A 72089-nucleotide genomic window follows, 5' to 3' on the forward strand; every position below is an offset into this window, starting at 1 on the left:
TCCACCTCTGGAGTGGGCAAAACAGTCACTTCTCATGCTCTCGTCCACTACCCTAAGCGTCCCCTCTGCACACTCCCTCTCACATCCACTGCTCTTGCAAATAACGCCCCCTACGGATGCAGGTCCAGAAGAATCGCCTCCCTTCGTTGTTTCTCAGGTACTCCACCCTTTTTCTTTCTTTTCTCAGCTATTTTAAGATTAGGGTCTCTGGGAATTCATAGCTGAATGAGAGATTTAGACGATAATAGAAGACTTTGATTTCTGCCTCCTAAAATTTTAAGCGCGAGACATCAAATAAAAAAAAAAAAAGCCACTGAGAGTCTAATCGGTGCGCGCATGTGATTGTGTCATGGGCCGCTTCTGTAAATGTTTTTGGTAGCTTTTCATTAAGTACTATCCCTATTTCTGTACTGGAAATTGACAGGGGGTAATACCGCCTTCCCGCAACCTAAGATGTATTTAAAGCTTTATGATTGCATATCTGTCTAATTTCTCTTCATGGTTGTCTTTGAATTCGGATTGCAGTATATGTTGACTTATTACTTTGAGGGTGTGAAAAGAGCCTAGTGGTGTTACTCAAGCTATCATGCGCCTACATTAGGATTCGCTTCACTGGAAAAAAAAAAAAGCCTTTTTCGTCCCTTCATCTTTGTGAGGCTATGCTTTAGTTTGGTGTTATTTTTTAAAACGTGTATTCCACCTTGTAATTTTGATTTGAACACGCAGACGCGCATTAGTGATTTCTTTTATGTTTCAAATGGAGAGTCTTACCTTGTTCCAATGATTTAAAATCTAATTCATGCCTCTTTTTGTACATCCAGTATACTTGGGTGGTGCCATCTCTCTTTTTCTTCATAAATCTTTGTTATTTATGAATTACAAGATAAATATATAAATAAATAAAAACCCTGGAATCTAGTGTCAGTGTGCATGGAATGACAATGATCTCTGTAAACATTTACTAATTTAGGTGTTCTTCTTATATACTTCATGTGTTCTTGCGCTATGTGCCTTTTTAGTAATATATCCAATTACTTTTTAATCCATTCTGTTTTACCTATCAAAAAATAAAATATCCGATTACATATAAAAAAGATATTTACTAATGAGGTAACAAGACTTCATAAAATGGAGTGGAGAGTGCGATCTTGCAGCTCACCAATCAAAAGAAAGAAAAAGAAAAAGAGTGGAAGAAAGGACAATACACATGACAACTTATACAGTTGTTCCATTGGTTACCATGAAGAGCAATATTGGTCTTCCAAGTGGGCATCATCTTTGAAAGTAATCCTTCCCCTTTGGGTTCACTGGCATCCCCACTGTGTACAAACTCTGGATTGATTTTTTTTTTTTATAAGTAAATGATTTTATTGATGATAATAGGCATAGCCCAAGTACACAAGATGGTACTTGAAGAGACACATCTTGACTTCAATAAAACAATATCGGCATATTCTTTGTTACTTGAAGAGAAAAATCTTGACATGTTCCCTTTATTGCATTCCTAAAACTTGTATTATGATACGAAAGATCCTGAAAATATGTTACTCGTTTTAAAATCCTTCCTCTTTATTTTCAAGGAAAATTTGTATATGTGAAATTTATTCTCTATTGCAGCCCTTTTAACATTTTTCTTTGGAAATACTTTGCTGATAAGCCCCACCTCTCAATTTTTGTATGCGTTTGCAGCGTTAACTCCTGAGCTGAAGACGACATTGGATAAAGTTGTTACTTCGCACAAAGTGGTTCTCTTTATGAAGGGAACAAAGGAGTTTCCACAGTGTGGATTTTCAAACACCGTGGTGCAAATATTGAACTCTCTCAATGTACCTTTTGAAACATTCAATATTCTAGAAAATGAATTGCTACGTCAAGGATTGAAGGAGTATTCCAGCTGGCCTACCTTTCCTCAACTTTACATTGAAGGAGAGTTTTTTGGTGGCTGTGACATCACTGTTGGTTAGTTTTATCTAGCTGTTCAAGTACTTAATATGTTTGAGATTTGTTACAATAAATTTTCTTTAGCCTTGCAAGCATAATTTGCTATAATACTGGAGGCATTAGAACACAATTGTTGAAGATTACACGAAAAGAAAAAAGTTATTCATTGACTTTTTAGCATTCCTTGACATGGCATAAATGATTGACAGATAAGTGGAAATAACACATAGTCTTCCAATCATTTGATGTCACCACCGATTACTATAAAAACCACCAAACCAAACCAAACATAAATCAATTATCCACAACAGACATCATAGACAACCCCAACACCTCCACAAATTAGTGTATATCACTGATGCCAACCATCACACTCCCCAACCCCTAAATCAGTTATTTAGGAAGGTAAAAACTCAGGAGAAGGTAGGAACCTAACCCTAAAAAATATTGTTTTAATACCATGTTAATTATGGTTTGCTCATAAAGAGAGGCGAGTTATATATTCTACCTCCCACGGTTCAATTATAGTATAGAAAAAACTTACAAGCTTGACTACCATACCCCTTATGGTGTACTTTATTCAGGAAAGCCCTTTCACCCGGGCATTTTCAGGATGCCCCTAATAACCAACGAATGGCAAGTGCTTTTCCTTGTGCGGGTCCTATTTCAATGGGAATTTGATGAGTCAATCCGCCTACACATCTTGCTTTTACTGCTATGTCAGGAGTTACTCCACGTATTGCTTGACATAAAACAGATAGTGGATTCATTTCTGTCTTTTGTTGAATCTTTTTCATAGCTCAATAGATAATTTGATAAGCCAATGATTTTTTCCCGTGTTTCAGAAGTTTACTATAATAATATTGTCAATAACATTAGATTTGTTTAGCTAACCTAGATAATCCATAGTCTTGTGACGAAACACACAAAACAGTCAAGATTTTAAAACATGTTGCTTGTCTAGAGGTAGGGAACATGGAAATGATTAAAAGTCATTGATGAAAGCTGGAGGAGGCTTGGAAGCTTCCACATGTGCATGGTGTAGGTCTTGTGTTGGGGCCAAAGAGCCATCTTTTCCATCACCTTGCTGCTATGGCGTCAATATCCACCTTCCTAATACTGGATGTTCTCAATCATCTTGTAAAAAGCAAGAATTTACTTAGAGAGTGGAAGGCGGATATTGATTGTTTACAAGAGATGATGTTGACGAATGAGTCTCAGGCTGTTGTTAGAAGTTTGTGGAGTTGTCAACACCTGGATTTGTGTTCAGTCGGTTCAAATGTGGCTTCAGATGGGATTTTTCTTATGTGTGATAGGAGGGTGGTGGAAAATGTTGACGCATGTGGGGAGAATTCTCTGTTGCCTGCACTTTCAAGAATGTCGATGACAGTTTTAAGTGGGCTGTTTTGGGGGTTTATGGCTCTAATGATGATGCTACTAGAATATTCTTTTTGGGTGAATTGGCGGGCGTAGAGTTGGTGCAACCTCCCAGGCTGTATGGGGTGTATTTTAATACTACTACTAGTGAGAGATCTACAAAGACACTCTATTCTTGTGCTATGTTTGAATTCTCTAAGTTCATTTTTGAACAAGGCCTTCGGTATTCCTCTTGTAGGGGGAAAGTTTATATGGTCTAATAATCGTCTTCTCTGACCTGGTTTAGAATAAATAGATTTCTCATGTCTCCTGATGGAGGAAGCCCAATTCCCAGAATTGTCCTAGTTGCAGCTTCCTTGACTTCTCTCCAATCGCTTTCCATTGATGCATGTTTGTGGTAATGCGGTGCGTAGTATACAATCCTTTGCGTTTAAGAATACGTGGTTGAAGACGGGGTTTTGTGGATAGAGTGAAAACTGAAACAGTGGTGGGCTTCCTATAATTTCAAGGTTCTCTTAATTATCTTGGGTGGCAAATTGAAAGCCTTGAAGCTCAATTTGAAGAAATGGAATGTGGTGGTGGTTGGCCATGCTGGGGAGGGAAGCAACAATTTTTTAAGAAACTCAATATGCTGGATAATCTTGTAAAGGAATGCACTTCATATGAGCCTGAGTTAATAATGGTGGACATTTCCAGTGAGCTGGAAAGGCTAATTCTCATGGAGAAAACACGAAGGTGATGGAAATTGTGAACCCTTTGGCTCAAGTACGGCGATAAGAATACAAAATTCTTTCATCGGATGGCCCATTCAAAGCACAGGCACAGCATGATCAACTGTCTAGTGTTTGGTGGAGCAGTTTCTTTAGACAACCACCGAAATTAGGCAGTATTTAGCACTTGACCCAATGATTTTCTTGAAGGCCCAAGTTGTACAGTCTTAGCTTTGATTCTATTGATAGAGAGGATGTGGTGTGGTTGGAAAGAGATTTTGAGAAGAGTGAGGTTTTCAAGGTGGTGAAGGTGCTTAATGGTGTGATATGGCCTCGAGCCCGGATGGATTGTCATCAGCCTTTTTTCAGACTTATTAGGAGATTCTCAAATTGGAATTGATGAATGTGTTATATGAGTTCTATGCTCATGGCAAGTTCAAAAAGAGTCTTAACGCTACCTTTATCGCCCTGATCCCAAGATAGCAAGGGTGATGTAGATTAAGGACTTACATCCTGTTAGCTTGGTAGGTAGTGTTTATAAAATCATCTCTAAAAGTTCTTGTGAATCGGATGAAGCTAGTGGTGCGAAGATTATTTCTAACTTTCTCAATGCATCAAGGGGGACCAAAATTTAGACTAAGTGCTTATCCCCAACGAGTGCCTCAATTGCAAGATTAAATTAGTGATTATGGGTGTTTGTCTACAATTTGGACTCGTATTTACTCGGGAGATGCAGCTTCGGGGAGAGATTGAGTGCATGGATTGTAAACTTTATTTTTGCAGTGCAGTTTTCAATTTTGATAAACAGTAACCCACTGGTTTCCTTGACAGCTCTCGGGAATTGCAGTTGGGAGATCCTTTATCCCCTTCAATCTTTGAAGTGGTAATAGCACAATGTTGTTAACTGCTATGAAAAAGGGGCTTTTATCATGTTTCTCAATGGGGACCTGAATATTGAATAACTTATCTTGTCTCATCTCTTGTTTGCCGATGATACTTTGATATTTTTTTAATGCTGTCCAGCAACATATCCATCATTTGCATAGTTTATTCCTTTGATTTGAATCTATTTATGGTCTAAAAATCAATTTGGGCAAGTATGAATTAGTACTGGTTGGTGCAACAGACGACATAGTGGTTTATCTCTCATTTAAGGCAAAATTGATTTTGGATGGAGTTTTAACGAGGTGGAAGCGACTATACTTATCTAAAGGTGGGAGGCTTACTTTGAACATAAGTACACTCTAATCTTGCAACTAGGCTCTTATCTCTTTTTCCCCTCCCTGTTAGTGTAGCTCAGCATCTTGAAAAGCTTCAAAGAGAGTACTTCTGTGGGAAATAATTGGCGAGGAGATCAAGTTCCACCTAGTCAAGTGGTCAAATGTCTGCACCCCGATTCTTTCAAGCAGTTTGGAGATTAAAGATTTTCTTTTATCCAATAAAGCTTTGCTGGGGAAATGGTTATGGCATTGTTGTACAGAAAGGGAGGTTCTGTGGTGCTTGTTTCCTCATATATGAGGACGTGATGGGTCTAAAATCAGTTTTTTTTTTTTTTTTTCCTTTTATGAGTAGCATTCATTATCGATGCCGGCACCGCAAAGGTCTGAAATCAGATTTTTGCATGTTGTGTGGCGTGTGGACCATCCTTGGAAGACTATGTTCCTGAAACTGTTCCATCTATCCCAATGCTAGGAGGCTTAAGTTGCAGAACACAATCAAATTTCCAATAATATGCTCCACAGGAATGTTAACTACATAGATCAGCCCATGATGGGTAGATAGAGTTGATAAATTTGTTTCTAGCAAGTTTTACTCCTTTAGGCGGCAGAGGTGGTGTTGAGGATCAAACATGTTGGATCTGATCCAAAAGGCAGATCGTTGAGGTTAAATCTTTCTTCCATGAGCTCATTCCTTTAGTTGGCTCTCCATTTCCGTGGAAATGTATTTGGATGGTTTTTTTTTTTTTTTTTTTTGTGGTGGCTGCCTTCGGAAGATTCTCACAATGGACAATTTCAGAAAGCACATTTTAATAACAGATTGATGCTCTATATGCAAGCAGAAAGGGGAAAGCATGATGAGCTTTGTTACATTGTGAGCTGGCTATTGAATTATGGGGCACCAATGTTCAGCACCTTCGAGATTGAGTGGGTCATGCCTCAGTGAGAGCTGAAGTTGTTGGTATGCTAGTGAAGTCCTTATTGAGATTTAGGAAGCTGTTGCACATTAGTGCTTTAGTGCTTTAGTTTTCTTGCTCGAAGTCATAGAAATTTAGAAGTTTTGAACATGGTCCCCTTGTGCTTAACGTGGAGCATTTGGTGAGAATGCCAAATCTGAACTTTTGAAAACCTTGAGAGGACAACGACAGAACTAAAAGCCATTGTTCAGCATTGTCTATGTTCTAGATGTCAGAGTTTTTCTCTTTCTCTTCTTCATGATAGTTGGGTGTATCCATTGGTATACTTCTTGTGTACTAGGGTTGGGCCCCTCATTGCATTCAATAAAATTTTATTATTTATAAAGAAATTAAAAAAAATCAGCAAATGCTACATGAGAAAGAGAGGTTGGGGGTGGGGAGTAACTAGCCATTCAAGAATGCATGCAGGTAATGCAAATACCGAGAATTTATGGCAGTTCCTTCCTATAGTCTTTGCGATTTAACATAATTCAGTATGGGATAAGTCTTATTGGGGGTAGAATAAGTGTGACGCCCCCAACCTCCACTTGGGATGGAACGGAGACTTGGAGTGTTGGAACATGCAACACAACGTTACATACCCTTCGTTCATGACAGTTAATATGCAATGCATCCTAGTATGCAACTAGTAGTATGCAATAATCGCAACGAAAATAAAGGTGATAAAAATAATTGATGTCAGAATGAACTAAACATCCCAATCATTTATAAATCATAAATAGGTACTTCCTCACTTAAGAGGTGCAGTTGAGTTCAACATAACTTGGGAGATGGAATCTCCATAAAATAGAATCTACATAATCATACTAACTCTCGCATCCGCTCTATAGTATATAGAGCCATTGCTACAAAAGTTAAAATCAAGTCCAACCTCCTCTCCAGATCAGGCACTTCCTCAACCATCTGAAGCCAACAGTTCATCTTGTTCGTCGAATTTTGGTCTTGACACAACTTCTACCATTCCTGGGGAATGGTAGTGGGTCCACATGGGTGAGTTATTGACTCATTTTAGTTTTTTTATGTTTTAAACCATCTTAGGTCAGAATATTTATGAAGGTAGAGTTGCAGGACGAGACTTAGTCTTGGGAGGCGTGACAGTGGCCTAGATCATGTGCATAGATTTTAAGTTATGATTTTTATGGCATAGATTTTGAGAAATTTTAATAAATGCTTCTGCGCACTCATTTATGATTTCAGTATTTTAATACAAAACGACTGTAGTAAATATAAGGAATCTTTGTACTTGGCGCTTCCTTTAGAATAAAAAAAACAAATATATTTTTAAGTCAGGTTCAGTAGTAGCAAAAGTGGAGGGAGGGACAGATTGAAAGGGAGGGGTTCTAATCTTTTCTCATGAAGCCTAAGATTCTATTCTCGCTTGGAATGTTAGGGGGCTCAACGATTTAAACAAGCGTCTTCACATCAAATCCTTGTTACGAAGTTGGAAGGTTGATATTGTTTGTCTTCAAGAAACGATGTTACGCTTTGTTGATAGATGTTTGATTCGTAGTCTATGGTGGTGTTCTTTTGTGGGTTGGACTTATTTGGCATCTATGGGAGCCTCTGGAGGTGTTCTTCTGATGTGGGACACAAGGTTGGTGGCGTCGATGGAGGACTGTATTGGGAACTTTTCTATAGCTTGTTCTTTTAAAAATGTGGAGGATGGGTGGGAGTGGGCCTTTGCGGGTGTCTATGGTTCAAATTCAGATAGGGAAATGACTTTTTTGTGGGAGGAATTAGCGAACTTGTATTCTCTTTGGGATGTGCCGTGGTGTATGAGCAAAGACTTCAATATTACTCGGTTTCCAAGAACGTTCTGGTGAACCTAGTTTTTCCTCGCAATGGAGGAGTTTTCTGAATTTATTTTTGATTTGGATCTCTTGGGCCTTCCACTTGTGGGGGGTGTATCCACTTGGTCTAACCGTCGAGGTTGGTTGAGATTAGATCGCTTTCTTGTTTCTCCTTCTTGGGAAGTACATTATTCTGAGTTGTGTCAAAATAGATTGCCTCATGTGTGCTCGGATCATTTCCCTATTTTGCTAGACAGTGGTGGTATTCATGGGGAGATTGACGAAGTTTCAGCCTTTTACAATTTTTTATACTCTTTGAGGCTTGGTGGTAATGATGAGGACAGGATGTTGTGGAAGTCTAAGGTGGGTAAAACGTTCTCTATTCATTCGTACTGTGAGCACTCTCATTGGATTAGCTAAAAGCTAAATCCATTGAAGATTTAGCTATTAATCTATAAAATGTGATCACATTGGAATAGCTAAATTGCAAATAATTAGAATTTAGCTACAGTCACTTCTAAAATTATTTCCAAATTTGAAAGGAACTATTCATTCATCAAATACATTTTATATTAATTATTTCTCTCTCCCTTTTATATCAATTATTTCTCTCTTCCTTTTAAATGACAATTGAAAAAATATAATTAGAATATGATTACTAATTAATATATAATATTATGAATGGTAAAATATGATAAAATAAAATAAATTCATAATTAAAAAATTTAAAATATTTTTGAAATTATTAATTACTCATTACTATATAATGAATAAATGGATAATTCAATGTGGAGATTTGATGTGAATAGCCAAAATTAAATTCATCTTATATTATTTTATTGTCATATAAAGAAAAAATGGCTATTCTAATGTAGAAACTTATGTAAATGGAATAGATAAAAGTTAAATTCATCTTACATTTATAAAAAATGTACTTTAATTTTAACTAATCCAATGAGAGTGTTCTAAGCTATTGACTTCTTAGAATAGTCCTCATTTTCCTTGGAAGTGTATTTGGAGGTCTCACGTGCCTTGCAAAGTTGTTTTCTTCACTTGGACTGCCTCTATTGGGACAATCTTGATATTAGATAATGTCAAGATTGGTGCTACATATATAAAAATAATGGGGAAATCATGGATCATCTACTCTTGCATTGTGAGATGGCAAGGGCTTTATGGGATGTGATGTCATTTTTTGTAGAACCAACTTAGCTTGGGTAATGCCTTTGAGAGTGGTAGATCTTCTAGCATGATGGAAAGGGTTTCATCACCTCATGAGTGCAAACAATCATTTGGAGTTACACCCGTTGGTGAAAAGCCAGTGATTTAACCAGTTCCATGTAGGGAAACTTCCGAGGGTGTGGTGCACGGGACCGGAAAAAATGTTTCATGGTTGCACTCAAGTGGATGTGGCTTGGAAGATGGTCCCTTTGTGTCTCATGTGGTGCATTTGGATGGAAAGGAATGAGCAGTGTTTTAACGACAAGGAGTGTACTTTGGAGCAACTTTGGAATTTCTTTGTGCACTCTTTGCTATTTTGGTTTTCTGCTTTAGTGACTAATGGATCTTCCGTTCATGATTTTTTAATGTCACTTTTCGTTTCCTAGAATTTACTTCGATGTTTTCTTTTGTATATTTCCTGTGTAGATGGACTTCTCCTATACATTTGTTTCTAATAAAACTTTTTCCTTAGCATCCATAAAAGGGCCTAGACTTTATCCATAAGGTTATATAGGGGTGCTACCAGCACCATACGGTGTGGGGTAGCCCCCCTCCCCAACCCCCGGCCCATGTATAGTGCGGGGTAGCCCCCCTCGCTGCCTCCTGCTCCCGCATCCCAGGGGCAGGGTACCCAGCTCCGATGCCAGGAGGCGGACTCTCAATCCGCCTCGCCCCCAGCCCACTTCAATAATGGATTACAGTCCACTAGGCTCAAAAATTATTTTTGGGTCCAAAATTGATCAAAAACATATTTTTTTTTACCTAAATTGTAAATTTAAATTTGTAAATATAACTATAATTTAAAAATTATGTAGTTTTTAAATTTGCTAGTGCATACTTTGTGTAAGTTGAAGTGTAGTAATTCTACCAAGGCAATACAAGAGTCTCATATTGATTAAGTGTGAAACTTGTATTGTGAAGACAATCTATAAAAAGGCAATACAAGAGTCCCACCCCTAAGGTTATATCTATAGGTAGCTGCGGTTTGTACAAACCTCGGGGTACCTAGCCTTGTCATCACTAGCTGTCACCTTCATAAGTAATTTGTTTGGTCCCAGCACTGTGCAATGTGTAATTCATTATTTTACTCATTATTATACTTGGACAACATTTTGTATTCGCACACTCAATTTATTAATATGTGCACGTGTATGTAGTATACGTGTATGTAGTATACATACGATAGTATTAAGAATGAGATTAAAACTGCCGATACAACCACATGCTATGCATCATACCTTGTGTGCGTGTGGAATTGACTATGATTGTGTGCTCCCTCCCTCTTTAGTTTTATTGGTTTACTTCTATAGTAATCTTGGACATTTGATGGGTTAAGGAATCTCATTCTAAGGATAACGAGGTGAAAGCAGCGTACGAGTTAAAAGCTATTTTTTAAGAGAAATGCCGCCTTCATCATATGTTTTATTGTCTCAAGTCACACTCGCTATGTGGTCTATTTTAAATGGTTGACACATATAACCACTTAAAATGTGCCACATCAACAAGCGATAAAGGATAACAAGACTTAGGATGAAGAGTACTGTTAAATATTGCCCAATAAATTAAATGCAAAATTTAGAAGCTAGCTATGATCTAGTCAGATGATATATCTTATAATAACAAGGAAGTATGCATGTTTGCTGCTTTCTTCGCATCTGTGAATTTCTTTTAAAAATACATCTTTTGGCTGCAGACGCATACAAGAACGGGGAATTGCAGGAAGTACTCGAGAAGGCGATGTGTTCTTGAATCGTTTTCAGTTCAGGACTCTTCAGCAGCACCCTTTACTTGCGTGATCTGATTTAGAAAACTATCATAATTCATAACTTATCATTCTCTGATACGGAAAAAAAAAAAAAAATGTACATTGTACCATTTTAAATACACAGTAGTAGTGTACTGCTGAATTTGTGAAATGATTGAGACTGATGTCACCTTTTATTACTTGCATTGTTTTAATACCCTGTAAGCCAATGTAAGTCCATAGAACTCCACGACTTCAGGTTATGAAATGTCTATTGATTTTCAAAAAATAAAAGGAGGCACAGAGAGAGAATGTTTTGTTGGAAAATCGTATGGAAAGTCCAGATTGAGAAGGGAAATTCAGGTCAAGGATCTCAAAATTACAATGATCAAGACGTTAATGAAAAGAGGGATGAAGCAAAAACACTCATTAGGTCACTTCATATGTCATATAAAATATGCCTACGTCCACGCCTATCTAACAAGAGTAATGCTACATACAGTCGTGGAATGCGCAAACGCCGTGCAGTCGCTTTGAAAAAGAGTGGGGTCCACTATTAAAAAATTAATTTCTTTTCAGGTGGGTCCCTTATTTATTCACTTTTTTCAAAGCGACTGCACGGCGACTGCACGCTCACGACTGCAAGTATCATTTCTCATCTAACAATGCCTGATCTTAGTATCTAACAATCAAATGAGCATAAATTTCCTGAATTTTGGCATCCGCAATTTGCTTTAAATCCTTTACTGCAATTTGCTGAATCGAGTCAAAGATCCTATGATATGAACCCGTGGGAATGAATTCCTTTGAACCCACAATCAATTTGAAAACTCCCCAAGAAAGCCAAAAATCAAGTCAATGATGGAGAATCTAGACCCGATGAGAACCCGTTTCAAGAACCTAGATTATATTAAAATCTAGACCCGTTGAAGAACCCGTCTCAAGAACCCAGATTACAAGGGAGGAACGCCACAAAGGTTGTGATTTACTTTTGATAAGTTCAAGAGTTCAATCAAGAACAAGAGGAGAAAACTCAACTCACAAATAAAATTCAATATTGTCTAACTCTCAAATGAGGCTACAAAGAGTTTTTAAAGCCAAACCTAATCAAAACCCTAGCCAAAATAATGCCCATTTTACCCAAAATTACCCTTGATGAACAGTACCGGCTACAGTACGCGCGGCTACAGTAACCCCAACAGTAAATTGATGAAACCCTAGTTCCTAAAATGTAATTTTCCAAATAAGCCCTTGGCCAAAATACAAGGCCTTCCCAAAAACATAGTTCAAAAGATATAAGACATGTGAGCCAAGCATCTTCAAGCCCACTTATTCTAAACTAATAAAATAAATCATTTAACCAAATTGGAAGCCTCCAATAACAATAGGCCGTATCTTTAAGTCATGTCTTCCACAGCTTGAATAAAGTGGATCAAAACTGGTTCTTCTTCTTTCAGACCCATCTTCAGTGTTGGGCTCTTGCTGGCTTCATCCCAGGTGGATTGCACCAATCCTTGCATTGCTTCCTTGATCTTCTTGGCCCTTGATCTTGTAATTGGCCCATCTGGAACTTGCAAAGGATCTTTAAGAGTAGGCCCACCTTGGTTCCTATCATTCCCCCTCTCCTCAAAAGGATTCGACCTCGAATCTTCACCTACATCAAAAGGAGAAAGATCAGAAACATTGAAAGTTGCAGAAACTTTATACTCACCTGGAAGATCTACTTTATATGCATTGTCATTAATTTTCTCAAGAATTTGGTAAGGTCCATCTCCTCGAGGATGCAACTTAGTCCTTCTATGGGCTGGGAATCTTTCTTTGCGCATGTGAACCCAAACCCAATCTCCTGGTTCAAAGATGACACGCCTTCGTCCTTTATTGGCTTGGGAAGCAACCCTTTCATTCTTTTGGGCAATTTGAAGCCGTACCCTCTGATGAAGTGACTTCACCAACTCCGCCTTCTTTTGTCCATCCAAACTACTCCTGTCATCAACAGGTAAAGGCATCAAATCCAAAGGAGTAAGTGGATTAAATCTATAAACAATTTCAAAATGAGAGTATGAAGTAGTAGTATGCATTGTCCTATTATATGCAAACTCTATAAATGGCAAACAATCCTCTCAAGTTTTTAAATTCTTATGAACAACAGTGCGTAAAAGCTGAGTTAAAGTCCTATTAACTGCTTCAGTCTGACCATCAGTCTGTGGATGACAAGTAGTGGAAAATAAGAGCTTAGTACCCAATTTCCCCCACAACACCTTCCAAAAGTAGCTAAGGAATTTAACATCCCTATCAGAAACAATACTCCTAGGTACACCATGGAGTCGCACTATCTCCTTGAAAAACAAGTCAGCTATATTTGTTGCATCATCTGTTTTATGGCATGGAATGAAATGTGCCATCTTACTGAATCTATCCACAACAACAAAAATAGAATCTCTACCCCTTTTGGTCCTAGGCAGCCCCAAAACAAAGTCCATAGATATGTCTACCCATGGCTCACTAGGAACGGGTAAGGGTGTATACAACCCATGTGGCAAAACCTTAGATTTGGCCTTTCTACATGTAATGCACATTCCACAAATACGGTTAACATCTCTCTTCATCTTAGGCCAAAAGAAATGTTCATGCAAAATGTCTAAAGTTTTCTTGACACCAAAGTGTCCCATTAATCCCCCACCATGTGCCTCACGCACCAATAACTCACGCATAGAACAATTTGGCAGACAAAGTTTGCTTTGTTTAAACAAATAACCATCATGCTTGTAAAACTTACCAAATGCCGCCTTATCACATGCCACATATACATTTGAAAAATCAGCATCATCGGCATACATGTCTTTCACGTATTCAAACCCAAGCATTTTGGCACTCATAGAAGTAAGAAGTACATACCTCCGGGATAGAGCATCAGCAACAATGTTCTCCTTACCTTGCTTGTAACGGATGACATAGGGAAAGGTCTCAATGTATTCCATCCATCTAGCATGCCTTTTATTCAACTTACCTTGACCCTTGAGATGCTTCAATGATTCATGATCGGTATGGATCACAAATTCTCTTGGCCATAGGTAGTGCTGCCAAGTCTCTAATGCACGAACAAGAGCATAAAACTCTTTATCATAAGTAGGGTACTTCAGGGATGCCCCACTTAACTTTTCACTGAAGAAGGCTATGGGCCGCCTATCCTGCATCAAAACGGCTCCAATCCCTATTCCTGAGGCATCACATTCAATCTCAAAAGTTTTGTTAAAATCAGGTAATGCTAACACAGGTGCAGAGCACAACCTTTCTTTAATAGTGGCAAAAGCATTCTCTTGATTAACCCCCCAATGAAACCCAACATTCTTTTTAATTACCTCAGTGAGTGGTGCAGCAATGGTGCTGAAGTCTTTAACAAAACGCCGATAAAAGCTAGCTAACCCATGAAAGCTTCTTACCTCAGTGATGCTTTTTGGCGTTGGCCACTCCTTGATGGCCTTGACTTTCTCTTCATCCACCTCAATACCCTTTGTACTAACAACGTAACCAAGAAAAACAACTTTTTCCATGCAAAAGGCACATTTCTTGAAATTAGCATACAACTTTTCACATCTCAACACATCAAACACATATCTCAAATGCTCAATATGTTCATTTAAGTTCTTGCTGTACACTAAGATATCATCAAAGTACACAACCACAAACTTGCCTATGAATGCACGTAGGACATGGTTCATTAATCTCATGAAAGTACTGGGCGCATTTGTAAGTCCAAATGGCATAACCAACCATTCATAAAGCCCATACTTAGTCTTAAAAGCAGTTTTCCATTCATCACCCTCTTTCATTCTAATTTGATGGTACCCACTTTTAAGATCAATTTTACTGAAAATACATGAGCTATGCAATTCATCAAGCATATCATCCAATCTAGGAATGGGATGGCGATACTTTACCGTGATATTGTTGACCGCCCTGCAATCAATGCACATCCTCCACGTCCCATCCTTCTTTGGCACTAGTAGCACTGGTACTGCACAAGGGCTCATGCTCTCCCTCACGTACCCCTTGCTCATCAAATCCTCAACTTGCCTCTGAAGCTCCTTTGTCTCCTCTGGATTACTCCTATAGGCTGGTCGGTTTGGAATAGCAGCCCCGGGCACAAAATCAATCTGGTGCTCAATGCCTCTAATGGGTGGCAACTCATTTGGCATCTCCTCCGGGAATACATCCTCAAACTCCTGCAACAAAGAAACAGCCAAACTAGGAAGAGACTGATTAGTTTCATCAAGAGTAAGATAAGACTCTTTATAGACAAGAAAAATCATAGGGCGATCTGCGAAGAAAGCCCTCTTAACCTCACTCTCTCTTGCATAGAAACTCACTTTTGCCTTTCCTTTTCTCTCAGAAGACTCTCTTTCTTTTTTCTCTCGTGGCTCCACTCTTTTTTCTTTACTCTCAGCCACCTCTCTACTTTCTTTTTCACTCTTTCTTTTATGCTCATATTCACTCTCACTCTTTCTTTTTTGCTCAATCTCTTTTTCACTCTTCCTTTTTTGATCACTCTCATTTTCACTCTTTCTCTTCTGATCACTCTCATTTTCACTCTTTCTTTTTTGAGCAACCTCACTTTTCAATTTCAGTTGGTCCTCATAGACCTGGCTTGGAGTTAAAGGAGCAAGTTTAATTGTTTTGCCCTCCTTTTCAAAGCTGTACATGTTCTTGAACCCATCATGTGTCACTCTCCTATCATACTGCCACGGCCTCCCCAACAAAATATGGCCCGCATGCATAGGCACAACATCACAAAGCACCTCATCTTGATACTTCCCAATAGAAAAAGTAACCAACACTTGTTTATCCACCCTAACCTCTCCACAATCATTCAACCACTGCAATTTGTATGGTCTAGAGTGTTTTAAGGTTGGTAAATTCAATTTCTCAACCAAAGTAGTGCTAGCCACATTAGTACAACTCCCTCCATCAATGATCATACTACATACCTTATTGTTGACATGGCATCTAGTATGGAAAATGTTCTCTCGCTGTTGCTCTGCATCATCCACCTTAATGTGTGCATTAAGAGCACGCCTGGCAACAAGAGACTCACCTGTCACAGGGTATACCACTCCATCATCATCACTAGCATCATCCAACTCAGGCACCTCATCACTATCATCCTCACTCTCAGTCATCACCTCCCCATTGTCACGCATAATCATCACCCTCCTATTTGGACATTGAGAAGCAATGTGCCCTGAACCCAAACACTTAAAACATTTGATATCTCTATTCCGTGAAGGTTGGGATTCTACCTTGGGTTTGTTGCTAGTTCCCTCATCTTTTCCCTTAGGTGGTTCGGTCTTTCTCTTTGCTTCAGCTGGATCATTCCTATCCCATTTTGATTTCCAAGTAGTGCTAGAAACCGTAGTGTACCTTGCTGTCCCTTTTCTCTTTAATTGCCTCTCCACCTTCATAGCCATGTGCACCATGTCCTCTATCTCCACATAATGCTGCAATTCAATTACATTGGCTATGTCCCTATTCAACCCACTCAAAAATCTAGCCATGGTGGCCTCTCGGTCCTCCTCTACATTAGCCCGAATCATCGCCACCTTCATCTCCTTATGGTAATCCTCCACACTCCTAGACCCCTGTGTAAGATTTTGTAATTTCTGAAAAAGGTCTCTATAGTAATGGCTAGGAACAAATCTCCGCCTCATGAGAGCTTTCAACTCTCCCCATGTCTCTATAGGCCTCTCATAATTCCTTCTCCTATTGGTCACTAATTGATCCCACCAAATAATAGCATAATCAGTGAACTCAATTACCGCCAACTTCACTTTCTTCTCCTCAGAGTAATTATGGCAATCAAACACCAACTCTATTTTTTTCTCCCACTCTAGATAAACCTCAGGGTCAGTTCTACCTTGGAAAGATGGTATTTTCATTTTGATGCTACCAAGGTCTCTATCTACACCATCCCGACCCCTTAGATTCCCCTCAAGTCCTCTTTCATGCCTAACTCCTCTATTTCTACCCAACCCAACGTCAGATGCTAAATCTTCCTCTTCCTCACCATCTCCTTCATTCTCATACTGATTTTCAACTCTATGCTCACGTCTTCTCCTATCCCTCCTACCTTGTAGATTTCTAATCGCTGCTTCTTGATGATCCATCCTATCCCTCACTTCACCCAACACCAAGTTCAACCGCTCAAACTGTTGTTGCATGGCTTGCAGCACAAAGGATGAGTTATCTGCTCTCCCCCTTGGTGATGCGCTACTCCGATGAGACATTATCAGGCGCTGCACAAGAGAATGTTAGTGGCAAAAAAAAAAAATAAACCTCACACACTCCCTCACGTGTTTACACTCGAATAACGACACTCCACTCGTGTTTCACTCCTAATTGGCTTTTTCCGATAATAGTCTCACACTCTCTTTGCCTTTTACCTCAAGAGTTTTCCCACTCAAGTTCTTTAAGAACTAATTGACTCAATCAAGACAAAGCAACCTTGTTTTATCCCAACTAGTAATTAGATCCAAGAAACAAGAACAAGAGAAACACGGAAGGAATGGAAAAAAAAAATGGCACGTGAATCAAGGAAATTATACGAATGAAACAGTAATAATAAGACAAGATACCAACTAGAATCACCCCCTTTGATGATAAGGCTCAAGAAAAAAAATCTCGAATTTTTTTTTTTTTTCACGATTTTTTTTTTTTCCTTTTCCTTTCTTTTCTTTTCTTTTCTTTTCTTTTCCTTTCACCAACTGATTTGATCACAATCAAGAATAAGCAGTTGAGAAAAACCCTAACAATAACTCAAAAACCCTTGGGCAAGTGATATACGGCAGCCCCTAGAACAAGAGATTTCAGCCAACACAAACCCTAGAACAATGAATTTCAGCAACCCTAACAATAGTGAAGAAATCTGCTAACCACCACTATTTTTTTTTTTTTGTAATCAATCCTAGAAGAATGACGCCCTAGAATTAAATATGCAAGAAATAAAAGATAGAATAAGACCTGATTGGAAACCTTGCTCTGAATACCAAATGATATGAACCCGTGGGAATGAATTCCCTTGAACCCACAATCAATTTGAAAACTCCCCAAGAAAGCCAAAAATCAAGTCAAGGATGGAGAATCTAGACCCGATGAGAACTCGTTTCAAGAACCTAGATTATATTAAAATCTAGACCCGTTGAAGAACCCGTCTCAAGAACCCAGATTACAAAGGAGGAACGCCACAAAGGTTGTGATTTACCTTTGATAAGTTCAAGAGTTCAATCAAGAACAAGAGGAGAAAACTCAACTCACAAATAAAATTCAATATTGTCTAACTCTCAAATGAGGCTACAAAGAGTTTTTAAAGCCAAACCTAATCAAAACCCTAGCCAAAATAATGCCCATTTTACCCAAAATTACCCTTGATGAACAGTACCGGCTACAGTACGCGCGGCTACAGTAACCCCAACAGTAAATTGATGAAACCCTAGTTCCTAAAATGTAATTTTCCAAATAAGCCCTTGGCCAAAATACAAGGCCTTCCCAAAAACATAGTTCAAAAGAAATAAGACATGTGAGCCAAGCATCTTCAAGCCCACTTATTCTAAACTAATAAAATAAATCATTTAACCAAATTGGAAGCCTCCAATAACAATAGGCCGTATCTTTAAGTCATGTCTTCCACAGCTTGAATAAAGTGGATCAAAACTGGTTCTTCTTCTTTCAGACCCATCTTCAGTGTTGGGCTCTTGCTGGCTTCATCCCAGGTGGATTGCACCAATCCTTGCATTGCTTCCTTGATCTTCTTGGCCCTTGATCTTGTAATTGGCCCATCTGGAACTTGCAAAGGATCTTTAAGAGTAGGCCCACCTTGGTTCCTATCATCCTACCATATTTACTTAGTGGTAGAAACAATGTTATCCCTTCCTATGTTAGAATGTGTGCAAATTCAAATGGAGATTCAAGGAGTTTCGACCTCGCTCGGATTCAAATGAAGGAGACAAAAGAAGACCTTGCTCACACAAATAGACTGCGTTGAGAATAAAATGAGCGAGACATAGAGATCTTGCTCGAAATTGAATGGGCAATGAAGAAGAGAAGACCTCGCTTGGAATCAAATGAGCAAGGCGCAAAAAGACCTCTCTTGAAATCAAAAGAAAGAGATGCAAGAGAAGTCTTGCTCAAAATCAAATGAGTGAGGCACAAAAAACCTTGCTCGAAATTGAATGAGCGAGGGTTTAGAGAAGACCTTACTCAAAATCAAATGAGTAAGACATAAAGAGATTTTGTCCAAAATGAAATTATCGAGAGACAAAAGGCCTTACTTGAAATTAAAGTCACTAGAAATGAGAGAATATCTTGCTCAAAATTAAATGAACTATGCAAAAGGGAAGACCTTACTCATAATTAAATGAGCCAAATACAAGGGAATACCTCACTTGGAATCAAATGATCGAGGCACAAACAAGGCATTGTTTGAAACAACGAGTTAGGTAAAGGAATCAAGAACTTCCGACAAGAAATAACAGTATGTCAAAGTACTGAGCCACGAGGTTAAGAGTTAAGCCCTTTGATATACATTAAAAACTCTGACCAGAAGACTACCCACAATGTTGAAGGATAAAGATTACCCGATTAAGAGAACAAACAAGATTCTCAAGCTTGATCGATCGAGCTAGTTATATGGGAAGCGCAACAACTATTGGGGATAAAGTTGGCTAGTGGGTAGCAGTAGCAACTCGTGTTTGTATCATATTAAGTCATGAACATTCGACTAAATGAATTAATCCGAACTCGACTAGTTAAGTTAAATATATCAAACTTTAATCCGAGTCATTTAAATAATAGGTTGTGTGGTGTTACCCGTTTTGACATGTTTAATAATTAATTAGAAAAAAAATCAACATGACATGACTTATTTAAACTCGTTTTATGTAAATGTGTTGAACTAAGAGCATAATTTATTTAACTTGATTAACATAACTTCAAATAAAAATTAAAATCTATATTTATTAGTAGCTACTAGCTACAATATCTTTTAAAAAAATAAGGCTACTTAGTAATAAAAAATATCAATATGTTTCAAATTTTAACGAGCAATAAAACCAATATTATAAACTCTACAATAATAAATATGAGCATATATTCAGAATTACAATCCTAACAATAAAAACATAAATATGCTAAAAAAATACCAATATTACAACTCAACAATAATAAAATTGTAATTTGAAATAAAATCTAAAATGATCAAAACGAGTTGATTTCGGATTAAATGAGTTGACCTTTTATTGACCAGTTTATAAATTGTGTTTTAACGGGTCAATTAGTTTTGACCCGAATCCTTTAACATAAAACTCAAATTCGTTAATTTAATATCATGATTTTTTAGATTTACAGGTTGTATCACATATAGCCATCCCAACTAGTAAGTCCCAGAACAATAAAACCACAGTAAAAGTAAACCACTCAATTCTAATCTTAGAGACTAATCACTCCAATCTTCTAACCGTTTCAAACTTGACGTATGACAAGCATCTTGGATTCTATTAATGAGAATCCTATTGAAAGGAGACACTTCCATAACGAGAATCCTATCATCATTATCTTTGTTGAATTCCTCTCCCATTAATTGTGTTCCCGATCTCCCAGACCCAAAATGATTTGAATGATCGTTTTCTTATCTAGCAAAATGTTCTTTCATTATTATAAAGAAATGAAAGAAAGTCACCGTTGGTGGCTCCCACTGTGAGTCACTGGAGTCACAGTTGATTTTAGCATGTATTTTTTTGATATATTTTTTTTATAATTATTTATTATAGAAAATTTTTTAATACTTTTAAATATTTTGAAAAAATAAAATAAATTTATAATATTATTAAAAAAATACTTCCTTAATTATGAAGTAAAAAAAAATTATTAAAAAATACTTCCTTAATCACGAAGTAAAATAAAAAAATAATTTTTTTTTACTTCATGATCAAGAAAGTATTTTTTAATAATATTATATTTTTTTAAATATTTAAACTTGTTAAAAAGACATATATAAAAATAATTATAAAAAACACATTAAAAAACACATAATAGAACTAGTTGTGACTCCCAACAGCCAGCGGGAGCCACCAGCTGTGGCTCTATCATTTTCCAATGAAAAAATCACATCAACAGCGTTTAATTGAACTAGAGCACTTTTCTATAGCACAATTCAAGTTTGAGCCATCATTGGAATAGACATCTCTAAATATTATTTTTTTATAGTGATAGACTTAGAACATATTTATAATTTATGAATAATTTTAAATATAATAATATTTTTTATTAGAATTAAATCCATCAAATTAAAGATAAAAATTAAAATAATATTATTTTATTACATAATTATAAACAAGTTATTATTTTTTAAAAAAATTATATAACACTTTCATACTCTACGATTATATCTAATATTATTAAGAACTAATTTGGATAGTAAATACTCTATTATTATTTATTATTTTATTATTATTTTTTATCTATCTTTTTCTATTATTTAATATTTTTTTATTATTATTTATAAAATATTTTATATCACTTTACTATTTAAACGTAATTAAATAATAATAATAATAATAATAATAATAATAATAATAAAAAAAAAAACAGGGCCCTAGCCGCTAACCGTAACCCAATGCATGATTGGCTTTTCCTGGTACAATACGACTTGGTGAAAAAGGGTAAAAAACAAAACAAAACAAAAAAACGCACCGTCCAAAGCTTAGAAAATGAAAAAATAAAATAAAAAATTGAAAAAGAAAAAAGAAAGCAAATCCAAAACTACAAGTACAATCCGCCTGTTTAACTTCAAGAATATCTTTAGCCTTCATTCAGCAAAGCCCCTCTCGCACTCTCTCTCTTGTTGAAACACCTGCGTTGTATCAAGCTTCCTCCGAAATTCCCTTTTGATTTTTCCCCTGCTACTTCAACATGAGCATGACCCATTTCGCTATGGTATGTTTCTCAACCTCTCTCTCTCTCTCTCTCTCTCTCTCTCTCTCGCACACACCTACAGACGCAGAACCAATTGTTCTTTTTTATTTTTTTTCAATTTATTTTGTGCTTTACTTTAAGACAATTTTTTAGTAAGTACAAAAATAATCTCGAAACGGGTCTTTTCCTGTGGTGCTGATTTATGTAATCGTAGTTGATATTATGGTTTACTTCCATGTATTTATGAACCGGAAATTGTGATTTTTAAATGAGAATGCATTTCGCTAATTTAATTAGGGTAGGCGGGTGTTATCTGCCCCGATCTTTAATTTTCAATCTGAAAGCGGATATTTTTTAATGGAAAAAAGGATTGCAGTAACAGGGACAAAACAGGAAAAAATGTAAAAAGAATAGAGACAAAATTTTCTTAGTTGGGTTGTCAATTGATGTTACAAAAGTGGAAAAAAATTTGAAGATTTTTAAGGCAAAGACCGACCATGCTTGGTAGAGAAGTGAATGTTTTGAGTTTGAGTTTGAGTTTAATTGCGTGGAGATGTATGCAAGTAGATTGAGTGGAGGATGTTTAGTTCTATGCTAACATTTATGGTCGCAGTTGAGTCATAAGACACTGTAGAGTTGAATTTAGCGTGCAGTGCATATGAGATGTTTGGTTAATCTCAGTCAATGATATCAATCTTGGAAGGTTTGGTCAAAGATATATGCATTAAATGTTCCGTGTGTTGTGTACAAGTTCATAGGTATCTATACATTAATATGTTTAGCATTGTTGCACTGAAAGCCTAGATGAAACAAATTGATTGAATTTGCATTTAAATCTAAGAAAAACTAATATCATACTTTACAAAGCATAGATCCCATTTTTTTTCCAGGATCTAATTTGGTGCTGGTCTATATAATGCAGTAGATGATGAATATTGTTTTCCATTTTTCTGTGATTCTGGTCAAGAATCCAATATATTTTGAAGAATTAAGCATATCAAGCTTGATTTCCATTTTATTGAAGATATACTGAGGTTTAAGAAGGTGGAAACAATTGTATAACTTGGACTGTACTTTTATTGCGCTGTGAAAAGTCATTATGAATTAATTTCTTAACTGACAGGGTATGCTTAAAAAATTGGCTAGCTTTAGGAAGAGTGTGAACAGTACATATATGAGATTTAATTCAAATTATTATTTTTCTTTTTATAAGAAAAGAAATAATTTTAATTCAAGTTAATGATACTGTACTAAACTCTATTCTGGCAATGGTTCTAATTTAATTGGTCAATCCTGTGTCACGTTTTTATTTAACGTATCATTCTGCACTATTATGAATTAATTTCTTAACTGACAGGGTATGCTTCAAAACTATTGTCTAGATATAGGAAGAGTGTCAAAGAATAAATTAATGATATTTAATTCAAATTAATGATACTGTACACAAACTCTTCAGCGGTAGCTCTTCCTCCCAATTAAATTGGGGTTAGCAGTATGGAATCCATATCAAATAGTTGGGGTCAATCCCGTGTCATGTGGTGTATTAATTGGTTTTCATTGCATATTTCCAAATTGGCTTAAACAACTCTCCTTTATCATTTCCTCAATATGCTCCATCTTGGACCCAAGTGAGACAAATTCTGGAATTTCTGTTGAGGGAGAGAGGGAGGGAGGGAGGGAGGGAGGAGTGATTGTTGTATCCAAAATGTATGGCATTAATGTTATCCTTTGGTATAATATACATTCAAATAGATGACTTCATTCCTTAGTTTTTCTTTCCTAGGATTTCGTCGCATCCATCTTAACATTCTCTCTTGCTATGAGGGAGGGAGGGAGGGAGGGAGGAGAGATTGTTGTATCCGAAATGTATGTTATCAATGTTATGTTTATTTTATGCCAATGCTGCTTCTCAATTCCCAACTTCCTGTACCATAAAATATAAGGGGTCTTATATATTTTATATACAATATGCTGAAAGTGATTGCTTTTTGGTATCTATTGATCATCAGGTTTTGTAGCCCTTCCATCTCTATTATGCTGTTACCAAATTTGCACTTGATACAGCTAGGTTCTCTCCAAACTTCCAACTTGTAGTTGACTCCCATCCTCCTCTCATCAACTAGTTCAATTTCATTGTAAAAGAAATCCAGAGAACCTCATGTTCAAGCAATCAACTTGATCCGTTTGTATATCCTGTGCCTAGCATATAAGAATACATTCCCTGTGTGTGTGTGTGTGTGTGTGTGTGTGTCTCTATTTGTATCAGCAAGGCTTTCCCTTCTGACATGGTACAGACAGGTTGTTGCATTGGAACTTTGTACAAACTTTTGATGTCCTTGCATTACAAGTTATTGTGAGTTTTTCTTTCATTTTCTTCTCTCTGTAGAAAGTTATTTCGTTATCTCCCTTTCTTCCAAGTCTGCTTGTTGTTAGTACTTATTTGCTAAGCTGATACAAATAAGGTATTCTATAGGGCAGTGCTGTTCAATAATTTGCATGACTGTTACTGTGCTTGTTCTGGCAAATTGTTTGGACATATTTCAAATGTTTATGTCTAATAGTAGTTTTATCAATCTCATGTATTGATACATCTCATCTGAAAAGGTTTTCAAAATTTTTTCCTTTTCATTGAAATACAAGATTATATTTGTCAAATTGATTTTTCATTTTTATCACTGACATACAGGTTGAAGAATTGGCTTTCCTTGTTAAGGACAATCTTCGTTCCAAGCATCTTGTTCTCTCAGTGGAAGAGGCATTGGTCAACTTCCTTCAGGATGATACCAGGTAGACTTTATAACCTGCTAATATATATAATGTTTTTAAGCTTTGAAGTTTGTGTTTCTGCCCCCTTTTTCTCTCGCAGCTTAATCATAGGGCTTAAACCTCTTTCATTGCATGTTTTGTGTCCATTTGACCACAAGATTAAGCAAAAGGGACTCTCTCTCTTTCTCTCTTTTTTTTGATAAGTAATAATATTATATATATATCAATAGGAGTAACCAAGTATACTAGATGTATACAAGAAAAACACCTAGCCCATACAAGAAAGCCCCTAATGACCCAAAAGCCCATGAAAACCTACTCAAAATACACCAAGCCCGAATTGGAAAACTATCGATACACCTCCCCGGCCCCATCCCCTACATCCCACTACGGGAACGTCTTCACAAAGCTCTCCCTTTAGTCTTCCCTCGACTTGAGCTAGCTCCCTTAGTATCGTAGTTGATTGCCCAAGAAAGATTCTTTAACTCCTTGCTTTTCTTAAACTTAGATTTGGTTTCAAGTGTGTGACTCACCTTGATTGCAGTGAGTAGTGCTTTAAATTGGTCTTCATATTCTCCCTGCTCTCTATATGAAAGTCCTAGGGTTTGTAGAAACCCATTATCTTTATTCAGAATCTAATCTGCTGTTGAACCCGCTATATCGTTCATCGGAAGAAGATAAACCAAGGGAACGACATTATCCCCAGCCATAGTACCCGACTGCACTCCTGACTCTAAACCTTCTCCCACACGAGGCACCAATGACAAATCGTCATTCTCGCCAAATGGTTGCTCGATAGGTATATGGTTGTTTTCCCCTCCATTTGTTTCCATTATAGGTTCCTCCCCTTCATCAACATTTTGTGTATATGCTCCACCCCTCGACGATCCTTGACGTGCCACTTTGTCTGACCCTACTGCTTCCTCAAGAGGGGAAGCACTACCTTTTGTTACCCCTTTTGCATCTTCCAAAAGAGGCTCGACTGTTTCTTCCAATATACTCAAGACCTTGGAGGGACCCCCGTCTTTAACTACAAATGAACCCTGGACAGAAGGACCAACTACATCTATAACTGGTGCATGAGACCCTACAGCTCCCTCAAGAGGCAGTGACACTGGCATGAACAAAGATGCCGGCGTCCAACGACCCTATCGTTGACACACCCTTTGCCTGCACACTTTCCGGCACACTTGCTGGCACACTTGTACCCATGACTAGGTCCAGCCCCTTATCCACCTTAATCATTAGATCTCTTACATAATCCATAACTCCCTTCAACTGAGATTTGACATCCCACAAGGCCCCTTCCAACTCTCCCAAAGTCACTTGAGGCCTTTTGTCTCCTACAAGTGCCTTGCCCTTTCTTTCTACCGCTAAGTTGGTCTCGGCCTGACTACCCACCAGTGACTTCAACACCGTTGCGTACGAAGCACCTTTGATTGAGGAAGGCCTTCCCACTGTTTTCCCATCAACAAACTCTCTACTTCGAGAAGTGGCTTTGGATTCAGTGACACTTAGAATGGACTGCAAAAAGTCTTTCCATCCAATGCCATTTGCGCCCTCCGGAATCACCAACAAACCCTTCCTCCTTCCATTACGGAATTCTGAGAGCTACAAAAAACTGCCCCTTGCATGAACATGATGTTGAATGCTAAAAACTCCATTACCCATCCTTAGCTCTCTGAAGAAACCCTCATGGCAGTTAAGGTCTAAACAATCTTCAATCCCCTTAGCCACCCACGAAGCTGTCGTCCACCCTAGGAGAGAACCGATGGTGTTGTTGGAGAACCAATGAGCTTGGTGTTGGTGCCTTGTATAGAGGAATGTCCAGTGGCAGGAGTGCAGTTGGATACTGTGTCTGGGGATAATGTTGCTCCCTTGGTCTCTCTTCCCCCAATAGCAGATTGGATTCTGCCTAAAGTTAGCGAGATTCAGCAGTTTGTGGGAATTTCACATGGAGGATGTGAAGACCAATTTAAAGAACTGATCATTGCGATTGAGGCAAGCTACGTGCTAGAAACAAAATCAAGTTTCAAGAAAAGCAGGGAGTTACAACGTCTTCATTGCGCAATCAACTACGACGCTAAGGGTGGTAGCTCAACTAGAGGGAAGTCCAAAGGGAGGGCATTGTGAAGTTTTAGTTCTAAAGGAGGAAATAAGAGGTTGGGGTTGGTTTTTCGGGTAGCGTTTTAGTTCTTCGGGAAACAAGGGGTTGGGGTTGGGTTTAGTGTATTTTGGGTTGTTTTTCACTAGTTTTTTGGGTCATTGGGGTCAATGGGCAATGTGTTTTCTTGTATACATCAGTGTACTTGGTTATTCCTTTTTGATATAGAATATTTTTACTTATAAAAAAAAAAAAAGCTATCATTTTGCTACGTTCAGAAATATGAAAGATATTTCCTCCCTCTTTTGTAAAAACGAAAGTTTTTTATTTCACTTTCAACCACCTCTCACCTTCCAACTAGGATGAAATTGCATCATGCTTCGTCGTCATTGTCAAATCCCACTGCAAATTTGTTCCTAGTGCTCCCTATTGCTCCCACTTCATTTTAAGGTAAAACACAGATCTGTTGGAGGCCCTGAGTTCACGGATTTTCTTGCAAAAAATCCTTGAGATAACGGAGAACTTCCAGTCGCCGGAGGATGATGTCGGATGCCCACAATGTGGTCGCCGGAGTCCGTTGAAACAGTCTGTAGCGGTGGCTAATGGAAAGGCTTAGATCGCAGGAGGAGGAAACATAAGAGCAGCAGAAAAAATACCAGTCGCCTGAGAAAGACCGACGTCGGAGGCCCCACGACGGAGACGCCTGGGTCTGTCGATCAGTTATGTGATGAATTCAAAGTGCACAGCGACCGACGCGGACAAAAAAAAAAAAAAGTGTTCGCCTGCAAGGAACCGATGCTGACGGCCCATAGTGAGGACGCCGGGGCTCGTCGGCCTCGTCTGTGACTGCGGTGTCCCTCTCCGATCGATGGTGGGTGGGGGTGGCGGCAAGATAGGAAGGTTAGGGTTTCTCTCGAATCACTGTTCACACACGGGTTAGGCTTCGTACGGAGAGAAAACTAAGCAAAGGAAAACTCTGAAAACTAGAGAAGCAAAAAAATGCTTGATCGACAAAAGAGAAGTATATTTGCAACTGGAAGCAACAGTCGGGCCTCTCTTTCTCTCTCATATGTTTATGTTTTTCCATGCCTATGTCAGAACTCATGAAGTAGCTAGTTCTTTTTGTAGTTATTTGTTGCATCTGTCTTGTTCCTGATATTGATTTCTAGCCTATTTCTACCTTTTATGGCTACTTCGTGCATGGATGAAGATTTGCTTACTTGAAGTTTTGTAAAGCATACCTTAGCTTTAACTTTTATCAAACCAGTAAAAACAATGTTTGCTTGCAGTTCAGATGGTGTCCTGGAGTTGGAACCAATGGACGCATATAGCCGTCTTCTCTTGCATCGCCTTGCTGAAATATTTGGGTATTTGTCTTTCAAATTTCTCGTGTTTGCAATATGACATATTATTACTTTTACTTATAAAAAAGTTGATTTATATTATTGCTTTGGTGCTTATATTGGAGGACATCTCTATTGATTGATACATATCTATCTCTCATCTACTGTTCTTCCGTTAATAACCTTGTTTGATTGATTGGTGCTAGATTTTCCCACTCATCTGTTGGTGATGGAGATGACCGGCACCTAGTGTTGGAGAGATGCTCAGATACAACAATGTAAGTGAATAAACATGATTATTTCCTAGAAACTTTTGGTGTACGTACTTCAATAGCTGGCTGGGTGCCTTTACATAGTTGTAAATTGCTTTGCAGTTTTGTAGATTTAACTCTTTTGCACAACCCAATCCTTCCTTAAGATAGGCATTCCCCTTTGCATACCCCCAATGTACTTGGCTTGTGCCCTATCGCTTTTAATTAGATGTGGTGCCTCACTTGAAGAAAATGTCGTATAATATGTTTTATACATCTATAACACTTCTTATTTTTTTAGCAGTTCAATTGAATGTCAACTGTTTTACTTCTAATTTCAGACTTAGAGAAAAAACAACAATAATTTTTTTATAGGCACATCTATAACACTACTGATTAACGTAGATCATATATAAGTGTAATCTCAAATCATGCATCTCTGTTTGTGTGTGGAGATGGTCTTAGAATAAGTCAAGCCGAGCTGTTATATGAGTACTTTCATCAAGCTTATATGAGTCAAACTGAAATTTTCCATGCTGATTCCTTTTATAAACGATCCCAAAATTGTGTTCAGGCTTGTTTTATTAAATAAGCAGACTGAACACAACTCAATTTTGTTTGAGCCAAGCTTGAGCTGTTGACAGCCTTAGCTGACAGCAACTAGTGGTTTATCATCTTATTCCTTTTTGGACTTTTGGAACTTTAGGAGTGGCAACCTTAAGTTTTTGAATCTTTTTTCTGCTGACTTATCACTAGGACGACACCCTTCTATTTTTGCAAAACAGAGAAGAAGAAAAATTCCTTCTCAAAGAAACAAATGAAGCCCAAATTTTGAAGACTGATCATGATACTTGCTGAAGGATGGAGCCTGATTCTTCCTACTGTCAATTTGGATGCACTTGTTCTTATGGTCTTTTAAGGCAACTTAAAAACTCTTATTGAGCAGAAGCGGTGTAGGTCTAATGGTGGAAGTTTCTTCCTCCCAGTATCTGACTTTCATTGTGGGGAGGCAAAAGACTTTATTTGGAGCTGGAGGGAAGAGACATGATAGGTCGGTCCAAAGTTTTGTTTATTCTGATCAATTCAAACTTTTTAGAGTGCTGACTTGGAATTAGAGTTAGGAAGGAAAGGGATGACATGGTCATTGGGTATGATACAAGGCTTGAATTGAGAACTTAATCTGGTATTCAAAGGAGGGAAGGTTATTGGATTTCCTAGTAAATGCATTTGGTGAGATAAAGCTTGTCTGAAAGTAGCTTTCTTTACTCGGCAGCATTGCAACAGAATTTAGTAGGGGATGATGTAGAAAAAGTAACAAATTATTATTGATTGGTACTGCATGTGTAAGCTACTAGTGAAGCAGTTGAACATCTTCAATCGTCGAGGACCTTTACGCTACCACTGCCCAGATGCAAACTTTTCTTCTTGCTTGATCAACACTATGTTTTTCATGTCCTTCTGCACTCACTTTGTGCTTTTTTTTGAACATATTCTTTTGCATAGCATTACTCTTTCCAAACTTGAACTGATAAAATCATACTACCGCTGCCGATCCTTTCCTTCACACTGTAGATACTCATAGGAAGACAATGAAAGAAAGCTCCTTTGCTAGAACTTTTGGTGTCTAGGATGTTAGGAATAGAAGATTTCTTTCATTGCCTTCCTTGTGTTTTCTTTTCTTTTGTTTTTTTGTTTTTGCTTTTTGTATACTTGGGTTGTGTTCCCTTTTTCAACTTGTTTAATTATGTTTTACATTCCATGGTAAAGAAATTGTAAATTCACTAATGGGAGGTAAGGGTTGTCAATTTGTCACCAAAGTTGTTAAGGTGAGGATACTGCCTCGAGAGGGTCCTCTTTGTCATGCTTCCTTGGAATAGGGGTATTAACTCTTCAGATAAGTTGCATTCATTGGATGTACAGAAGCTTTGAGGAAGATTTTAATTGTGGACAATCTAAGAAAGAGAAAGGAGATTATTGCAGACTGTTGTTGTATGTGAAAGTCTAGTGGAGGATCAGCAAACCATTTATTTACACACCATAGAGCTTTTTGGGGAGTTGTGGGCCTTGTAGTCGAACATAGAGAGAGAATAAATTCGTATATTCATTGACATTCAACTTGCTATACATACTACATACAAATGGCCATTGTACACTCATAAACCATACTAATTATAACCATGTCCTGTAACACTCCTCCTCAAGCTGGGGCATATATATATATATATTATCAACCTAGCTTGTAACAAATAAGTTTTAACCGACTACAACACAGTGGTTTGGTAAACATATCTGCAAGTTGATCAGCTAACTTCACAAAGAGTGTAGAAATGTCACCACTTAGTATCTTATCCCGAATGAAGTGACAATCAATCTCAATATGTTTAGTCCTCTCACGAAATACATGATTAGACGCAATATGCACTGCAGCTTGGTTATCACGAAGTAACTGAAGAGGGATAGAAGATGGAAACCCAATCTCTTGAAGAAAGTTTTGCAACCATGTCAGCTCACTAGTAGTGTGAGCCATTGCTCTATATTCAGCTTCTGCACTAGACCGAGCTACTACTGTTTGCTTCTTACTCTTCCATGTAACCAAGTTACCTCCTACAAAGGTACAATATCCAGTAGTCGATCTTCTATTTGAAGGAGATCCAGCCAATCAACATCTGGAAAAGCTTCAATTTTAAGATGTCCATTAGGTCTATACAATAGTCCAAGGCCAGGAGCTTGCTTAAGATAACGAAGAATATGGATTACAGCATCCCAATGTGAGACCCTGGGCATTTATAGAAATTGGCTCACTACACACTGCATAAGAGATATCAAGTCTAGTGATAGTAAGATAATTCAATTTTTCAACAAGTCTTTGATACCAACCTAGATCTCCAAACAACTCCCATTCATCTTTCAAGAATTTACGATTTGGGTCCATAGGAGTGTCAATAGGCCGTGCACCTAACATGCCAATTTCTTCCAGAAGGTCAAGTACATATTTTCTCTGAGATAGGTTAATACCTTTTTTAGATCTACCGACTTCAATTCCAAGAAAGTATCTAAGTTTGCCCAAGTCTTTTGTCTGAAACTGATCATGTAAAAATTGTTTCAGTCTAGCAATTCCAGCTGAGTCACCCTCAGTAATTACAATGTCATCAACGACATCAGAGAACCTCCCAAACCATGCTCGGGGAGATTGTTTCAAACCATATAATGCATTTTTTAACTTTCACAGAGTACCTCGATACTCCCCCTGAGCAACAAACCCAAGTGTTTGCTCTATATACACTTCCTCATTTAAGTCGCCATGTAGGAATGCATTTTTAACATCCAACTGAAATAAGGGCCAATCCAAATTAGCAGCAAGAGAGATTAATACTTGAATAGAAGAAATTTTGGCAACCGGGGAAAAAGTCTTGTCATAATCAATGCCATAAATTTGAGTGTAACCCTTAGCAACCAAGCATGCTTTTAGACGTTCAACAGAGCCATCAGGGTGGAATTTGATTGTATATACCCATATACAACCAACAGGGTGTTTAGCAGGTGGTAGAGGAACAAGATCCCATGTCCCATTATGGTGAAGAGCATCCATTTTATTTTTCATAGCTGTCCTCCATTCCGGATCAGATAAAGCATCCTGAACTGTCTTAAGAACATAAAGTTTTGAAAGTTGAGAAGTAAAGCATGAAAAAGATGGAGATAAGGCATGACAGGAGACATATTGGCTAATCGGATGTTCAGTAACACAAGAACGAGTACCTTTTTGGAGAGTAATAGGTGGAGAGTCTAAAGCACTAGATAACTCAGGATCTGAAGATAGAGACAAGGTTGGTGGAGGCATGGGAGCCGGGGGTTGCAAGCGACACGAGTACACCTGTAAAGGAACAAGGGAAGGCATTGAGGGTTGGGTAAAAGTGGGTGAGTGCGCAGGAGAAAAGGTAAGAGTAGGTAATGGTAGTAGATCACACTCAACAACCGAAGATGTTGCCAAGAAATAGGGTATGAACTCAAAGAAGATGACATCAGCACTAGTGAAGTAACGTCTAAGAGTAGGACTATAGCAGCAATATCCTTTTTGAGTCTGGGAATAACCAACAAAGAAACACTTGGTAGCACATGGATCAAGTTTATCAAAGCCTGGGCCAAGATTATGAACATAACAAATACACCCAAAGATTTTTGGAGGGAGAGAAAAAGGTGGAGAGGAAGGGAACATGAACCATTGAGGACTGATGAAGGCATATGGTTAATAAAGTGACACACAGTAAGAACACCATCACTCCAAAATCGTTTAGGATCATGTATGTGCAGTAAAAGTGCTCGGGTTACATCTAATAGATGGTGATTTTTGCGTTCAGCCATCCCATTCTTTTGGGGTGTATAAGAGCATGAAGTTTGATGAACAATTCCTTTATTACTTAAGTAAGTAACATCAAATGACAATGTTAAAAGAATAAGTCTCCTCTTAGTTGGAACTTGGCATAATATGGAGATTTAGTAACTAATAAACTCTGAAAATTAAGCAGTGTGCGAGAGTCTTGGAGTCTAATATATTAGACGGAGAATATAAGAACATATCAAATTGGATTTTTTTTTTCATTATTAATTTTTTTGGTTGTGAGAGCTAAGTTGTTTTCACAATTTAAACATGCAACCGGGGATGTACAAATGTTATAACCTCAAGACTGATCATGAAATTTGAGAAATCAAAGTTTGCTCCTTCAACTTGTGGAAAATCTATTAATTTTGAGGTACTTTTGAATCATTGTTAAATACTGAAAATACAGCAATCGGGGGACCAACATATACATTGATGTCACAGATAATCAATGCCTAGCCTAGCTAGTGTGCAGCTGCTTTGCAGTGCACGTTATGTTTCTCTTTTGAATGACATACATATTTGGAATGCAGACCTTCCATCCTCGTTAGTGATATTTTGTGGCAGTCCGAAGAGCATCCATCTCCAATGGTTTCACATCAATTATTGAGAAAAACAGAGGCCTTCCCAGGTAACCTTTTTCCTGTCCTCTTTAAAGGATTATATGGGCTTTGAAACCTCACTTTTATGGCGCTGACTGTGATAGCAGATAGTATTGAGTTGATTTTCTCTTGATGATGCTATTGGTTAAGTTCTCTTGGTTAGAAAGCATACTTATCACTACATTTTTCAGTACCCCTTCAAATTCTTGTATCATTCTTTATATTAGATGGATATTCAAATAAATATTTACCATGATCACTTGCACCAACACTCCAAAAGCTTATGTCTATGACCTCCAGTTATTGAGCTCATAAGTGTTATAAAACGAAGGAAGGGAGAACATGTCTTCTAAGCCATACTGGCAAGAAATAGATTTGTATATGTAATAGCTAAAATATGCCTTCCATGCCTTGAGTTATGCCTGGATCCTGTGATGGATGGGTGAATTGTTACAGTTACATGAGTGTTAGTCTCATCTTAATTCCTTAGTATATGGAACCAGGCCTAACAATGAATCCAGAGGACTCCAATTGTAATATTTACTAATTCTTTTGAAGAATATGGGTATAGGTGACTAGCACCTTCTTGGATCATTACAAATGGTAGTAGAGTCCACTAATAACTCCATGTGGACTGGAATGCTGCAATACGTTGGCCCTAACAAGGATGTAGAGGGTTTGGAGGGGGAGATTGTAAGCCTCTGTCTGTATACAACTTGATATAACAATTTTTTTTATGTATCTTTGAGCAGTAAGAAAGGAGGGGAAGCCAAAAACAAATAAAAAAGTAAAACAGAAAGAACTTTGCAGAATGATCTGTAAAACAATTGATATGGTTTGAGTTTTATTCTTCAACTCAATTAGTAGTACTTATAGAAAACTCAACTAGTAGTACTTATAGAGTAGAGTAGACTTCTACCCCCTACTATGGGCACTGGAACACTACCAATATGTAGGCCTTAACAAGGATGCCAAGGTTTGTTTTTGTTGGGGGGGCAGACCGTGAGCCCCCGTACCCTCATCAGGTGAGTGATTTATTATATAGAGATGATTTTCAAATGCCACTTTGATTTCTTTTATTAGGTAGAATTGTGCCTTGTAATGATTCTGAGTAGGGGTTCTACCTGCACCCCCCCCCCCCCACCTGGAATCCGGCCCAGCACCCTGTGGGCGGGGTGCCCCGTCTGCATGCCGGGGGGGCGGATTGGCCCCCTCGTCCGTCCCCTGCCATCCACCGCCCACCCACAGTGGAAAACAACAAAAAAAAATCCAAAATTTTTCAAAACAACATCAAATCTACAGATCCATCCCTAAAATCTACAAATGTATCATCCAAGAGCAAATCCAACAAATTACAAAGTGCATACAGTGACACGGAAAAAAAGAAAAAAACAAATCACCGCCACGACACACTACAAGAATGGCCGTGGTTCCACGGCCACGCTTCAAGACGTCGAGAAGAAAAGTCAAAAACTGAAAAGAGGAAAAGGAAGAGGAGGAGAAGAAGAAGAGAGAAATAAGAAATCGCAGAGGGAGAGAAACTGAGAAAGAAGAGAGGAGAGGAGAGGGAGAGAGAGAGAGAGAGAAGAAACTGAGAGTGATTTTAGGGTTAGACTCACTGGGATTTTAGTCTTATAGTAAATATATATATCTGGGGTGGGGGGAAAGCGGATGTGGCCCAGCCCTGTCCTGCCCCCCACCCTCGCGGCCAGATGTGGGCAGGGTACCCCGCATCAGGCCTCCAAGGCTGCCGGCCTGCCCAGGTGGTGGCAGGGGCGGGGCCCCGCTGCCCTCCCCTTATTCCAAGGAGTTCCACTTGTAACATTTATTTGTCCTCTTAGAGTATGAGTGCATATATGACTAATGTTTTTCTTGGATCATTAGACCTTGTCCACTATTCTTGCAACAAAGTGGCATATACGGTAGCACAAGGAAGAACATTATTAGCCAGTGGAATAAATCTTTTGCTCAGAATGCATAAAGTTCAACAATATGGGAGGTTAAATAAATCCATTTCACTTAACTGTAGCCCTTTTTCCATGGTTACTGAAAGCTTAATGTTTCTCTGAAGAAACTTTATAGGGCCATTACCATCTCAAAATTTGAAGCATATTTTTTTGTTTTTCTTAAATAAGTTAAAATAATGAAAGTCCCATTTGATCATTTATTTATGTTTTTTTTTCTACAACATCCATCGTTGTACCCAAGCTTAAATTTGCTCATGTTCAGTGTTGACAACAGAAATGCCTTCTCTTCAACATTCATTTGAGGAGAGAAAAGCAGCTTATCTGGTTGCTCGTGACCGAATATTTTCAATGAATTCGGGTGAAGTTTCTGAACCTGTGGAGCGGAAGCCACGAAATGTTCCTGTGGTCGCCCGCCGAATGATTGCACATGCTCTAGGCCACAGAATAAATCCATGCAATCAGGCTACGAATGGGGAATGCAAAGAGCATAGTGGGCAAACAGATGCATTAGATATTCAATGCAGGGAGCCTAAGGTATCAGCAGAATCTTCTCAGAAGACTGACTCCCCATCGGGACAAAATAGCAACCCTCATGCAAAAGTGAAAATCAATGATAATATCTCAAGTGGATCATCACCAAGTAAAAGCAATATGGCTCCAAAGCAAACTGACAAGATTTGCCCTCATTTTAAAGCAGCTCAGAATGGAAGCAGTGGGAATGGGATCAATAAAGACTCCTTGCAAAGGGAGCATTTGGGAGCTGCAAAGAGAATGTTTGCTCATGCCTTGGGGTTGCAAGCAGGGAAGGATGGTTTAATTTCGAAAGGCAATGAAATAAAGTAATGCGGAGTAAGATCTGAGAAATCTTTGAATTTGAGGCTGTTTATGTCCTTTCTTTCACGCCCGAGAAACTTTGTTGGAGCTCTCCACGTTTTTCCATTGCAGCCAACGAATCTAATGAGTTTTTATGTGTTAGAGCCCTTGCTGATATTGTTGGCAGGAGATGCATGGCAAAAGAGTGAATGAGGTAATACAGCTGTTCATTTGGTGAATGATGATAATTTTATATGGCCCTTCGCTAAAGTATTAAATGAGCGTGAAGCCGGAATCAAATGGCGCAGGCGTGTGGTAGACGAGTGGAACTTGGTTGTGATTATATTGCCCAACTCGGGCATACCGCTGGCCAGTCTATTACCCTTGTTTTATGACCGTCCTTCGCTTCTACATATTTTGGTTCTGTTATACGGTCTTATTCTCTTATGTATCTGATGTGTTTGATTTAAACCTGAATTATTTCACAGCTGTCACTGGATTATGTTTGTATTTTTTTTTTTCTAGATTTTCAGTTTTGCTGTAAATTCTTTGCTTTTTATGTGGATGTGTATAATGTTGCAAATGAATCTGAAATTAGTCTGTGGATCTCTTTCAGAATCGTAGGGTTTTCATGGGTATGGAATGCCTTTTGCACATACCACGTAGGAAAGTTGAAGTTACAATATGAATATGCATTGAAGATGGTTTCCTTTGTATTTTGAAATACCTTATGATGGATAATGTTCTCCCTATTGAATGCCGTGTGGATACCTTTGTATTTTGCTAGTGACTAACCGAGAGGCTCAGTAATTTTGCCTCATTTCCTGCCTATTTTCATTGACTGTAATTTTCTCTAATCTCCATTCTCCTCTTGTTCTGACGCAGCAGAGTAGCCTGAATGACCCAAATGACGCTAATAACAGGATCAAGACAAATATCAGTTTTAGAGTTCGGAGCATGGATAGTTTGTAGAGAAATTCTAAATCTATAAAGGGATCTTGTAAAAGTAAGTAAACTAACAAACAAATGTGATTTGGTTCACATGTAATTTTTACTAATCATAATCCCAGGTATTATGTCAAGATAAACAAGTCTGTAAGTATATTTTTATAAAGAAAAATTCTTCTCATCATTTATTATCTCATACTCCACAGCCTATGAAAAACACCTCTACACCTTGTGAAAAAAAAAAAAAAAAACTATAGGTGTTGGGTGTGAAAGTGAATAGTAGCTAATGCATAGAATTACTCTTTTATAAAATTTTCTTTTTAGAGCTAAGTATTTCTCTAATTTTTATTATTGAAAGGGAATCCCTCTCAAGAATCAACTGGTCTAAACAAAACCCTCAGGGCAGCCGTGGTCTCCCCTTCCAATGGGTCTGAAAGGTTATACCTCCAAGCCCGAGCATAGATCCTGAGAATTTTTGCAAATAGCGGTAGTGGCCGAGAGGGAGGAGCCGAGAGCAATATCTCTATATACTATATCTATAATTTTAAATAAAAAAGGGAAATAAGAAATGAAGTTTTGTTCCCATTGATGGTCAGGATTTCGCTTGAGAGGGTGTAAAATCTAACTTATAAAAAACCAAGCAAAAAAATGAATCCGTATTTCTCAAATTCATTAAGATTGTTATGGCTAAAAAGAAATTGGAAATAAGTTAGTTAAATTGATTCTTTCAATGAGACTACTTTTAGCTATATAAATATAATATATGATTTAAACAATTAGGAATTTGACCTTTTTTTTTTCCCACGCTGTAAATTGTTTGCTTTGGTTGTTAGTTAAGAGCACTGACATTGAATTATCCAAATGCAAGTAAAATGTAAAATTTAACTCATTTTATATAAAATTATCTATATTGGATTATCCAAATATAAAATTATACAATTCTGCTACGGGTAGTAGAGTTGGTGCAGGAAGTTGTGCACACCTAACACATCGTTTGTAATTAAAAAAATAAAAAAATAAAACGAAAGGTGAAAATGAAGCAAAGTTGCAACTTATTAGGAGAGTTCCGATCGTCTCCCTCTTCCATACACCTCCATTTTCGCAACCCATTTCTAACCCTACTTTCACGTTTGTCATTCCTCCGCGACCCACATCATTCCTTGGCAGCGTTGCATTCCTCCGCCACCAATCCCACCGTCATCAGATTTTTTGGAGAGAACCTCCACCTCTGCCAGTCGTCTGCATCGGCATCATCTTTGCCAGCTCTAAACACTTCACCTCCACCAATCGTTGGCATCATCTGTGGTAAGTGGGTACATATCCCCCTGTGAGGGGGTAAAAGTATGAAGCCCAATATACCACTAGGCCACGTAAGAGATAAGACAAAAGGCATCAAATGGGGAACAAAGGGGGGACATGATAGGCAGGTGGCAGGGGGGCTTCAGAGTATCAACATGAGTGGCACAAGTGGGAAGAGAATGCATTCTGACACGCAATGATAGACACACGCAACAAATAGATGTATAAAAGGCCTTCAGCCAGATGACCAAGGGATTTTCTTCTTTAGCTCTCCTTCTTCCTCTTCAACCTCTCCTCCAACCTGAGAACAGGAAGCTCCAGCGATCGATTTTCCTCCTGAGCCACCATTGTACAATGAGGAATGAGAGACTGTAAACAAGAATATTATAGTGGATTTCTCCTCCCCAAACGCCCGTGGACGTAATCATTATGCTGAACCATGTAAACCCATGTGTTCATCTCTTTTATTTCTCTGCACTTATATTTTCCATTCACCGCCATGGACGTATACATCGCCATCGTATAGCCGCATTGGAACACTGCTGGGGGCTCCAAACAATACTGAACGAGGCCCAAGTCGCCCCAGTGGGCTGGGAATGACTCTTTCTCCCCTTCCAGCCCGTTGTGCAATTTTTATCGCATCAATAATGGCGCCTTCTGTGGGATCTGATTTCCTTTGTTCGTTGGAGGTGGGAGAAGGATGATTTCTCATCACACTGAATAAATTATCGGATGAACGGAAAACACCCTCCCAGATGAGTATTCTCAATTTTATTAACTTTTACATTTATAAAATAAATGATTATGTAGAAAATGGGCTAATAAATATTTTCTCGCCCAAGCGAGGAATCGAGCTCCTCACCATTGCATCTGTTCGCTCTAACGCACAATGCAAAGGTAAGCGCACGGTAAGGACCAACCGCGCAAAATTCACACTGCCCAGACACTAGAGGGCAAACACTATGCACTTAAGTGTTTGCCCTGCACCCCACGTGTACAGTACTCGGGAGGGCACGCCATGCACATTCACCATACATGCATGCAAGTCCACAGTTAGGGGGGTCAACTCGTGTTAACGGGTTGTGTTCGTGTCATGTCAGGGTATGTACATTACACTTAATGGGTCAACATGAACATGACCCGTTAAGGATTTCGTGTCAAAATTCCAAACACGAACACGACACGGTAAGATAACGGGTTGACACGACACGACCCGTTATGACACGTTAATAAATAAGAAATAAATTGACACAACACAACCCGTTCCAACCCATTTATGTTAATGGGTTGAACAGACACGACACGATACAACATGACCCGTTTGACCTGATTATAAATATTTAAATATAAATAATATCTATAAAAAAAGAATTAACTACAAGTCTAAAATTACAATCCAAACAAATATGATCCACACACATTGTAATAATATATTAAAATTACATTCCAAATATAATAAACAAACACACATAGTAAATATATTAATGTTACAATCCCAAATATAATAAAAACACAAATCTAAACAAATTTAGAGGTTGAAGAATGAGGTGGAGCATCCTCTAAGTCCTTGCCCTTGTTGTTCTCCAACATTATATCTTCAGTTAACTCGTCCAATTTAACACTTTCTTGTGTTTCTATTAAAAAAAAAGACATCATTAAAGTTTTATATTATTGAAAAATTACAATCATTTATTCAATAAAATAAAAATAATATTACCTTGCTCCTCGCCATATAACCAATCTCTAGTGCAGACTAATGCTTCAAAAATATCTACTTTTAGTGCACTGCTAAACTGATCAATGATACGCCCACCACACTAAATGTAGATTCAGATGCAACTGTAGAAACTGGAACAGCTGGATGCAAATGTTGTAATAAAGATCTCACCCCCGAATATTCAACAAACCAAAAAGGTAGTTCATGCTTCACAATGACAGCTACCAAAATTTCTCTATATTGTTTAGTATCAAATTTAGGAGTGCTTACTGAAATATTTCTACTATTTTGTGATAACATCATCTGACCAATATCTCATGACCTTCTCCTAGGGCATGTGTCAATGTGACGCTTCAAATTTCTGGTTCCATATTTGCTCGTTGCCATGTAGGTAATTCCACACATCTTGCACTTGGCTCGGGGCTTTAAGTCTACATGGGCGACTCGACGTCACCGTGAAGACTGAAGAGAACTGGAGGGGGGCGGCGAAGCGGCATCACCGTGAATAGAACTGGAGCAAGGGGTATGGTCGCGACAGTCTCGTGAGGAAATTTCAAATTTTGAAGAAAAGTGAAAGTGTGAAACCAGGGGGGCGTGGTTAGAACTTAGAGTTAGGGTTTTTTTAGTTTTAGGTCATTAGGGTATGAGGGTAATTTTCATTTTCTTAACAGGTTGACCCGTTAGTGAACCGTTAAGCAATCGTGTCTTAACGGGTCAACCCGTTTTGACCCGAACCCGTTAACACTCAACCTTAACCTGCTTTTATCATGTCGTGTTTGTTGGGTTAATAGGTCGTGTCACATATTGCCACCCCTATCCACAGTGCTATGCATGCACGACCACCATGCACAGGGCACAGCTCTGCATACGCCCAGAGCTCGCGGCGCTAAGTTGCGAGCTCAGTCGAACAGCCGACGGTCACCACTCGGACCACCGGCGGTCTCTGCCTCCATAGCCACGACCCCTGCCAGGGGGTCGTGGACGGTGCACCTCGTGCACACCACGCTGTGCGCATGGAGACCATGGCACGACCAAGCCGTGCTGTGATGAGAGAGGGCGCTGGCACCCACCACCTGGGTCGTCGGCATTTTTTGCCTCCACCAAGCACCTTGACGACACCCCCCCCCCCCCCCCAACGGAGGTAGTTCTACCATGTGAGCGGCCACCCCTGTGGCAAATGTACACCACCCATCCCCGCTATCGCAAGGCTAGGTGCTTGCGACTACACAGCACTTCGCCGACGTTATCTGCTGCTCTTAAGGTGGTTGCTGGCCACCCCAGTCGATTGGCGGCGGCAGCTGGCAATGCACACCGTGCACTGCCATGGGACCAAACTTGGCCCCACACAACCTGGAAGCTCACGACGATTCCCATAAGTCGCTTGACCCTCCGGCCGCCACCACTTAGGCTGCCGGAGGTTTTTGTCTTATACCACCTGTTCTTGTGGCTTGTCGCCATGCTCACTTGCTTGCCAAACCCACAGCTTGCACAGGGCTCAGCACAACGCCCATTTGCCCAGCTCCTCGGGCACCCAGTCCAGACCAGACCACTCACTGCACGGAAGCTAACATGCTCAGCCTAGGAACCACCGCTCGGAACTTAACGTGCTACGACAACCTCCACTAGGATAGGCCACTTGCTCGGGAGTCATAACCAGAACTTGCTCCGCTTGGGAACCACCTGCTCTGCAACCCACTGGCTCAGGACTGACCCTCACATGGCTTGGGAGTCTCTATGGAAGCCCTTCAGCTTGGGACCCACCAGCTAGGGACCAATCCTCATGCTGCTCGGGAGTCTCAACTAGAACTTGCTCCGCTTGGGAGCCACCTGCCTGGCAGCCCACCAGCTCGATCGGCACAACCCACTCAACGACATGGACAACCCCCCCACAACACCTCACGTAGCACGAGAGTTATCTGCTTGGCACCAAATGGTCTGCTCGGAGTCTCCTCTGCCCATAACTCACTCAACCTGGAAAGCTCATCGCAAGATCATCTCATCAGCGCTGAAGGCCTCCTCAACTCGTGAAAGTCACTGCCCAACTCAGGAAAGTAGTTGCTCCACTCGGTATTTATCTACTCGGCACAAGATTCATTTCTTGGGATTCGTCTACTAGGCCCCACCTCGTTGGAGCTCACCTGGCGGGAATCACAACTAACAGTAGATAATTTTTCAGTCAAAGCAAAAAGATTGACCACAACAACTAAAAACTTCCTGGTATTGACTCTCCAAATTTGTGTGTATTTATTTCTACTAACGAAATTAGTTTTTATAGTGCGGAAACATGGGTCATGTGGCCCCGCTCTCTGGCAGAGTGATTTGGCACAGAAGAGCACCTCCGTTCAAAGAAGTCGGGTCCCTAACTTGCTGTTGGGTAAGGCCAAGTCTCTAGACTTGGCGCTGACCCCCCGTCCAACAAAGTCGAGTCCCTACACTCTCGAGAAGTCGGGTCCCTTGACCAGCTGTGGGGTAAGGCCAAGTCCCTAGAATCGCTGACCCCCCATTCAAAAAAGCCGAGTCCCTACACTCGCAAGAAGTCAGGTCCCTCGACCCACTGCAGGGTAAGGCCAAGTCTCTAGACTCACCGACCCCCCATCCAACAAAGTTGAGTCCCTACACTCGCAAGAAGTCGGGTCCCTAGACCCGCTGTGGGGTAAGGCGAAATCCGTAGACTCGCTGACCCCTCGTCCAACAAAGACGAGTCCCTAGACTCGCTGCTAGGTAAGGCCGAGTCCCTAGATTCACCGAGCCCTCGTTCAACAAAGCTGAGTCCTTGGACTCGCCATGAAGTCGGGTCCCTAGACTCTCTAAGGGGTATGGCAGAGTCTCTAGACTTGGCGTCGACCCCCGTCCAACAAAGTCGAGTCCCTACACTCGCAAAAGGTTGGGTCCCTAGACCTGCTGAAGGGTAAGGACAAGTCTCTAGACTGGGTCCCTACCCCCCGTCCAACAATTCGAGTCCCTAGACTTGCGCTGAGTGTCACGCTCGAGCCATAACCACTGCCAGTGGGTTACCTTCGAGAATGAGTCGACGGGCTTGGCAACCGCCTAAGGTGGACCCAGGGGGTTGACGGGCCCTCTGACCACTTTGCATGGGTTGCTTCACACAAACTCCAACACTAACAACAAAACAAAGGCATCAAACGAACATACACTTTACAAATAACAACAAACATCCGCGCTGGCCCCATACGCGGTCGAGCCAACCTCCCACCACATCCAAGCTCAGTGACTTGCATCATACGCAATCGAATACATCCTCTCCAGAATTCACTTATGGGGACACTTATTACTTAACACAAGCAGATTATTTTGTTCTCTTGTTGACAACTCTATGCTGCATATTTTATCTTAAAGATTCTCAAGGTCCTTATTGGACAAGTTGCCCTTAATAATCGTGGGGTACTGTGAGGGGGTAAAAGTATGCAGCCCAATATACCACCAGGCCACATAGAAGATAAGAAAAAGGAATCAAGTGGAGAACAAGGAGGGGAGGGACATGACAGGCAGGTGGCAGGGGGCTTCAGAGCATCAACATGAATGGCGCAAGTGGGAACAGAAGGTATCCTGACACACGCAATGACGGGCATGCACAACAAATAGATGTATAAAAGACCTTCAACCAAATGACCAAGGGATCTTTTTCTTCTGCTCTTCTTCTTCCTCTTCAACCTCTCCTCCAACTTGAGAACAGGGAGCTTCAACAACCGATTTTCCTCCAGTAGATGTATCCGAAGCCACCATGGTACAGTGAGGAATGAGAGACCATGAGAGACTGTAAAAAAGAATATTATAGTGGATTTATCCTCCCCAAACACTCGTGGATGTAGGCATTATGCCAAACCACATAAACCCATGTGTTCATCTATTTTATTTATCTGCACTTATGTTTTCCATTCACTGCCATAAACGTACGCATCGCCATCATACAGTCACACTAGAACCCTGCCGGGGGTTCCAAACAACACCGAATGAGGCCTAAGTCACCCTAGTGGGCTGAGAATAACTCTTTCTCCCCTACCAGCCTGTTGTGCAATTTTTTACCGCATCAACACCCCCATTTCTATGAAAGACCATTTTCATCTGTGGTATATGCTCGATAATATATTATGTTCAAGATCCTGTTGACCTCCTTTAATTAATTTTGATTTCCATTAATGTATTGGAACTTCGATCGGGGGTACACATGCTTAAATGCAGATATCAATTAGCAACAAGATGAAGTCTATAGTGAAAATGATATGTTTCTATTGCCTGTAATGCCTTCACAATGATTTCAAGATTTCCCTTTATAGTGAAAATTATGTGGTTGCTTGGGGGGTTTTTGGCTCAAGTGGTAGAGGCGTAGTTATTACTAGGTTTGTTCTTGGGTTCGAAACATGTTTATAACAACAATGACGTGCTCATTTTTGTGCACAAGAAATGGTTTCTTTATCTGTGCTTGAGGTACTTCATCTGTGCATCCAACCAGAGTTTTTGAACTTTTAAACAATGGGTTTTACATAAGGCTTTATCAAGATGTGTCGAAATTATATCCTTTTCAGCATTCCATGGACCTTTTGATTTCTCTTTCATTCCTTACGTTATTAAAACTAATTGTGGACTGTGACAACCAAGATTTTTGCTAAGCTTTTTATGCATTCTATTAAATATTGTTAATTTGGGCCAAGAGAGAGGTGGAGTAATCCAATCAAAAATTTGGTTTGGTATTAGGCACCTAAAGCCTTGAGAAAGGCCCAAGCCCATGAGTGTTTCGGCCTCTATAAGGGAATTAGGGTTTTGAAGCCCAATAGCACTAGGGCACATGCCCAACCCAAATTCTTGGACACCACATGTCATCCAATGGAGCCTATAGCTAGGACTTGATGAATCTGGACCAAATTGAGGAAAGAGAGGTGAGAGAGTCTAGGGTTTGGCCTTGCACGCCTACCATAGAGGATCACCCACCTTCTTGCCATGTGTCATGCATACAAGAATGCTTGCTTGTAAGAAGAGGTATTGTGACACTTGTCACTAATAGAGGGAAGCCCAAAGTTGGAGCTTGAGGGAAGCCCAAAGGGCATGCACGACAACCATAGAGAAAATGTGTTTTGCTTTTTGCCTTGTGTCATGCATGCAAAAAGGGAAACAGAGGATGTCATGTCTTGGGAAGGGGCGAAATCTACATAGAAGAAAGAGAGCCACACGCCTATGGAGCTTCTAGAAGAATATTGTGAAGGGCACACTTAAGGTGGACGGCTAGGGCAAGGGGACTTGTGCATTGCCACCCACAATGAACAATCTTTCAATACTCACACATTTTTCACATGCCACGTGGCACACATGCACACTTGTAGAGGATTGAAGAAGATCTTAGTTTGAAGAAGGACCATTTTGCCACAAGATGCAATAAACCAAGACACAAAATGAAGGGTAAAAAGGGAAGTAGAGCTTCGGTTTTGAGGAGGCCACACCACTTGTCCAAAAATATGCATTTGGTTTCCAACACAATCCAATGATGGGAAAGGGGAAGAGGCTCAATGGGTAATACGCCACTTGGCATCCATGCAAGGATGTTTAGCTTGTTCAAGAAGGATCAAAGGCCTAAGAGCCGAAAACCCTAAAGTTTTTTTTACTCACTTGGTGAAAGTTCTCTTGAAGTTTTTGGCCACAACACTCTCTCTACTTTTCATCACTTTCTCTCTATCCAAACACTATCCACATTACACTCACTTCTTTCAAACACCTTTCTATGTGCAAGAAAAGCTAGAGGATATTTTCTAGGAGGGGAGTTGTGCAAGGTAAGAAGCATGAACACTCTTTTTCCTTAAACCACACACACGGCCAAATGAAGCAAGTTTCAGACTTGACTAAGTTCACCATGAACACTTGCTCACACACACGCACCCACGACCAAGAAGATTATAGTTTTGGTTTTTGTGAAGTTTCCCACTTGAGCATACCCATGCACATACTCGACTAGATTAGGGCTTTTGTTTTCTTCTAAAGGATATAGACTCAACTTCATTGCTTTAAGCTCGTAAGCATAATGTTTTGAGGAAAGGAGGCCATGGCTTTAGCATTTTTATGAGCTACGATTTTGTGTTATGTAAGCTTCGGACTTGAGGAAGGGAGGTCCAAACATTGGGAGATTATTTCTTGGAAATATGTTGAGAGCACAACACTCACTAATGCATGGATTAGGATTTAGAAAGAATGGATTCTTATGACCTTATTACTATATTTTTCGGCTTGCTTATTTTATTGGATGTTGGATTTTGTAAGTAAATCTCTAACTTGTACTTGAATATTTTATGTATATGTCATGTGAACTCATTTGTTGTTTCGTTACATGTTGATACTTGAAAAAATGATACTTTCCATGTGATATAATCGTTTCCTTGTATGATTATCCAATATATGATTGAAATGGTTTATTGTTACTAGTTCACATCATGATAATGGAATGAGAGTCCACACTTAGGGTTCGGATTGTATGATTCCTAATATGTTCATGGATATTTGTTATATGACCGAATCTCTAGAGGATTAAGTCGATAAAATACTTGCCTTTCCATGAGTATGTTTCGGCTAAAAATGCATGTTTCATTGATAAAGTTTTATTTAACGCATTAGAAGATTCTAAGTTCATGAAAAGTTGGTTTAATATATATTTCAAGATTTTTAGGTCTCAGCCATGACCATGGATGAAGTATTAACATTTGTGATTGAAGTTCTAATGATTTAAAACCAATTCTCGGACATGCTAGTGTTTATATGTTTCGGCCATTACATGTAAAGTTTGAGTGTTTGTTTCTTCCTTGTTATTCAAATGCCTAAGAATTTATATAAAAGAAACATGGTCACATGTTCTAATATTTTTAAGTCGTAACGCGAAATGTACAAGGATATGCATGTTTATATGTTATATGGTCATGACTAAGCTTCGGCATTGCATGTGTCCCATGGAAGTTCTAAGTTTCATAGTTCATGTCACATGCATTGGGATTGTGAAAATCTTTCAAAAGAAAAGGAGTCTTTTAGGAAGTTTGGTTACAACCCCAAAGGCTAGGATGGGGAAATGTCCTAGTGGAACTCCCTTGTCCACTCAGGAGTGTCTAAATGGAGTGGTAACCTCTGGGTCGATGAAGTACAGTCAACGAACCTCAAATGGTTCCTAAAAGAAAAGGATACCGGAGCGGGGTTGCACCTAAAGCTAGTGGGTGCCCTACAGTGAAGGCAAAACGTGAACTGCTGTAATATGAATGATTAAAAGTAAGATGTAGTTACCTTAGTCAAAGTGGACAATGGTTGATGTGGTAACTAGAGGGGAACACACGGTGCATAGGGGAGCTGTGAGGTATCCATTTATAAGTTAAAAGTTAGGAAATGCCTTGAGCTCAAAGTTATGCTATGATATATGAACAAGAACCCTAGCTCAAAATTATGTTAAATGAACAAGTATAAAAAATGATGAAAGATGTTTTATGAAGGAAAGGATTTTGAAAGTTATGTTGTACACTGTATTTTCTTGAAAATGTCAAATGCATAAGTAAAGTCTCATGTCTATGCATTCATTTTTAAGTTTGCTTACATATGCTTACGATATCTGTTACATGTTATTTGTTTAATTACTGAGATTTTTTGAAATCTCACTGTTGCAATTTCCACTACCATTCCCCTACTCGGGATAGTAGAAGTTGTGATAGGAACCCAAGATGATAGTAATGGGGAAACGCAATAGGCCAACTCTCCAGATGCCTAAGAAGTCTCTGGAGAGAGACACGAGATCTCTCAAGAGTCGTCGCTTTTGGAAAGGTTGGAACTTGCCGACGAATTCATCCTTGAGGTGTTGCAGCTTTTTGAGCAACTAAGGAGGATTCTGAATCAAGACAAAGCCAAGTAGGATCGACCTCATTAAAAGACTTATGCTATGGGACCTCTTTTGAGGAATGACTTATAACACTTGATGTAATGGTCCCACGTTTTGAGAGTCTCTTTTGAAACAATAAGTCTTTTGATGACATTTATGAAATTTCTGTTTTGGGATTTATGTGCTTCAGTACCATGATATCTGACTTATTTATTGACCTAAGTAGACTTTCTGTTGCGATATACTGCATACTGCTAGTTATCATTAGGTGCATTACATCTTAACTATCATGTACGAGGGGTATGTAGCCTTGTGTTACATGTCCCGACGCTTCAGTCTCCGTCAAATCCCAAGTGGGGGCTGGGAGCATCACATGGACCTTTTACACGAAAATGACAAGTGGATCGAATGCTCCAATATCAATTCATGGTCAGGAATTTGCTTCAATAAGAAATATAGACTTATCCATTCATTCATGTTATGTTATTTTCGATTGTGTGTTCTCTTTGGGTAGTAATTCTGATCTTACTACCCAAAATTCTATGTCTCATCTTAGAAATCCGACATTCTGGTATGCACACTTTATGAATGGTGCAATGACTTATTGGCATCCACAAAATTAAAAGGTCCTTATCACACTTTATGAATGGTATGCACACTTTAAATGGTGCAATGGATTTTTATGTTCTAATTAGTTGGTTGATTTTTTCTGGTTGGTTTAAGATGATTTTTAATGTTATAAAATGATAACTATTCTCTAGATAGATAGAGAAAGGGAAGGAGCACGCAGCTCTTATAAACCCAGGTATTCATCAATTAAAGTTAAAATGTTCTGCATTCCTAAAGCCTTTGTGCATCACTACTTGAGCCTGCCCCTGAACTTGCCTCCTGCTGTAATGAGGTTTCCAGAACATCCATTATATTGTTAGGAAATGCAGAGGCCACCCATTTCCTTAGATCCAGGCCATCTGAAAAAAACTCACTTGTGGGCTTCTTTCGAGTCATCATCTCTAGCAGCATGATACCATAAGTGTATACATCCCCGCTTGTTGAAACTTCTATTCCCTGCCCATATTCTGTTCAAAAGCAACTGGGTTTGTTAGCAGGTAGGAAGTGCTACATATATAATTTTCTTTAATGTAAATGCTTTAATGGTCTTGGTTTTGTTCCTTAGATGATACCAAGACCATTCATTGGGCCTTCCCTCCTAGAACGATTAACAAGAAAAGATGATGAAACTGATGATGTCATTCTATACTTGTCACAAGGAGTTACAAGTATATTATGCGCATACTCACATACAAGAAAAATAATTCGGACATGATTGACAAGAAAATAAATAAATAATGTTTAAAAATTCTATTCTTGTCAAGATTTGGAACACTGTCACTTTCATAAAATAAAGAAGCAAACATGAGTGGCCCTTAATTTTTAATGGTAGAATCAGAGGGTGCCTAATGCACCTAACCCAAGTGAGTCCATGCATGAATATGATGATTTTTACACTTCTATCCCTTAATTAAAACGATGTGCAACACAATGTCCCACAACTAATCATTTTGATGTATCCTAAATACTCACCCAATGTAAAACTTGATGTTCTCGATCAACATCATTGTACAAGGAAACACTCTAAGGTATTGTGCCTCATAGGTCTTCAAGGTTGGGAAAATAATATGTTCAATAAGTCGAGATCACCAATCATGTAGTTTTAGCCTTCGTGCAATTTCATTTATAATTTTTACAACGTTCTGTTAAATTCCATTTGAATTACCAACTATGCCCACACCATCACAAGCAAAAATAGAAAGGGGGAAAAGAGACAGTTGCTCAACCTTTTGGCATTACAATGTATAATGAAGGTGTTGATGTCCCAATCATCAACAAGTAAGCAATAATAAAACACGTAGATGTCCTGATCATTTATTTGGGGATCAAGCTTGCTAGCATACATAAACACTTATATCATCAACTATTATCTTGCTCTATACAACAGCTAAAAGCACCAACAAATATGAGGATGAGAATTAAAAAAGATAATCCATTCTACAGAGTTGTTAACTACAAACATAATGTATCACACATCACTGATAAAATAAGACGTTCTAAATTCTTTGTAATCAATCTAATCATGAACCAATCTCCAATCAGCTTCTTCATTCTTCCATTTTCCTCTTTTTTCCCACTTTTTGCCTTAGTTTTTTTTTAAAAAATCATGGCAGTTCCATATCCAAGAAGAAGAAACTGTGCAGATTTTGCTTGATAAGATCATATAGCAGCAAAATATCTAGAATGGGATTGATGAAGCTGGGCCGATTGACAATTATGGTAATTCTATCATATAGGAGGAGGCAGGTAGGATATAAGAGGCAAAGTGAACATAACTCCAAAGTGTCATATAATTCTATCATATAATCCTAGGACTTCAAATTCCTGTGAAAAGAACAAAGCCGTTGGGAAAACAACAAACTAAGAAATTCAAACTTATTCTTTGTCTTGCATTTTCAATAAGTATATGGAGGGCCTATTTTAGTTGAGGGCCCATTTTGTGTTAAAATCCCAATATGAAAGAAGCCCAGTATAAAAGGCTCTTTGTTAACCGAAGGGAATTCGAGAGTCCAAGGCCTAGCAAAGTCACACACACACCACACGCCACCTTTCACGGGAAGATAGAGATTTCATGCAGATACGTGATCAGTTCGGTTACTGGGTAATGATCCACACCGATAGACTCTACACCAGATATACATCACGTTGGAATCTATATATACCAGGTAACCCATGATAGTAAGGGATCGATCTCTCTCTTTTGAATTTTGAATTGTTTGTTACGCTTACTGACTTAAGCATCGGAGTTTTCCCAGGCGTATCACGCCGAAACTTCTTGTCATCACGTAGGTGAGCGGTTGCAGACTGGAAGTGAGACACATCCTTTACAGTATACAATATGCATTTCGTCAATGTTAAATGCTATATAATGAAACTTAAATATCTGGGCTCACACTTATTCTTAGAGATTGGGATTTCTAATCATAGCCTGATTTTAACAAATATTAAACCAAATTAGGATCTCTGCCGAAAGAATAGGAAATGGGAAAAAAAACCGTTAAAAAAAAAAACCAATCTAGCAAATGGAGTAATTGGGAAAAAATATGCAACAAAACGAAATCGCATCGAGAGAGAGAGAGTACCTTGGCGGGATCGATGAGAAGGGGAGTTTATTCCTGTTGAATGCTAGGGAAACACAGATTAGATTTTCCACTTGAAACGCACCGTATTATTTTCCACATGGATCCTGCCAGTTGTTCGTGCACAGTGTGTGCCAAGTCTCTTGCAACCCATTTTCCAAAATTGTATGACTTTTAGCTAGAAACCATCCCATAGTCATGTTTGGTTCTTTATTTTGAAATAGACTTCATTTTATTTCATAAACAAAAGTTACAGCTGTGACTTATCAATACAGGAAAAATCCGCACTACAAGTCAAACTATGCATCTGCTCTGAGGCACCCCTGCACACAAATTCATTTATGGCGAACATTGTCTTAACTTCTATAAAACTCTCTCCTAACAGAGAGAACGTTCTGTAAAAACAGAACTAAAGCGACCTATCTTCCAAAAAAGAGAAGCACTAGCTAACTCCGTCCTTTCAAACAGGAAGAATACAGGACTCTGCTACTGTGGACACAAAGTCTAAAATAGCCTATTTCTTTTTTATTAAAAACTAAAAAACATAAAAGTACAAACCAAAAACACAATAAAAAATACAAAAACACAAAAAAACAAGTGGGCCAGCCGCCCCCCTTCTACTTTCCTTTTTTTTTTTCCTTTTTTCTTTTCTTTTCTGTTTCTTCTACTGCCTTCTACTACCTTCTTCTTCTCTTAACTGTACAAAGGACAAAGCAATAATTTAATCAATAAAAAGTCCGGTTCTACTGTTTTGTTTCCTTAAAAAATATCTCTCCACCAATTTGTTATTGGGAAATCCATCTTTCACTATTTTTGCTCTTTCCCACTTGCATGTCCACCAAATTTCTCCACACCTTTTCCTCTTTAAAGAGAAAGGATCCGTCAATTCCAAATTTCTCCACACGTTCTCATCCTTCTTCGGTTCTCAATCATCTACATGAAATGGCTAGGGCTATGATTCTCTCAAGAGTTTTGGCCAAATCTCTCCGATCGTCTAGGCTCATCTCAAACAGGGGCTCGTTTTCTCCAATTTTTTTTTTAACATTGACAATTCATGGGAAAATCTTTAGCTATAGAATATGACAGGGCTTATATTCTTGAATTTGTAATTTTTTTTATTTTAAATTTTCTCGGACAAATTCTTATTTGGTTGACGCGAAAACTGATGATAAACCAGAAGAGAAGGAAGAATATATTGATAGAAATTTTCTTTTGATATGGATGAGACAAATTCGCGTTAGATGTAGCTTTTCCAAACTCTTTTGAAAATATAGTGAGAAGGGAAGAGAAATGGAAGTTTGGTGTGGTTTTCTTTAATAGACTTCTGCTCTATTAATTATTATATATAGTATTTGGATAATTCAATGTGAGAATTGATTTTGAGTGGAATAGTCAAAACAAATTCAAGTATATTATGCAAATTATGACTTTGTATTTACATAAACCAATGTTGATGCTTAGGTTTAGATTAGAATCAAGGCAGGCTCTTTTTATTTTTATGATTTATTTATTATTATTATCTTTTTAGAATTTCTATTTTTAATAGGGTATATTGTGTTGTTTAAAGGTTGTGGAAGGGATGTTTATATCCCCTATCGGGTTGGGCTCAACTTGTCCCAAGGACCCAGTTGTCTATGGAGCCCAAGCAGTCAAAGCACAGTTAGCCCACCAATCATAAGAGGCCCAAGGCACCCGCAGGAAGAAAACAGGTATGAAATTATGGGAGACTGACATTTTTGACACCACACTGCACATGCAAGTAGTGGGAAGGAAGGACGCAAATCACGGACAAGGATCCTTGGGACAAACCTCTGTCCCTGACAAAACACACAGAAGGTGGCTGCACTGTAACACCCCCGCTCATTCTTTCTTATGTAAGCAAATTCGACTGCGAGCCTCGCTATGCATGCCGAATCTCGGTGGCTTGTTTCTAAAGCTATAATGTGACTTCTAAAGTAAGTCCAATATTTTAAATGCACTGGAAATATTTATATGGAGTATTTTCTGTGTTATTGAAACAAACTTGATTTTAAATAAGACAATTATAATATCTTTGAAGAGCTCCAAAAATATTACAATTGTTGGAAATCATTTTAATATCATTTTATTAAAATGATTTCGGTTATTTAAAATACTATGAGATTTAAATTATGTTGAAAACTCTAAATTAATTAAATGGTTTTAATCTTTTAAAGATATTAAATGAGATTTCATCATTTTTTTAATGATGAAGGAATATTATTTTATAAACTAAAGTTTAGTTTAAATAATATTCTACTTTAATTCCTCTTAGTGTAAGTTAATGTTTACGCATTTTCAAATTGGTGTTTTAATTCCCCATCGTTAGATCACCTTGTAGATCCCAAGATGAAGGGCCTGGAATAAATACCCAAGCCCCCTCTCTTTCTCCCTCACTTGTCCCTTCCCTTTCTCTCTCCTCCCTCTGCTTCACGCGTATGCCTCCCTCTCACTCGATTCTGCCTCAGCCCAGCTCGGTGCTGCCTGGTCTCACTGCCACCACCATTGGCGTCCTCTCACGTCAACGAGCTCCCAACATTGAACCCAGCCTCCACCTTGTAGCCACTCTCTCCCACGCACGCTCGCAGCCCCTCATGCATGGCTTCACTGTGCGTAGCTCCTAGCGCTGCCGTACGCGGCCACCCAAGCCACTGAGCACCACCATGAGCCCCCTGAGCCTCCCCCTTCCTCCTCCCCTTGACCCAGCCGCCGTAGCTCGTCCCTAGGCCATACATGAAACCCACGGGTTTCTCTCCCTTCCACCGCCGTCCGCCACCTCCTGGCCACTGCACCACCACTGAAGCCTCCTCTGGCCACCGACGACCTCCCCTAGCCACCCCCCATGTCTAACCGAGCCACCTAGCTCCCCCACTCTCTCTCACTCTCTCACGGGCCGTTCCTCCACCCCAAGCTAGATCCGTCGCTTCCAGCCACCATGGCGCCACCCCAACGCTACCACAAGCTCCATCGCACCTCCCTCAGACCCTCCATGGCCAGCCACAACTAGCCAAGCCCTCCCTCTGATTTCCCCTATTTGGGACCCATGACGTAAACTCCTCCATGAGCCACCGTGTCTCCGACGTGTGCCACCTCGGCACCACTATGAAACCAGCACCACAAGACCACGAGCTAACCCTCCTACGCATAGGTCCGCACTCGTAGCCATCTTTAAGGACCCAAATAGCCACTGCATGTGGGTTGGCCGCCACGTACGACCCTTCCTACGTCATCAACCGTGACGGTCAGCGAGCAACGCATAGGATATCCCATTGATGGTATAACCATCTATCCCTCGTTAATTATGTTAGTTGGTTGGTTAGGTTGTTGACTGTGCCGTTAGTATTTGTGGAGTTCGCTGTGTAGTATGGTGATGTGATGTACTGTGTATGTGAAGTGTTGGGCGTAGTTGGGAATTGTGTTGTGTAGTGCTGTGGACTATGTTGTGAAGTGTAGATTGGGAAGAGTACATGCGGAGTGTACTCTATGTGGCGTATCGTGTGTGAAGGGAGTACACGTGGAGTGTACTCCATGAGGCGAAGCGATACACCATGTGGCGTGTTGCGAAGATAAGGATGGTTGCATAGTTGATGGGCGTAGAGCATGGTGAGTAGTGTCGGGAATTGTAGAATAGTGTCCCGAAGTAGCTATGATGTGGCCTGTAGTCTGAGGTGATAGGTGTCACCATGTTTGACTTATGGCTGAGAGTATGTGTGAAGTGGTAGAACAAGTGTAAGAGTGCGCAACAGAAGCATGACTGGGGAATGTCACGAAGTGACATGGTTTCTGGCAGTCGTGCTTGTGATGGGTGAAGAGTTAGTGTAGGAGTGGCGTAGCAGGAATGTGACGAGATGTCACGATGTGACAGGAGTATGTGAGGGACCGTACTTGTGATGAGTTAGGAGTTGGCGTAAAAATGATGTAGCGGGATGTCAAGTGACGTGACAATGACAAGGTCACGGTGTAGCTTAAGAGTAGTCTCGAGCTATATGATGTGACATAAGGCGTAGTTGTGAATGGAGTCTTGTCGTGTTAAGTGTTGGGATGAACTGTCAAAAGGGACGGGTAGCATGAAGAGTCATGCTAGCAGGGTTAAGAGAAGGTTGGTATTGGAGTATGGCGCTTGTCTCTATGAGCATGTGATCAACGTGTTATATGTTGGTCTTAGGTGATAAAGGGGTAAGGTACATGTGTAATCTGGTGAGGCACATGTGCCGGACGGATTCACCATATGTAATGGATGTAATGGGTAATCTATCCTAAGCATAGTTGCACGGTACTTAAGCCTCAAAGTTGGCTTAAGCCATGTGGTGTGTATGGATGGGAATGATGATTTAGTTTGAGCTAAGATGCAAGAGGCAGGACGGTTGTATTGTCTAGGATTAGGATGCGTGATTCCGTCAGTCGGAATGTGGTCAACAAGAAGAGTAAGACGAAAGTCTTAGTGTCTTGATCCTAAGGTGAATCATGGGTTCACTTTAGTGGATGAGCACTCGAGGTAAGACCTTGAGTTTGGAAGAGATAGTGACCGTAAAGGGCACGTAAGAGCACGAGATAGAAGGAAGTGTTCCAAGTGAAGTGTAGCTCTATTTCTAGTTTAAGTTACTTATGCATTAGATAGAGAATGACGTCAAAGTTATGTGTATGCATGTAAGTTGCCATCTGACACGCACATGAATGGACTGCATGATATAAAGTAGCATGGAGTCCAGGTAAGTATTATGTTCATACTCTTCTAGAGTTTTCTAAAAGGATATGAAAATGAAAATGAAATGATTTTCCTTTAAGACGCCTTACAAAATGATACGAAAGATGTTTTACGAAAGCATACTAAGTGTTCAAAGGTATACTTATGTAATGGCCCTTCTTGGCAGCCCCTTTTTAAGCACCCAGAGTATTAATTGTACGCATGTGAATGGATGACTATACGCAGTATCTATTGTATGTATTTTCTAAGAAAAGAAATGTTGAGGCTTATGCCTGATGCTTTAATTGATGCGAAAAAAGTGTTTTAAAAGGTCCTTATGAATTGATGTTTTAAGGATGCCCCTACGAATTGATGCTTTAAATGATGCCATGAAAGATGATGTTTAAGCTCTTGCTTTTAAACGACGTTTTTCCATGAACGAACTGTTAAAAGAAAAGCACTGAAAAGATAGAGTTGAAATGAACTTAAAAGAAAGGACTGGACTGATTGAACTGAACGTTAATGTTTGAAAATACGTAACGGCCACATGAATGAATGAAAAGGGTACCAATGGACTGGGCAGATTGTAATGCCGGGTAAGTAGTACTGGTAGTGCTCCCAGTGCTGCCCCTTGACTGAAAAGGGATTCCAAACCCGTGGCCACGGGCGTAGTCCAGGTCCAAAGGAAGATCGCTAACCCCAACACACGGGGAGTAATATTGTGTACCGACCAATGAAAGTGATAAGAAAGAATGTATAAATGTATGAATGCATCGCATTCTTTAAGAAATGAAGACACTGATGGGAGAAGCATTTTACAAAAAGAAAGCCCCTTTTTAAAGAAAAATCCCGTCGAATTATGTTTTTAAACGAATGCACGCATGCATGTACGTATAGTATGTATGGTATGATGAATTCATAGATGAAAACTTATGTCATTATATTTTAACCGTATGAAGTAATGCTTACGAGTCATCGAATCATTTTAGTTTTTGTGTGCCCCTGCCCCCACAGGAACTGAATGAGCAGTAGACGTTAGGACGGACACGGCCCATGGGGAAGAGCACAGAAGTCTAGGCATGAGAGTTTAATTGTATGAGAGGCCTTTTTATCTTAAGATTTGTGTTTTCCGCTGTAAACCTCTTTTATTCTCAAAGCACATTTTATTTTATAACGTAGAGTCTTGCACCCTGGGTATGGAAGCAAAAAGTTTTAAATCGAATGGTAATTCCTGTCATCCTTTCTAAAATCATTTTATAAAAAGTCCCACCACAAGGACGAACGTTACACCCACTCACCAACCTGCACGAAGACGTGCACCTAAAGGCCATGCCGCATTTAAGACTACGACATGATTCACCGTACGGGAGACAACACCTCTGACGCGGGATGTAGAGGACCACCCCGATAGGCAGTATAAAAGCAAGGCACCAAATTAGAATCAAGACTTACGTTCTCTTGCATATTGAAACTCTCTCCAAAAAAGAGGAAAACTAACTTAAGCATCAGAGGTTACCCATTGACCCTGAGCCCCCCATCTTCCTTGAATTGCAGATGATCGAGCCCATTACCCAGCATGCGAAACACGTCGTTAACAAGGAGAATGAACACTTTTTCTTTTTATTTTTTCTTAGTGCAACTAAGAAAATGTTTCAAAAGTGAGTCTATAATATCTTTACCGGGTTTAATTATAAAAAATCACAATTTTAAATAATTTAAATATAATTCATAATTAGATTGAAGCTCGATGGGAGCAATTGCACCCACTAAACATAATGTAGCTCCACGACATTTGTTCCTGTGAAGCCATACCATCTACTATCTTATTATATTAGCATTATAAAATAATGTACGTCATTTAGTTAAACTTATAAAATGAAAAATAAGATATCTAGTTTTTTTAATGTAAATTTTATTAAATGAAAATTAAATAGATTTATTTAATTACTAGCTTTTATTTAAAATTTAAAATTCGTCGTCTACTAATTTATATATTGTGGCGTATTGGTTTTATCAACTTATAAGTTCTTAGTTATTGAATGAAAATTAATATATTTTAAAACTTAACAGCGTGATGGTAAGCTTTTTGGTTGGGGTTACCAGGATCAATCAAACATAAAACATTGGAAAAAATGGAGTTTAATGAGCTCTGAGAAGTCGCACAGATGCCTCGCATTTTGAGACATAGACTTTGTTTGGGTGTTAACATGAAGGATTCTGCTACGTACAAGCAAATTTGCGATAACAAGAAAAGGCACCATCATAGGGTGAAACACCTTAACATAGGGTGAAACAAAAGATTTGTCACTTGGAATCGTTCAAATGAGAAAAGGCACCAACCATACGAAGGCGAGAAAGATTGGTGCAGAGGGCGAGTTACGTGCTTAAGGAGAGCAATGGTCAAGGAAAAGACTTATATGGACGTAAGGGCTTTGTGGGATAACACGAAAATGCTCAGAAGGCAGCAATGTCGTATGCAAAGGCCCATACTCCATCTGAAAGGTTACATTTGGAGTGCGTATGCAGAAGAAAGATTATGACCCTGCATGCCATATCATCTGAAGACCCTTATTAGGGGGAGGGACTGTAGAATGGGCGCAAGGCAAGCCACAAGAACGTGCGTGACTTGTCCCGTTAGTCTTTCTCTGTCATCCTATTGATGAACGACTGAGACTTTGAGTCAGAATTACGTTAGAATGACACCTAATGGTCTCATCCTATAAAATGGATTGAACAATGGACAAAATCTTACTTTTGAGATCGTAAGTGTTGGAGTTTATTTGTAGTCGAAGTATTTGAAGAAAGCAATCGGCTTCAAAGAGAGCAATGGAAGGAGCAACGTCAATGCCGCCGTACTATTTTTAATACTGTTGAGGTAAGTTAGCTTCTAAGACAATACTAGGAATGTGGAGTAAATTTTGTGGCTATATAGTAAGATTTAGCCTTGCATATTCTTTAACCTTCCCATTTCTTTCCATGAAAATAATATAGATCTCTTTCATTATGTTTGCGGATTATCTTTACACTATGATTTTGAGATGTTGAGTTTGAATACTTCGGATTGATGATGTTGTGGACTTTTGGATGTGTGAGTCTTACTTTGTGTCAAGCATCGTGGATGGGTTGAGAAGTCCTTGTGTCATTCCTACAACATGTTGCCACAAGCTTCATACGATGAGTAAGGGTCCTCGTGATGATCGGGGTTGAATGCTTTCGTATTGACCTTGAAAGATGGGTCGAGAGCTTCCTTGAGCATATCATGTGTGGTGTCTTCGAGTTAGTTGATTGGGTAGATAGTGTCCCCGGGCCAATCCAGTATATCTCAGTGTGTATTGGAAGACTTGAAACAGGGGAGTTTGTTTGCACATTGGTTGGGTGAGAGTGAGTACCCAAGTCGAATGGTGAAGTGATTCACTGTGGGATTTATATGACAAGTTTTATGTGCTTAAGAAAAGGGTGGTCACTTGCCTCAGCGATAAATATGTATACTTGAGATTTGCACAGAGGGTAATTCCTTGCCTTGCTGATATACTTATGATAATATAGACCCAAGTGATAGTAACGAAGGTCTCTCTCCATTAATACTTTTGGGATGTATTATTTAGTCAATCGAAAAATCATGTTTGGTATGTCGTACATGAATGTAGGGAATTAACAAACGGGTACTGCATAATATTATTTGGGAAATGATAGTGACATATGAATACTTGTGTTCTAATGAATGAACCTATTTCTGGTTTAGATGTCTAATACAAATAGCATTTAGCCTCTTACTAAACCTTTACTTATTCCACTGCAATATACATATACATGTTTATTTTGCTTAAACGTGCACTTCCTTGTGAAAATTGCACCCTTATTCTCGATCTAAATTCAGTGTGTTACCGACCGGGTGACACTCTTGTGTGACACCTCCAACCTCCGCTTAGGATGAAACAGAGACTTAGGGTGTTAGGACATGCAACACATGTTTACATACCCTCGTTCATGGAAGTTAAAATGCAATGCATCCTAAAATACATCAAGCAGTATGCAGTAATCACAATGGAATAAGGGTGACTATATAAAACTTATGCTAGAATAAACTAAAAACATCCCAATATTATTAATAACCGCCATACATTCAAATCATAAAGTAGCATATCCTTAATACAAACAAGTCTCCATAACTAGATCAACTGCTTCATGCGCTCTAAAGCACGAAGGGTTAGAGCTATAAATATTAAAATGAGATTCAATCTTTTGTCAAGGTTTGTCTCCTCCTCAATCAGTCGGATCCACTGGTCCATCCGGTCCATCCTCGTCGGGTTCTGGCACAGCTTCTATCATTCCGAGTGGAATGATAGTGGGCCTACAAAGGGTGCTTGAAATCTCAGTAAGTTAAACAACTAACGTGCACAAAGATAAATTATGCATGATAAATGATAAACATGAAATGCGTGCTATTGAAGAAAACAATATTTTCCTCCTATCTAGATTTCTCAATATTTTTAGAAAAAATTTGATGCACATTTTCTTACAGAGAGCATTTTTCCATTCATTTTTTTAAAAACATGGCATTTCATTAATGAGAAACATCATTATTAGCAATAAACATCATAACGTATAGTATCATCACAGTTTCCCATATGCACTATGAGTACTTGCTGGTGACTGTATTACAACTCATGTGAAAACTACGTTGTTTGCAGACTCGTTCTCAATGCATTGATAACATAACATAACATCATAACATATACATCCACTAGCTTTAGGTATCATAACATTTGGCTTCACTTCGACGTTCCTTAAAAGGAACCCATTTTTTACTATTTTTCGTCAACCCAATGATTATTACTCTATTCTTAAACACTCCAGAGTGGATAAATGAGTTCTACTAGGGTAATTGTCCCACCCTAGCCTTTGGGGTCCTGTAAAAAATTTCTTTTCATACAATGCTTTGAAAATAATTCCCTTCACGACATGTGTTTGTTTGTGAAAATGACAATTTGTAAAACATGTTCAAATGATGAAAAGTTTGCATATGTCATGTAAGCAAGTAGTCATGTACTCAATGTATCATATAATATGATGGTTCATGCTCAAATGACAATTTTAACATGAATGTGGAATTTATCAATAAATCATAAATAACTTATCAAGGTGTAAGTTAGATGCTAACTTACAAACTGTCCTGAGTTTGAAAGATCATAGTGACTGTAAACAAGGTTATACAAAGTTATGAATTGAGTTTCCAAGGAAGAGGTTCACAATAAAAAAGGGTTGAATTATAGGTATTTACAAAAATACCCTTAAACTTTCCAAAATTGCTACTAAGGCCCTAATTTTTCATTATTTGTAAATAAACTCCAACTTTAACCAAACTTCATAAACATCATATTTTTCATATTCTAAAACCATCTATTCCCTTAGAATTAAAAAAAAAAAAAAACAAAAACCAAAGTGCAACTATGCTAATTTACACCCAACCTATTGCATACAATTCACTAATGCCTAAGTATGATTTCAACTAATTAACCCCCATGGATGCATTTGTACTCCAATTATCATGTGTCAATAATAACTTCAACCTTAATGATGCATTAAAAACTTAGCTTAAGGTCCTACAAGTTCATCCCAACACTATAATATGGCTCAAGTGTAACACCCAGACCCAATCATGCTCAAATTTTATTTTATTTTTATTTGTTTATTTTTTTTTAGTTCATTTTTTTTTATTTTAGTTTCTTCGCACGTTTTGTTTTGTTTTTTTGTTTTTTTTTTTCCGCACGTTTGATCCTTTCCGTCTATATTTCTTTTCACCCGTTAGTGCTTCCGTCCACTCCATGCACACACACAACACAAACTTCCATCCGCACACACGTCTCTCTCTCGGCTCTCTAGGGTTTTATATTTTTTTGGTCGCCCATTTCATCTATATAATTGCACGTTTTTCATCCTCAACGAAAGTCGATAGTCGCCGCTTTTTCCTTTTCACGCCTCAGCCTCCATCACCCACTGTAACCTCTCATTCACAGCCCCTCCGTGTCATCAAACGGGAACCAGCTCCACTCACACGGCAACGACACCACAAGCCACCAGACCCGCCCGTTGACCCATACTCCTTAGCCATTCAACATATAAACGCCACCATCACCATCGTCCGTCGAAAGGAAAAGAACCGGAGCTGCTCTGTTTTGGAACCATGGAAACAGAGCATTGTCGCTCAAAGTGAGAACCATGCCTCGCACTAGTTGCTCAACGCCGCCACCGCCAGCAGCATCAGACCATGCCGAAAAGCAAGCATCCATCGCCCGGAGGTGTCCAGCGCCACTACCCGAAGCCCCCATGCACGCCGCGTGATACGTAAACTCCTCTCATCTCTCCCTCTCACTCTTCGTGCTCTCTCGCGTTTCACCCTCGCTCTCTCATTAGTTGGTCTCTCTATCTCAGTGCCCTGCTACCGTGACCACTGTCGTCCACCGCCCAGCCCTTTGCCCCACCGCACGTTTCACTTCTCTCTCGGTGAGCCTTCGTGCGTCTTTTAGTCTCTGTGTCTTTTCACAGTGTTAATAGGATAGTTTAGTTGTGATGCAAGTCTTTTGGTTAAAAATAAAAATAACATGTTTTAATTACATTATTACTCTTCACAGTTAGTATGTTTTAAACTTTTATTTTATATAGTAGTAGACTCGATTTTATGTTTACAAAGACTTGTTAAATATTTTAACATGTTGTTATGTAAAGAGTTATTTTAAGAGTAAATAATATTGGTGTAATGTTATTTTTACATTTTAGATATGTTTTAGTCTATTTAAAAATAGTTATGGTTTATTTTAAAATATTGTGGGATAATTATATTTTTTCAGTATTAAACTTCATAAGTTGTTTTCATTAATACATAGGTCTGACTTTTAAATATTTTTGTCATAGTTATTAAATCAACAGAGATGATTTTAGAAAGTGACGATTTGAAATTTTAGGTTTTGAGGATTTTAATAGGTTATTTTAGAAGCGTAGGATTGAATATCGAAATATGAGATTAATTGGAAATTTACGAGAATTATGTGATTATTTATAGGTGACGAGTAATTATTGTTCGATATTTTGAGGAAAATTCAGAAAAAAGCTAAGAAATCCAGGTAAGCGGGGTTCCTATGCTAGACTTTGCATTAAATAAAATGAACTGAGGTCTTTTTTGGAAAATGTGCATGTTCTGCTATGAAAAGAAATTTAAAAACTACCTCAGATATTTGTTCTGCATTACTCATGAGATTCTATTTAAGAAGAACGTATTTTTTGTCATGACTGGTGTAGACATGAGCTTATTTTTGACATTCTGTTTCTGAACTTTGAAAAAGAGAGCGAATATTAAATTTTGTGCATAAATTATGTTGTGATATGATTTTGTTCAATACTCTGTTTGGATAAGATATGTTTTCTGAAAACCTTTGGCATGACTCTCTGATTCTGAATTTGATTCTGTTTTCGTTCTGTTCAGTTACGGCCCTGCCACGGGTGATAATAGTGGCATACGACCCAACCACGGGTTACAATAGTGGATACGGCCCAACCACGGGTTATAATAGTGGATACGGCCCAACCACAGGTAATAATAGTAGATACGGCCCTGCCACGGGTTATAGTAGTGGTCTCTGTTTTGAGTGCACACCTTGGTGACAGAGTGTTTTATGTTCAGCTTGGCTATCCGCAGATGCACAACCCTACCACGGGGGTTATACATGGTCTCTGTTCTGATATGATGTTCTGATGATGATGATCATCATTTATGCTATGCCAAAGAATATTTTGAATGAAATTATTTCTAAAACTTCGCTCTGATATTTTGATAACATGTTTTGCTTCCGCACTCTAAAAATGAAAATACTTTGTTCTGCATTCTGATTTCTGTAAATGCTCATGTTTATACACTGGTATATGTTCTCTGCTTACTGAGTTGTTGATAACTCACCCCTTATCTCCAATTATTTTTCAGATGATTTTTGAATAGACCAACTAAGGATCAGGATTATGGAGCATCGGTGAGATGATTAGTTAAGCATAGTGGATTACTCATAGAAGATTTCTGAGAAGTGGCAGATTTTATTAAGAGACTTTGTAGTATTCTGGTGACGTTATATTTTGGAGTCTATAAATATATTGACGAATTGTGAGTTTTAAGTTATAGGGAGTAACTCTTCGATCCCTGCGGGACCGGGGCGTTACATCAAGAGTCAAGACCTTAATCACCATTAATCTAACCCTTAAGCATGCATGATACCTATTAGTCTTTTTCATCAGGAAATGTTTCAAAAACTGAAATCAAATCATGTAGTTTCCTTCTTATCCCAATCACAAGACTTTCTAAATGCTCATTATCCAAGCCTAGGTAAAATAAATCAAAACTTCATAGGTGGAGCATAAACTTATAAAAATCGTGCATGCTTAGATGATCAACACAAGTTAAAATTGAAACCTACTATGACATGCTTCTAATTCCTTCAATATAATCTAAGACATTTATGCAACATATAAAAATCATAACAAGTCATGCCATGGCTAAAACTTCACCCAAAATAATTTATTAAACCAATGATCCCCATTTGACCCGATTTTGAACGAAGCATGGTAATTCCTCAATTAAAACAATCCAAACCTTATTCTAATGCCATAAATTGAAACTTTACATATCATTCTAATACTCAACAACAGGTTAAGCATGAACACTTACAAAATTCGTGGCCCTTAAAGCTCCCAACACAAGAACACTTAAGAACTTCATACAACTCACTCGGTTTCACTCTTTTACACACTAGGAGGAGAAGAGCTCTTCAAGAACTCACGAGAAGGATTGAGAAGTAGTGTGAGGAAGTGAGGAGATGAAGGGGGTATTTATAGTGTCCAAGGGAGGGGTTGGGGGTGAGACGCACGGTAATGGAGAGGGTTGTGAGTGGTGGAAGTGGGTGGTGGAGCGTGGTGGTGAAAAACCAACTCGTGTCATCTTTGTGCAGATGAATAGTGTTCCATTTCTTCACGATTTCATCCAGACCAGGTGCTACAAGGAGGCTATGGGCGCAGGGGCTGATTTGGTTCAGAATTGCAGAACAAAATGCCATGGATTGCTAGGTGATGTCATGCTTGATGCCGCCGGGTAGGGGTCTTCAAGGCTGGCCAGTTTTCATCACTTGTTTGTTTGATCTCCATGGTTGGGTTATGTAGGTAAAATGACACCTCTCGATGGCCCTTTTAGGTGGTGTAAGGTGGAGGGATTGGCTGCCAAAAGATGATGAGAGTGTAGCCCATAAAAGGGAGTGAAGTGAGGTGGTTGCCGAGTGGTACTTAGTGTCAAGGCCAGTTGGTTTTGGCTCTTCTTGGGGTGGCTTGAGTAAAGACTTACCATGATGACTTGAGGGTCTCTGGGGGATTGGAGGAGGAGGGAGGTGGCATGTCCTGGTGGTTCAGCCAAGTGCGGAAATTCAAACAACCACAAAGCCATTCGGTTTGGCTTTAACTAGGCTTCAAATGGAAACAGTTGGATCTTTTTGGTTTAGTTCCTTGGAGTCAATTTGATCAACACTCAAACTAAACTAAGGGGAATAATATGAGGGGTTAAAATATGAAAATTCCCTTTAGAAAAAGGTGTATTTGGCGTGGGATAGGGGCTGAATTGGTACAATGCACCAAGTGATGCATGAATGTGCCAATTATGGTGTTTTGGTCAATGACATGTCTTTACCTCAATTGACATGTGTTGGATCAAGACTAATCTTCTAATTTAGTCTAAGAATGATGAAAAAAATAGAGTTAAGATAAAAGAGATGGGAAATAATTAAAAAGGAACTTAAGCTTAAAACATGGTTTTCATATCACTAATCATGTGTAAGTTGATTAATGCTCTTAACTCAAGTTAAAAACTTAATTTAGGTCTAAAGAAAACCTTAGGGGAGTGGGGTACAATATGGGCTTGAGGAAAAACAAAGGTATGGTGCATGTGGGCTTCAAATAGAAGTGTAAAAATTGGAAGACAAGGCTTTTGGGCCTTGTTGGGCTTGAGGGGCCTTTTGTGAAAATTGCTTTGATGTGGGCTTTTGGCGTGGGCTAATGAATGGGTCTTAGGTCTATATTTGAGGCCTCAATAAGGGCTTCAAAGATCAACCAAGATTGGGTCCACAAGGAATTTTTTTCCAAGGTTAGGTCTAAGGTCTTCACTATAACCAAGTTAGGCTCAAAGGCATCAAGTCCTTCTCATACTTGGGCCTAAATCCTAAATCTCTTCAAGGAAGGCCTCTTATTGCAATAAATCCTATTGGGTCTAGGCTTTAAGGCTCCTATTCTTGGCCCATCACAACCTACTTAAACACTCTTGGGTTCAATTCTAAAATCATCAACACTTAACCTCTCTTTTAGCCCAAAAGTAATTGCCAAATGTCACTTCACTAGTGGTCCTATGGTAGATAAAATACTAAAATCCTTCCAAAACTCCTAGCCTAGCCTAAAGTGTGAATCTAATGCTTAAAAACAATAACCAAAAAGCTAACCAAAATTAAGGTTGCTAATGGCTAAGCCTTAATGGGCTTTTTAGGTGGGTACCTTGGCACCATGGATCCTCGCCAGATCCTTTATTGAGGAAATGGGTGCCACACTGACAGTCCACAAAGTTGACTACAAGGCTGAGCTTGAAATTCATCTCGTTTTGCCCTTCCTCCCTAGTTTGATACATGCCATTCCCTTCTTCCTCCATTCCACAACACTGAGAAACCAATCACCGGGAAACCCAATCCATGCCATTCCCTTCCTCCTCCCTTCTTTTGGTATGCCTTCTTCCATTTTCGTCTAGGACAATGTCGGCCTCGGGAGCGACACACCCTTCAAATCACGGTGTTGGCATAAAACCCAGCTAGTGTGCTAGGAAGCACCATCGTGTGAGATTTTAGTTCCCCATGAAGGCTGTAAACGTCCATCTGCGACAAGGCCACCTGCTCCTGCACCATTTTTTCCGTTTAACGTGAGAATCTTCATTTTTAACCTACAAAGCATATTCAATCATGCATCGTCCAGTGGATTCCTCTTCCTTCTGCCATTTCAAGCTGGGTTGGCGTGGGTTTGTAGAGATTTTTACAATCTCCACAGGGGACCTCGATGTGACACCCCTAACAGAGACTTGGAGTGTCGAGACATACAACAAAAGGTTACATACCTTTGTTCATGACAGTTAATATGCAATGCATCATGGTATGCAACTAGTAGTATGAAATAATCGCAGCGGAAATAAGAGGTCCACTTGAGTTCAGCATAATGTGGGAGATAGAATCTCCATAAAATAGAATCTACATAATCAAACTAACTCTCACATCCGCTCTATAGTATATAGAGCCATTGCTACGAAAGTTAAAATCAAGTTCAACCTCCTCTCCAGATCAGGCTCCTCCTCAACCATCTAAAGTCCTCAACCATCTAAAGCCAATGGTTCATCTTGTTCGTCGAATGCTGGTCCTGACAAAACTTCTACCATTCCGGAGAGAATGGTAGTGGGTCCACAAGGGTGAGATTTACTCAAAATCTCAGTAAGTTAAACAACCAACTTGCACAGAGATAATATATGCATGATTAATGATAAACATGAGATATATGCTATGCAGAAAAATCCGTATTTCTCTCTCATTCCTTAACATTTTTCAGAAAAACTTTAATGCGCATTCTCTTTCATAGACCATTTTTTTTCTCTTCCTCATTAAAAAAACATGACATTTTGAAAGAGAAAATCTCATACTTAATCATTTCGAAAACATAACGTCTTTACTTATTCTTAACATCATTAACAAAACGTATGGTAGCAATATGATTCCCCATATGCACTGTGAGCACCTGCCGGTGACAGTAGCACAACTCATGTTGACACTATGTCTTTGTCTGTAGACATCATATCCCAATGTATTGGTATCATAACATTTCATCATAACAAATGCACCCACTATCATTAGGTGCCATATACGAAGCCCGTTGAAGGTTATTTGTCAACTGAGGGGTTACCACTCAATTCTTACTCACTCCAGAGTGGACATAAGAGTTCCACAAGGATAATTCCCCATCCTAGCCTTTGGAGTCATGACCAAATTTATTTTTATGCAATGGTTGAAAATATTATTCATGACATGTGCTTGTACAGTATGCTTCATTTGAAAATAACAATTTAATATGATATGCTAAAATGGTGGAAATCCTACATGTCATGTGAGCAAGTAACCAAATAAGCAATGTATCATATAACATGATTTTTCATGCTCAAGATGACATTTATATCATGAATGTGGCATTTAATAATTGCGCTGAATTGATGGCGCTTCTTCTTGGCTTGCGACGTTGTAAGTTATATGGTATTAATAATGTTGTCCTTGAGTTGGATTCGCTCTTGATTGTTAACTGACTTAAAGAAGGTCGGTGTAAGTTTTGGTATTTGGAGGATTTTTGGGAAGAAATCAAATGTGTTCTCACTAGGATGAATGTGTGGTATCAACATGTTTTTCGAAAAAGAAATTATGCGACAGATTGGCTTGCGAGACTGGGTAGTAGTGGAAGTTCTGAAGAGTTTACACAAGGAAATATTCATCATATGCTTAAAGGAATTTTGCGACTGGATCGGTGTGGTTTGCCTAATTTGAGAGTTGATTAGAGTTTTCTTTGTCCGGCAGGTGTTGAGGTTTGTTTTTGTTTTTTTGGTTAGGTTGGCCCTTTTTTTTTGCACACTGGGTTTTGGTTTTATGTAAACCCCCAGATTCTGAAAATGTAACCATGGTATTCCTCCGGCATAAGTGAAGGTCTATTTATAAAAGTGGGGAGGGATCACTCTTGGACATGTAGCTCTAACTCTTTAAAAAAAAAAAAAAAAGAGTAAGTTAGAAACTAACTTACCAACTTTCCGAAGTTTTTAGAGAATTGGTGCATCTATAATCAAAGTTATTCTAAGTTAGGAATTGTACCACTAACGAAGATGTTCATAATCAAAAGGGATCACAAATCAATATTTACAAAACTGCCCCTATACTTTGCAAAATTTTCACTAAGGCCCTAAGTTTTCACTACTTGCATTTTGGCACCAAAATTCACCAAATTTCACAAGCCTAATATTTTCTATGTTCTAAATCTATATATGACCTTATAACTTCAAAAATCAAATAACTACTATGTCAAAATCATCCAACCCCTGGCCTGCAATTTGGTGACCATTTTGTAATTTCAAACGTATAACTTCTTTGCATGCATGTGCGATCCAATTCCATTAAACATAAATTCATAAAAGTGATCGTGGAACATGTTTGTAACTTAGAATAATGCCACACTAGTTCATCCCAACACTTGGCATTGAATAACACCAAATCATTCAAAAACCTTCAAACCTTGTGTATGCATCATGTTTCTAGCTTCTGTTTGTCAATGCAAGTTTTAAAGCCTAAAGAAATCATGCATTTAAATGCCTAACATGATGATAATTGGTTCTTAAAGGTTTATAAGACCATCCTTGAGGAAATAGAACTTGATATGCCAAGATCATTCTCATACAAGTACAAACCGAATACTTAGATGATCAACACAAGAAATGGATTTATAAACCTGTCATGACATGCTATTTTCCTCAAATTTAAACCTTCAATAAATCTCCCAAGACATTATTCAAACATATAAAATCATATCAAGACATTTCATGGCTAAAATGTCATCTAAAAGCAATTTATTCAATCAAAACTCCAAATCTAAACCGAAATGCATCTCTATAAGTTAAACCTCATATAACTCAATCAAAACTTCATTCTCCTGGCATAAATCAAAGCATAACATGTTAATCTAACACCCAAAAAAAATATAGAGTACGATTACTCACCAAAACATGGCTTTGAAGCTCCAAAAATCAACTCACTCTAAGAACTCACTCTCAAGCCACTTGGTTTCACACTTCTCTCACACTAGGAGTACTTTGCTCTCAAGAATGCTAAGATAAAGCTAGAGGGAGGTGTGTGAGGAAGTGAGGGGTGAAGGATGGTATTTAAAGGACTCAAATGGAGGGGTGAGAGGTGAAGGGGCTTTGGTTTGGCTGAAATGAAGTGAGTGTGACTTGTGTGGGTGGTGGAGTGCTTGAGTGCATTTTCAGTTTTTCCATTCCTTGGTTAGTTGAATAGTGACATAAAGATGCATGATTCCCTCATGTCAAGTGCTAGAGGATGGCCATAGGTGTAGGGGCTAAGTAGTTCTAGAATTTTGGACCAAAATCCTAAGTAAATACAAGTTGAAAGCCAAGGGTTTTGGCTTCACCAAAGCTGTCCAGATTTTTTATCCTCTATTGTCCTGTCCTCTTAGTCTAATTTGGGGGCATTATGACCATCATTGAGTGGCTTTCTAAGGTGGGTAAGGAGGTGGGACTGGTTGCCAATTGATCATACTTGAACTGAAAAAAAAATGAAGAGATGAATTTGAGGAAGAGAAATCGTGCTTTGTTTCGTGTGTAGAAAACAAGGGCATTTACATTGGCAGTTTCCATAGTGGTTCACAGCAGCCATGGATTAGTTTAGCATGGAGGAGCATGTGGGATAGTAGAGGCAGAGCATCACTATGGTGACTTTCGGCGGATCGGAGGAACTAGGTGGCTTCCGATTGGTTCTGGTGCTACACTCAATGATGTCGGCAAGTGGTTGCTAAGAGGAGAAACTAGGCGACACTATCTTATCCCAGGCAACACTATCTTATCCCCGACGTGCAGGGTGAGGATGGATCCTCTACTAGGCTATATTGATTCATAAAGAGGGAGGGGCAATGGTGGTTTCACGTTGAGTTTGTGATAGTCTCACTATGCAACAACTTGGGTCTTCATGTTGGTTCACAGGCAGGTGGTTCTGTGAGTTGGAGGCTGGCGGTAGCAGTCCTAGGTTAAGGGTGGTGGTGGCCGTGAAGTGTAACCTTCAATTTTATGAATGTGTATATATAATATATAAAAAATATATATATATATATACTGCTCTGCCGAAAACCCTAGCTAAATGAGGAAGGTAGGAATTTCGTGTGCTGCCGTGAGTCCTAGTGGAAGGAGACATGCATAATGGTTGGTTTGGTTCCGGTGATTCTGACTTGGATGTTGTGGTCCTAGAGATGCTCTATTCGTATGGAAGGTTGTAAGGAGCCTTTCGATGCTTTTTGGTGGTCTATTAAATACTGGATTAGTTGGGCTGGTAGTAGACTACGAGTTTCCGATCATTTGAATAAGAGGGACATTACTATTTTGCAAGAATTGAAGTTGCCAATTGCTCATTCCAACTCAAAACAGGTGCATGCAATTTCTTGGCATAAGCCAAGTTCAGGATAATTTAAATTAAATGTCGATGGGAGCAGGCTAGCAGCCTTAATAATCCTGGAGAATCTGATGCGAGTGGTGTTTTAAGAAATCATGATGGTATTTTGCAATTTGCGTTTGCAGAATATACTGGTATTGGTTTGAATAATCGGGCAGAGCTGATGCGCTCCTTCTTGGTCTGCAACGTTGTAAATTGTTTGGCTTTAATAATGTTGTCCTCGAATTGGATTCGCCTTTGATAGTCAACTGGCTGAAAGAAGGTCAATGTAATGTTTGGTACTTGGAGGAATTTTGGGAGGAAATTTACAGCCTACTTAGGGAGATGAATGTGTGATATCAACATGTGTTTAGGGAGGGGAACTCTACAACAAATTGGCTTGCGAGAATGGGTAGTAGGGGCTGCACTGAAATGTTGTCACGTGGAAATCTTCCTCATCTACTTACAGGAATATTGAGAATTGATCATAGTGGCTTGCCGAATTTGAGAATGGCGCTTAGCACTAGTTTTGGCGTTGTTTTCATGCTAGTTACACATTTATATTGTGGTTTTGATTGGTTGTATTTTTTCATTTTATAGCAACAAGCTTGTAAGGAGATTCGGTATTGTAAAGGGTATTCCTTCGCCGAAAGTGAGGGATTTCTAATAAGGTTGGAGGTTATCCTTAAAAAAAAATAAAAAATAGAGTTTATAACTAAACTGGATATTGGGTCTCATGATTTAAAGCAAACGGTTCTAGGCCTTGGGGTAATCGGGTAGGTTCATTTCAAAAATTTTGACCAAGTCTTGGGTAGTGAATGAACTTACTAAATGGGTTGGGCCGGTTAGACAAATCCAAAATAATCTGTTTGGTTTGTCCATATTTTCATAGATTGAGTATTTAATAAATAATAATGAGCCTTGACTCAA

The 72089-nt window shown here is 39.0% G+C and overlaps 2 protein-coding genes across 7 annotated transcripts in view; both read left to right on the forward strand.

Annotated features, from left to right (window-relative positions):
• LOC108997870 (uncharacterized monothiol glutaredoxin ycf64-like) overlaps nucleotides 1-11177 on the forward strand; it is an 11318-nt gene extending 141 nt beyond the window's left edge. Inside the window, exons 1-3 of the mRNA XM_018974258.2 lie at nucleotides 1-157; nucleotides 1690-1959; nucleotides 10927-11177. The exon at nucleotides 1-157 is cut by the window's left edge and continues 141 nt beyond it. Coding sequence (XP_018829803.1) covers nucleotides 1-157; nucleotides 1690-1959; nucleotides 10927-10982 — 483 coding nt within the window. The 3' untranslated portion in view covers nucleotides 10983-11177. The remainder of the gene's footprint in view (nucleotides 158-1689; nucleotides 1960-10926) is intronic.
• A 10644-nt stretch (nucleotides 11178-21821) lies between these two features.
• LOC108997868 lies at nucleotides 21822-37247 on the forward strand. 6 transcript variants are annotated; one of them, XR_004802275.1, is made up of 7 exons: nucleotides 24084-24292; nucleotides 24626-24726; nucleotides 28104-28176; nucleotides 28359-28430; nucleotides 33312-33409; nucleotides 35610-36374; nucleotides 37046-37247. XR_004802275.1 is itself a non-coding variant. In XM_018974254.2 (6 exons), exons 1-6 carry the CDS (start codon nucleotides 21937-21939, stop codon nucleotides 36188-36190), a joined length of 954 nt encoding a protein of 317 aa, XP_018829799.1. In that variant the 5' UTR covers nucleotides 21822-21936; the 3' UTR covers nucleotides 36191-36758. The 6 variants fall into 6 exon arrangements, 4 of the variants coding, with proteins under 4 accessions (XP_018829799.1, XP_035549382.1, XP_035549381.1 ...); XR_004802276.1 differs by having other exon boundaries at nucleotides 37049-37247; XM_018974254.2 differs by lacking the exons at nucleotides 24084-24292; nucleotides 37046-37247 and adding an exon at nucleotides 21822-21960 and having other exon boundaries at nucleotides 28099-28176; nucleotides 35610-36758.
• Nucleotides 37248-72089: the final 34842 nt, after the last annotated feature.

The sequence above is a fragment of the Juglans regia genome, chromosome 8 (genome assembly GCF_001411555.2).
Source record: "Juglans regia cultivar Chandler chromosome 8, Walnut 2.0, whole genome shotgun sequence".
Taxonomy (NCBI): Eukaryota; Viridiplantae; Streptophyta; class Magnoliopsida; order Fagales; family Juglandaceae; genus Juglans; species Juglans regia.

Bases quoted from the DNA above. Each gene is read 5' to 3' on its own strand.
- LOC108997868 (XM_035693488.1), top strand. From the start codon at position 24,225: ATGGTACAGACAGGTTGTTGCATTGGAACTTTGTACAAACTTTTGATG. The intron at 24,727-28,103 runs GTAGACTTTATA...CTTGCAGTTCAG, and splicing joins TTCCTTCAGGATGATACCAG to ATGGTGTCCTGGAGTTGGAA. The intron at 28,177-28,358 runs GTATTTGTCTTT...GATTGGTGCTAG, and splicing joins CGCCTTGCTGAAATATTTGG to ATTTTCCCACTCATCTGTTG.